General features: G+C 44.5%; 1 protein-coding gene across 2 annotated transcripts; it reads right to left on the reverse strand.

Moving 5' to 3' along the window:
- Positions 1-9214: 9214 nt before the first annotated feature.
- On the reverse strand, positions 9215-56024 carry C3_1H1orf216 (chromosome 3_1 C1orf216 homolog). Of its 2 annotated transcripts, none has more exons than XM_078681152.1 (2): positions 55782-56024; positions 9215-12904 (listed from the first exon to the last, which is right to left on the reverse strand). In XM_078681152.1, exon 2 carries the CDS (start codon positions 12891-12893, stop codon positions 12048-12050), a length of 846 nt encoding a protein of 281 aa, XP_078537278.1. In that variant the 5' UTR covers positions 12894-12904; positions 55782-56024; the 3' UTR covers positions 9215-12047. The 2 variants fall into 2 exon arrangements, with proteins under 2 accessions (XP_078537278.1, XP_078537279.1); XM_078681153.1 differs by lacking the exon at positions 55782-56024 and adding an exon at positions 41696-41853.
- Between the last annotated feature and the right edge of the window lie 16065 nt (positions 56025-72089).

Here is a 72089-nt window from a genome sequence, read left to right on the forward strand (position 1 = left end):
TGACGAAATGTAACAGCAGCAGTAAAACCCGTAAACACCAGTAAGCAGGACACAGCCCACATTAAAAGAACAATCAGTAAAGTTCAGAATGGAGAACATTGGCCCAAAGTTCAAAGGATCCCAGATCTGCAACTTTAACTAGAAGCGGATACCCAAATACTTATTCCACAAAGGTCTGGCAAGAGGACTAATTTAGATTCTGTAAAGCAAGCAGCTACTCCATTAGTGGATCTACCATGAACCAGGAGAGTGCGCTAACAAGCATGTGGGCGCAAGTGGTAGAGCAGACCATGGAAAACAATACACTACGAGGCACCAAGGGAAGCTTCAAAACCAAGACATTCTTGCCGAATAGATCCACATAAAACAACTTGTAACACAATCTTTGGATTTAGATTCATTGAAGAAAGGGCCTTTGTCAGAAAAGATGGACCAGGCAATGAAGAGCTTGACAAAGCTGAGACCTCATCTCCCATCAATCTCGCCTAAATGTCTGGCTGAGGTTCCAACCATCAACGAGAGCATCTTGTCAGAAAGGTGATTTAGGAGAAACTCCAACAAATGCTGTACTGTACAACACTGTAAAAGTTGTAGGGCCACGGAAAGATTCCATGGCAACAAAAGAGTGAGCTGAGAGAGGCTCGCTCTGTAAAAGACAATTGGTATCCGTGTCCATCTGTGGCAACACCCTTCACTGCTCATTTATCTATTATTTATTTTCTTAAACATGCAGAACACGGAATCACCCGTGAGGCTCTCTCACGGGCCTTTTTATCTACAGACCCCCGGGGCCTCCCTCGAAATTCATTGAAGAGCTCCTTGAGGCAGCTCATGTAATGATCACCGGCTCGGCTAACTTTACTATCCTAGGAGACCTCAATCTCCACCTAGACGACTCTTCGGATGCTAAGATCAGCAACTTCTTAGCGGACCTAGCCGCCTTACAGCTAACCCAGCGTGTCCTAACCCCCACACATATCGCGGGACATTTACTTGACCCGGTGTTCACTAATATCCCGGAAGCCAGAGTCGACGACCCTAAACCCATGGCTTGGACTGACCACTCGCTAATAACTTTTTCTATCCCGAGCATCTCCCCTCCCGTAAAAAAGGCATCTATCTCATGCCTGAAACGACCTTGGCACAAACTCCAACATTGTGACCTTGCTCGCAGCCTAGGTGAACCCAGCTTGGAGGATACAGACGACATTGAAGCGTCATATGCGTCCTTCCAGGACTGGATCACCAAAGGACTGGACGCTATTATACCAGCCAAGTGGACGAAAGGACGGAACACCCCCTCCAACCCCTGGTACGATGAGAACCTCAAAACTCTGAGGAAAGCTTGTAAAAAAGCGGAGCGACAATGGAGGAAAGACTACAAACAGGAGGATAAAAACGCTTACTTGGCTGTGCTCAGAACCTACCACAAAGCTATACGTGTAGCCCGCGCAGCCTTCTACGCTAACGAGATTAAAGCTAGCCCCAACCCCACGAAAACCATCTTTCGTATCGTTCAAAAATTGCAAAACGGAGACAAGCCTGCCTCTCATATCACCTCTATTCAGTAGTGCGAAGAGCTGGCGAACTTCTTCACGGAAAAAGTGAAGAAAATTTACAATTCCTTCACTCAGACCATTCTGGAGGATATCAGCTCCCCTTACGCCACCTTTGAGGGCTCCAGGCTCACTTGCCTACCTGCGATCTCTGGCGAGGAACTTACCAAACTGTGCAGGAAGGTGAAATCTGGCGCCCCCACAGATCCGATGAGGCCAATCCACTTCCTGGGAGCCTTGGAAATTTTCCTCCCATCCTTGATCTCGCTCCTCAATCTCTCATTCGCCTCGGCTACGGTACCCACCTGTTGGAAACAGGCTTGGGTTACTCCCATTATAAAAAAACCTTCCCTAGACCCCTCCAAACCGGAGAACTATCGGCCCGTCTCATTGCTTCCATGGGTGGCGAAATTAGCGGAAGCCCATGCGAATAAAATACTCACCGATCATATGGCGAAAAACAACATCCTGGACCCCTCCCAACATGGGTTCAGGCCGGGCCATAGCACGGAGTCCGCGCTCCTTATCTCTACGGAAAACTTACGGGAAATTATGGACACCGGTAAAAGTGCCGCGCTGATACTGCTCGATCTCAGCGCGGCCTTTGATACGGTCTCCCATGCCATCCTACTGATACGCCTGGAAAACATCGGGATCGTTGACTCGGCACTTCAATGGTTCCGGTCGTTTCTGACTAACAGATCCTTCCGGGTATCTGCCCCACCATTTATTTCCCAACCCCAAGACATAGGACAAGGAGTCCCGCAGGGCTCTGCCCTCAGTCCATCCCTGTTTAATCTATATATGCAACCCCTGGCGGAGGTTGCCAAAAAATGGGACCTTACAATGGTGGCGTATGCCGACGATACTCAGTTGGTCATAAGCCTCACTGAGGCGCCCTCTCTCGATGCTATTAGATTCAGGGATGGACTGACCGCCGTTGCTAATTGGATGACAGCAAACTGCCTCCAACTCAACGGTGGCAAAACCGAGGTGCTGATCTTGGGGAAAAACCCGAATAGCTGGAGTGACCTCTGGTGGCCCCACTCATTAGGCCCAGCCCCCCCACCGAAAACTCTGGCTAAAAACTTAGGAGTTTGGCTGGACTCTGCACTAAACTTCCAGTCGCATACAAAAAAAGTTGCTGCAACCTGTATTGGACTATTGAGAAGCCTCAACCCCGTCTTAGGCTACTTTGACTCCAAAACGCGGCAACTGATTGTACAATCGACCATCTTGGCTAGACTGGACTACGCGAGTGTCCTGTTGTTAGGAGCTAACAAAGCTGAAATCAAGAGATTCCAACGGATTCAGAATTCGGCGGCTAGGGCAATAGTAGGCCTGTCTAGAAGGTGCTCAGCGAGAGCTACCATTCACAGACTACATTGGCTGCCCGTGGAAGCCCGCATCCAATTCAAGGCCCTCACTTTTGCCTTTAAAATTCTGAATAACGAGGGTCCAGAGCTCCTCCGCCCGCTGCTGATGCCCTATAACCCACAACGCAACCTCCGGTCCAAGGGGCAACATCTAGTCATGGTACCCCTCATCAAGTTCTGTCGCATCGGTGGACGTTCTTTCAAACTTTTGGGGGCTAAGTTATGGAACTCCCTCCCCCTCCACATCCGCTGCATCGACAACCTATTAGCTTTCCGTAGAGCTATTAAAACCCATCTCTTTCCCCCCCTGTAGGTCTCCCTCTGTTTTTTACTCAGTTGTTTGTGTTACGGTTCTAGCGCCGGGACGCCCCGTTGCTGGGGCAGCTGTTTGCGCTTTACAAAATGCTTAACATAACATATAAAGAGCTAAGCTCCTTAATTATGAAAAGGAGGGACTGTGAATACTCATTCTCTACAGTTCATGAAAAGTGTAAATTGCAGCCCACCATCTATTAAAAACTGAAGCACATAAGTGGCCTCTCCATGAAGGCCAGAATCCCCGTGGAGCATGCTGTGCTGGAAATAGGACCAAAGCTAGACCTACACCTGCACAGTCGAGGAATGGTAAAAATGTTGAATCACCATTGATGGGTCCTAATTCTAGATTTCTCCTCTTTCAACCTCAAGGTCCAAAAGCGGAGATTGAGGCAATGCTGTAATCATAGAACCCAAAACCTAAAAGATGAGAAACAACTGGAAGAACCAAATATTAGGCATTTCTGTGGCATCAGAAGCCACTGCATCTGTTGCCAGAAATAGACACTCATCATAACCTGTATCCGTTTTCTCCTGGCCTAAGCGATAACCTGAAAAACGTAACAGAACCTTCGAAAGGAGGGGATAGTCAAGTGAAGTAAAGAAAGCCTATCTGGAAGATCTGAATCACCTGCAAAATTGACAAAACATCTTTGAGAAATGGCAGCAGCCTTAAAGAAATGACCTGTTAGGGTACTGCACTTTCACATTGACTCCACCCCACCCCACGGATGTGAACAACTAACCAAGAAATCAGGTGTTCTTTTCAGAAATTGATATGAAAAGTCACCCTTGCTAGACCGTTTATCATGAAATTCACAACCATAGTGTTCGTTCGGATCTGGATATTTGTCCCACTAGAAGTATGTTTCTGCATATTTTTTGCTACAAAACATACTTTTATCTGCTTATTGTCTGCTTCATCAAACTTACAGTTCTAAAAAAATTCACATGATTTGCAGAAGCATGGTGTCCATTTGGATCTGGACTGGAAGGCCCATCAACGGACAGGGAAACATCTGAAGGGCCTGTAAAATGACAGCCAGTCCCTTCATAGGCAGGGAGTGAGGAAGCCCATCACACCTGCCTCTATTGAGTTGAAATGAGTCAATTGTTTAATCAAATGGAGGTGGGAAGATAGTGCAAGGTCTTTTAAGGATAGAGGGGTCGAATAACTGTAGCAAAGCACCGTAGACAGCAGGAGATGCTGGAACTAACTCCTGATATCCCCAGACCCTGGCCATTAGTGTCAGTGAATATGTCTCACCAAGGCTCTAGATGAAGCATGCTCAAGGTTCCACGAATATCCAGGCCCCTTGGCCGCCTGAACTGGTACCCATCTCTGGGCGAGAGACACCTGCAGCTGATGAACAAAAAAAAGGGACAAGAAATCAGCGTAACTCCGCAAACCTCAGAAATGCACTTAGATCTGTTAAAAAAGAGGCTTGAAGAAGTCTAGTTTGTTAGGAAATATTTTCTTCATACTGAAAAACAACCATTGCATCTGAAGAATGCTGAAAACCACTTGTGTGTCCACATCCACTTGATGAAACACGAGTGACTGTATGACACATTGGTCTGGATACAGCTGTATGATGATGGCCAGGCAGTGCAGAATGGACACCAGCAGTGGCGGTAAACACTATTTTAACTTCAGAACAAAGGGGAAGACTGACCTGTCAATCAGAGCCCTGGACAATGATCTTCAGGAAGTATTGATGACATGAATGGATAGGAACATGAATAAGCTAGGTGAGTGCACACTGCTAAATGACCTACTCATGTACATTGCAGGCAAAGTTGTGCCGCAGAAAAGGGTTTTGTAGAAGGATTTTGCTATAAAAGCTTTCTTGTGAGATATTTGTACCACAAGAGCATGTTGGATATTTGCCCCACAAGAAGTATGTTTCTACATTTTTTTTTCTACAAAACATACTTTTATCTACGTATTGTCTGCTTCATCAAACTTATAGTTCTAAAAACATTCATATGATTTGCAGAAGCAAAGTTCTGCAGTTTTACAAACTCCGAGAAGTTTCAGTTCCTGAAGGTCAAGAGATATCATAAACCACTCTAGGAAGTACCAGAGATACTCCTGGCAGGGGTACATGCCCACTCACCATGCTGAATATATTCCATTTTGAACGAGTGAATCCATCTTGAAATTATCTTTAGAAACATGTTGGCACAGTTTAGATCTAGCCCTGAACACATATGTCTCTATACCTTCTGGACAAAGAACAGGATTGAATAAAACACCAGACCCTGTTCCCCAAGCTGGGCCCCAACAGTGATCTGATGAAGGAGAGACAGTATTTCTTCTCCAAAAACCCTTGTCTAGCTGCTATTCCCATGCAAAGAAGTGTAAGTAAATGCCCAAACTTGGCCTGGAGGCTCACAAATGTGATGGCATAATAGTTGCTGAACCCTCCCAGGGCACAATGATCGGAATCAGTGCCCATTTTAAACAATTCAATGTAATTTGCATTGAAATAGCTAAGGAAACCAAGCACTTCTGACAGAGTAGTCAAAAGTGCTATTGCTTTAAGGGAGTCAAAGGGCGGTGAAGGAAAAACTCTTACCTTGAGGCCTCTACCTCTATCAGGCCAGGACATCTAAAATAATACCCTGAAGAAGGACAGAAAAGCAAAACACGGTTATCATTCAGATCAAAACAGAATAGCTCACGATCAAGAAATGGAGGACTCAACAACATAGACTTTTGGGCAGTATTCAACCTTTCATTCACAACCTCAAGGTCCAATGAGACTCCCACTGCTGAAGCCATTAGACAAAATCCATCAAAAACAATATCAGATAGGGACTGTACTTGAGACTCCATCTTGAGCCGAGCAGAACATTGTACACTGTCATGAACTACCACAAAAATTGCCTAAAGTTCTTTCAGCAATTACTGAAAGGCACAATCAAATTTGCATATCACTTCTAGATGGTAGCCTCGACATTTTTGACTATTGCATATCCAGCAAGCACCCTGTGAAGGTAAGGTAACACCAAGTGCTAGATTTGATAAACAGGGAATTTGTCTGAAGAACTTCTGACAATCTTCCAGAAGTCTCTCCAAACCATATATTTGTGCAATAGACGTGAGTTTTGACATCCTGTAATATTTACTTAATTGCTAGAAGATGGCATCCAGACAGTGGGGCAAAGATGAATTTTGAATGTGGGCTCTGGTGATAGCACTGGAACACACCTCCCCCGAGCTGCAAACGCTTTAGAATGTCTTAATTGATTTACATTACGCTTTTTTATTTTATGGTCCAAGTCCACCTCGTGAGTGGGAGAAAAATGGGAAAAGAATGGAGACCCATAGCAGCCAGCATTCGAGAAACCTCCTGGGAAGAAAATTAACTTGCCCCGTCTATCAGAAGCTTGTTTTGCTCCCACGACAGAGGCGCATTGGGGAAATTGGAAGAAAGAAATGGTCACACGGATTGGCGAGTGCTTGCATAGTGGAGGTTCTTTGCATTTCTTATGCAGAGAAAAGACATTGTGCAACAGCCATGTGTCTGCTATTTGGGCTTTTCAGGTTATGTCCTGATAGGTGCTTTTGGTCTTCTTTGCTGGGAATGTACGGCATGAAATAACACCACTCTTTCACTGCCCACCCTATGCCACAGAGTCCAGTGACACTTTACGTGCGGCTCAGGAGCCTAAGGGAAGGTGATTTCTTACGTAGATCATCGGGCAGAGGTAACAGCATTTTCAGACAGATCTAGAGACAGGATACTCCAGTTCTGTTTTTCCTATTCAGAAATTAACCGATAAGACAGAGAATTCTTGGGTGTTATGGCACAGTACCCCGCAGCTCTACCTTACGAGATTTGCTTATTCTCGCTTGCATAGGCAGTAATAGAGTGGTTTATATTACACCCCCTCAGACCCTCTTTGAAAATGTAGTGTTGACAACAATTGCATAAGTTGGATCCCTCATTCCAACACAGGAATCGCAAAGGAATACCCAAGCACTATGTACTCTGCATCACCCCTTCTTTTGTAAGTGCTGCAGCACAGCTGTCAGTGGGTCCAGTTTTTCGCTGCAGCTCCACAACTCCATGCCTAAATGGCACACTCGTGAGGGATGGTGAGCCCCGCCATGTAAAATTATTCCAATTAGAACACCAGTCTCAGCCGCTTAATAAGCTTCTTTTTTAAACCAGTATTGTTATTATCCCTACCTATCTGCTACAGATCATCAAATACACACTCATAGTGTCTGAGGGACTTTTAATATTGTTCTCATTTGGTGGTGGTTTCACTTTGGGGAACCAATTAACATTGATTCAAAAGCAAAAATTATATTGCTGATTACCACAGGTGCCCTGGATTTGATGAAACCAGAATACGGTGCGTTTGCTGAAGCGCAGCATCCCGCACAGTATTGGTATTCATCCCCCTGATAAAAAGCTCACTTGGGCCTGAGTACCTCCTGAACAATCAAGATGCCTGTGGATGATGAAACAGGAGCACTAGGCCAAGGAGATGGATAACTGGGCTAAGGAATGCAATATCCATCCCGCCACAGGCTCAAACGGACCTACTTCGGATTATAAATACACTACTGCTGGTTTTATATGTATAAAATATAAGTTCAATGTATGCTTCTGCTAAGCAAATGACTATTTACATGTGTGTGGTGAATTGATTCACCTCTTTTTTCCCCCACAGGTTTGGGATACATGAAGCACATAAACCATACCATGAGATTTCTGTGACTAGGAGGCCAAGATGCAGGTCTGACCACTAGGGTCAATAAACGATGTTTTTTTTAATTCAACAGTTCTGCTTACACATCATTTGGTGGGATTGATTCCCATTAAGGGCTGTTTAAGTTCCAAGTCTCATCGTTATAGAGCGTACACCTAAATAAGCCCTGAACAGAACTTTCTTTCTACTGTATGTATTTGATGTACAGACTGTGTGGGGATGTATGGCATCCCTCGCTTGGTATAAGAAAAGATGGGGAAGCAGAAGAAGGGTCTGGCGACAACTGGCACTTCCTGGTTTGTATTTCCCCGCTCAGGCTTCCATGTTTGAGGAGGAAAAGAACGGAATCTTGCCCCCAAAGTAAAAAAACTCTCCATTTATAAACAACCTTGCTGAAGCCTCGCTGTACTGTATTACTGGGTTACACAGGTCTGCCTTGCCTCAATAAGCATACATACAGACGCTTGCACTGTCATCACATAAAAGACTCCTATACAGCAAACGATGTCTCCAAATCACATAGGAGCAACAAGAGGGATCAGTGTTGCAAGCCTCATGGAAAATGGATACCAAGGCCATGTGGTGTTCAAATGACCCAACAAGGGCGCAATACCTAAAGGAGAAGGACAGCTTTCCTTTCAGGGATGTCCATCTCATCTTGAACCAAAGACCTTCCTCAGGGCCACGACCCTTAGGTGTGCTAGAAAAGCGGGTTATTTTCAAGAGTAGTTTACCCAAGCCGCTCCGCAGAGATCAGAGTCTGGACCAAGTAACTACAATGCAAACATCAACCCCAAATCAACCAAAGGCCACAGAAGAGGTTTTATAACAATATCCCCCCAATGTCACAGAGAATACGGGAACGCATCTCCTTTCTGAGACATCCTAAACAAGGGGAACTAGTGAAATACCCTAAAGAAGAAGAAGCAGTGAATCTGGTCCATTATCTAGGCACTCTGGAAGAGGTGGACCTTATTTAAGAACAAAATCAAACTGACCAGCGAAAAGCCAACAATGCAGGCTGCCTGCCTACATGGTGAGAACTCACCTCAGGTGAGGGAATGGCACAAGGAGGAGGCGGGTGTGGTGATAGAGAGCAGATTGTCATGGTTTACATCATTTTTCTTTTGTAAATTGGAAAAACATACTCTAAAAAATAGCACAATTGCAGAGAAGAGCACCGTAAAATGAGATGCAACGGCTCTCACCGTTACACAAACAAGCCCGTAGATAAGATTTTGATGCAAGCCAACTTTAATCATAATTTCTTGATGCAAGTAAAGCTAATCCTCATAAAAATAAAAACATATTTACATTTTAAAATGGCTATTTTTCTTAGAGTGAATACTGTCTTGTTAGTTGGCAGTACAGATAAATGGCAACATATTTCAATTAAAGACCTTTCTTTATCTGATAAACCGAGTATGATTACAATTAGGCAAAAAAATCGATACCATAAATTCGATACCTATTTGTTACATTATATGTTATGCTATGTTACACCACATTACATTATATTATATCAAAAGCACATTAACACTGTTGCCATCATTCAATAAAATGAGATGGGCAGAAATTGAGTTACGCTTCCTTGTTTTACTGCATTACTGTAAATTTAGCTTTAAATGGAGAATACCATTCATAACCTGTGCATCTGCTTTTCTCCTATATTTAAATGCACCAGTTCATTATCTCTGGCGTTAGCCTAGACCTTTTGTTTTTACTAAAATTATATGTATAATATACTTATTTCTTGGTGCTTCCCCCAGCCCCCTTTATCTACCAGTCTGTCATTTTTCCATTCACATATTTCTTCTGCCCACTACATCATACAGCATGGGGCAGTGGTTCAGCCCACTTCATCTATTGGTAAACTTGACTGTGAGTGACGGTATTCTACCTTTCACAAGCAGCACATTCAAACAAAGTAGTTCCTTTCAGTGCCAGGGACTACAATGGCAAGGAGTGTTTATTGAGACCAAAAATTCTAAATAATTTTAACTTTTAGCTAAATATGTTTCAGATTGACGAGTGTCCGTCAGTTTTCCCAATAATACAGTTTTGCAGAAACCATGACAATACAAAGCAAGTACTGGCAAAACAAAAGGTTGGCATACAACCCCAGACCTATTGGCTTTGTCAATGCTTTTTGCTAACGAGCATCGCTGTCCCACACTATGATACAATATTACCACCATTTTGAATGCAGTGATTGCACATTACCTTCAGAACGAGGGATTTTTTTCATTTCCCGCCTTCTCTAAAGGAGAATGCAAGATGGATTATTGGCCACGCAGAATGATAATCTGTTCATACATCATTGGTAGATTTGATGACATTCCTTGTGCGGAGTTTAGATGACATGCTCCTGAGCAAGTCATATTAATCCTAAAAGGATCTACCTCCAAGCCATGCCGATCTGAAAGAAGAAACAACCAGAAGACAACAAGAAGACCACCGCAGGACTAGGAAAGGAGGATTATTCTGGACTGCACAAGAAGCAGCAATCCATGGTCAAATTAGCTCAAAGATCCAGGTATATCATTTTTAACATCATCCTTTCTGCTCCATAGCCAATGAAGACATTTTAGAGGAGTGGACATTGGGCCGAATTTTTGCAGTTTCAGCATTACCATGCCCTGAGGACGCTGGATGTCCCTGATGGCATAGCTCGGAAGACCACAGTCAAGGCGAGATGATACAAGCACATTAATGACCAAGAGCGAAATGGGAAAAGTACTTAATCTGCTTAAGAGTCCACACAGATTGTCAGACTCCTGGCTGAAGCAAGCAGGCCCATTTGGTGGCTGATGGAGGGCAGAACCTACTTCCCAAAGGAGGAGTTATTTGAGTAAGAAGCACCTGAGAAACTCATAGCATCCAAGCGGTATTCTGCTCTTCGATGGAGCTGATTTCCCATTCTGGTGGCATGGACAAGAGACATCAAAGGGAAGGAGCAGCCCCCTGTTTGTGGAGCAGTGAATACACACCATGCACAACATACACAGTGCACTTGGTTCAACTTGGAATCTGTAAATTATGCTTTAAGATTCAACAGGTCCCACAATTCTTCCCACTAAATTCCACTGATTAACCAGTTGAGACCTAGACCTGTAGTAAGGGCTCGTGGACGCTACACAGTGGCGGCAGGACTCGTTATGGCACTATCCCCGCCAGCTGCTCTTGTGTAAGGTTACCAGATGATCCATGTCACCAAGGACACTATTTCCCAGTACTGGATTATATTTTACAACCCAGTGTATTCTGGTAGTTGCAGTCCTGACTCACCCACTGAACCAATTACACGAAATTTCCAGATTACAGTAGTTTGTAGAAGGGAAGATTGAACTGAAGTAAGATCCCCCTGAGGACAATGATCCATTTTGTAACCATAATCTTGAGACTAGTAGATCCGGCATGTTTAAAAGGAATAATGTCATGGTAACAAGCTAGAGGCAAGACAGATTCCACCCAACAGCAATACATAATGTTCAAATGTAAATGGTAGGGTGGCAAAATGGCGCTTGCATTGGCTCGGACTTGAAGAATCACTTATCCTTGGCATTGAAATTAAGCCTGATTACCAAGACAGCTGACAAACAAGAAAAGATCAGACGCACCTTAATTAGACAAAGCACCATACATAATAACAGAGATTATTCTAGATATGCAATGTTCATGGCAGACAGTAGGATGAAAATATATGTGCCAATCGCAATTAACAGTCATGCAGCTTTCCAGCATACTCTTGAGTTTTTAAAAGTGTAATACGTCACTGAAGCTTGCTGCTTAATGATGCAGCCTCAGGAATTGGCAACATTTGGCATCCACTAACGTCTGCGGGGTTGTAGTGTAGTAATGTTCAACACACGCTATAAGTGTGCCATTTAGACCTGGTTTTCTGACTGGCATGCAATTTGGCTTTTGCAAGCTCTTTACTCAATGAAGAGAGGACTAAAATGACCATGATGCAGTGGGATGCAAGCATGAGAGTCAGGTGCCTATCCTTATTGCACACCGAGGATGTACTGATTTGGCAGAGGTGTGTTGGGGTCTTGATAATGGTAGATCACAGGGTCTCCATTGTGCTTTCCTTGGAGCAACCAACGCCATGCTGGATATAACGGAGGAGCTCCTTGCGATTGTCCAGGATGGTGTCGAAGCTCTCCTGCAGACGATTCTGCTGGTCCACAACCCTTTGTTGGAGACCCCGGATCCAGCGCAGAAGGGCCAGACGGCGATACATCGTCAGGTGGACTTGATGCTTCTCCTTCTCTTGACGCTTCAGTTTTTCTTTGTCCTGGAGGGCCTCGGCCAGCGATGGAAAGTAAGCATCTGAGTCAGAGGAGGTCTCGGCATCTGCTTCGATAAGTTCATGGTCCTCAACCAAAGCCTTTTGCTCGTTCAGAGTGGTCGCAGCAGGGAGATCCCAGGTGTTCCCAGTGATGCTGTCGGGGCTGTCAATGCTGAGTGAGCTGCTAGCGTATCCGTTGTCCTCCATTGGAGACCCCGCAGAGTCCTCACATACTCTGACTGTGTCTTCAGTGGTCTCAGCCTCTTCCTCCACAATCCTGACCTCTGCCCCTTCAGGTGGGCTGCGGACCTCCTCTTCGGATGAGAGACCGATGCCTTCAGATCTCATGGCCTGTGAGAGGTCCTTCAACATGTGTTTGACTCTCTGATTCTGGTTGTCATCTGGGGAAGAAGTGCTCTCTTTTTCCCCTGCCTTCTCGTCGCTCTGGGGCCTGGCCAGGTTCCAGTTCTTGTTGCGGTCACAGGCCTCCTCCACAATGTTAAAGTTCTTGTCCTGCTTCATCTCCTTCTCACTGAGGAAGGAGTTCCCAGCAGCGGGCTCCCACTTCACTTCTTGAAACATTGACTTCTGGGGCATGTTGGACTTGTGAACAGCAAGCATCTCCTTCAGTGCTAGCAAAGAAAGGAAAGATATCATTAGATAAATATATGAACCATCTGTACAGCACTCACGCAAGCTTCATTGACTCTATAAGTAAGAGAGGATATAGGTTTACCAGTGTGTCCCCTGTGTAAATACCTGTAGTACCACAGATTGCTTCAGTCAGCAGGAATAAAAAAGCCTGTCGGCCTAGAACAGCCTGTAGAAAAATTTCTTATGGTTTTGGTCTCCATTGCATTCACCTGTGTCATAGTTCAGAGCATTCACCTTGTGTCCTGTAGTGCCTAGTTGGTTTACATCTTATGATACACCCCATAAGCCCCAACCTTCACCTCTTGAATATCTTCCCTAGAACGTATTGTTCAGTAAGTGTCGCTTTGTCCTACTCCAGGAAGTGTGACTTCCTTGTGGGAGACCTAGGGGATGACACACTGCAATTGTGAAGTGTATTTGTAGGGAGACTAGTCATCGTTGCCCATAACCAACGTCTGTGTTAACGACAGGGAATTATCCTAGCAAATAACTGCAGAGGGGAGGATCAAGTACCTATGGTGCAACCTCTAAGCGGTGGGAAATAGCGATTCCATCCACCTGAAAGGCAGAAGCAAATATGTGCTGAAGCTCCTGACACGTCTAAAGTATATTTGTGAAAAAGAGGAAGCAGATATGACACCACACCATGCCAATTCAAGCAGTGGAAGTGGCTGTTTTGTACACACTACAATTGAATACACTTCTCTTACATGAATGCATTCTGGCCTAATTCTAATCGCAGGATCAAGCCCATCTGAGATGCCGTTCATTGTTCTACTAAAGCAGGAGTGCCTGGGATCCATATTGAGTACCTTATTCCTTGTATCTGAAAATGGTAGCTAAAAGAGGACGACATTAACGGGCATGTGTAGCTGGCGACTGCCATGCTGCACAAGCCCTGCTTACAATGACCTCTGGGCAATGTTCACCCCCACTGCTTAATGTGTTAAATAAATAAGTGCAGGGGCCAAAGTTTATCTGAGCAGTCTATTCCCAGCACTGCCAAATGCCAACGTACCTAATACCATCGCTGCATAGTCTTGATTCAATCTTTAGACCTCTTTCTTCCACCATCCTACACTTCTTGTCTCTATCTCACGCTTTCTGGTTCTCTTCACAGGGGCGGCTCTAGGCTCATGGCGGCCCTGGGCAGGGAGCGTAGGTAGGGGGCCCCGGAAGAGGGGGTCCGGGCGGGGCGGAGCGCGGAGGCCAGTGAAGAGGGGGGGGGGGTGTCAGGGTGTTTGGAAGTGGAACAGGGCCGCCAAATCCCTACCAGGGCCGCCACGCAAATATGTATCCATCCGCAGAGGATTATTATATTAAGGATATATATTGGCGTGGTGGCCCCTGGGGTTTGGTGGCCCTGTGCAGGTGCACAGCTTGCACATGCCTAAGGCCGCCCCTGCTCTTCATCCCTACTTCCTCCTTTGGCCACAATTTGTCTATCTTTCTCCCTTTTGATGTTTTCCTGTCTCTTGCTGTGGTTCAGTGTGCACCCTGCATGGTAAATCAAGAATATCAAAGCATTCAAATATCAAGAAAAAAATGTTGAATCTAAAATATCGAAGGGTGAGTATTATAGATTTTCTATACCTGATTCCATATATATGAGACTTGGTTATGTATATCTTTGAGGTACGTAGAGGTGAAGTTAGGAACACTAAATATATACTTCTCTATATGCACTTAGCTTTCGATATTTTGTCCCTCGCTATTTTGTACACAGTATTCTTGTATGTTGATATTCTTGGGCTCAATATTCAGTGGTACAACCGTCAGTGTTTGATGACAAAAATAAATCCCGGTCCCCAGAAAGGAGTGCCAGTGCTCACTACCAACATCTATCGGCATAAATTCAGCACTATCAAATAAATTGATATACTGAGCATTGAAAGGCTGAGAGATCTCTCAAAAAGATCAATGCCTCAAACCCACTCCCACGACAGTGCTCAGATGTTTGGAGAACAGGGTCTACCTTGTGGGAGAGTCAACATTGCAGAATGAGGGAGCAAAGATGCTTAATGCCACCACTATATCACCTGAAACAAAAGTGATGGACAAGATGAACCAGGAGAGATGAGCATGGGAAAAACAAATAGGTTTAACGTGTGTGTGGTGGGCACATTGAGCATGCATGCACCGTGCAAACGTTAAAAGTATTGGATTTGCCAATACTTGCCATAAAGAGGAGCAGCACAGACCACATGTCTTAGTGTATGAAACAGGCTGCTTTATTGAAAGCAGGTGCACATCACAAATTTCCCCCTAGGCCTTAGCCTTACAAAACTACAACGCACTATACACCAAATCACCTACGACATTACCTCCTCCTCTAGTAATCCCCCTCCCCTTACATCTTTTATCTTTCAACTTTGTACGTACTATCCTGTTTTGAAACTGTTGACCTTTACTCCTTTAACCCCTTTGCTGCTAGGCCTTTTCCCCTCCTGTGCTAAGCCCTTTTTAGGCGATTTGGGGTAGTGCGTGCTTATGCCCCTGTAACTTTTTGACCACATAAGGTATCCACGCCAAATTTGCGTCCTTTTCTTCCAACATCGTGTGGATTCTAAAGGTGCCCAGGGTTTGTGGATTCCCTTGGAGGGGTCCCAGAAATTAAGCAAAATACAGTAAAACTTTTGTTTTTTTCAGAAAAATTGGAAAAACGGGTTGCAAATGAAAGCCTCTGGGTTTTTCCCTGCAAATGGTATCCAAAAAAAGGGTTTGTGGGGCTGAAATCAGCATTTTTCCAGCTTTTAGGGAATGACAGTCTTTTGTCAGAGAACCAACATTTTTCACACAGTTTTGGCATTTTTCTGGGACATAGACTATTTTTGCTATTTTTAGAGCTTTCAATCTCTTTCCAGTTAATGGTAGAAATGAGTTTGAAAGCAATAATGGACCCTGGAAAGCTATACATTTTTGGAAAGTAGACAAAATTCTGAATTCAGAAAGGGGTCATTTGTCTAAATCCATGAAGGTTTCTTTATAGAAACTAACAGTTAGATATTGGAATAATTGAAAATTAGTTGAAAAAAACAGCCTTTTGTCTCAACGTTTTCACCTGTAACTTCTTGTAATTTTGACAACTGTTTGAAAGCAATATACCGTTACATCCGTTTGACCTTCCTGGTTGTGGGGATATATAGGACTTGTAGTTTCACCAAGAACCCGACGAACCCAGAGCCAAAAACTGAGCAGCAACTTGCAATGGTATTTTATTTTGTACTGGGTATAGAGCACTTATTCTTTGAAAATGTATACATGGCAAAATCGGTATGAAAGACACCTATGTATTTCTGAATTGGGTACAAATTATAGAGTTTAGAAACAGTATATATTTGCACATTTTCAAAATTGGGAATACTCATACTAGCTTGAGAATTATTGGTCATTTTTCAAAAAGATTTTTTTTTTACACAATGTCTTTCATTGGGAAGGGAGAAATGCATGAAAACTCAATAGGTAATAACAGTTGATTTACAAATCTGAATTACCTTAAGTCTCCCAATAAAAACGGTACCTCACTTGTGTGGGTCGGCCTTGTGCCTGCGACAGGAAACGGCGCAAAATGCAACGTGGTCACACCTCAATTTTTTCAGTAAAAAATTGACCCTTTTATGGCAAAGTGCCTAGCTGTAGTTTTTGCACCCTAGCTCTGCCGGCACCTAGAGAAACCTAGCAAACCTATACCTTTTTGAAAACTAGACACCCAGGGAAATTCAGGATGGGGTGACTCAACTGCGTCCCACCAGGTTCTGTTACCCAGAATCCCTTGCAAACCTAAAGAATTGGGGAAAAATACGCATTTTCCTCACATTTCTGTGGTGGAAACTTCTGGAATCTGCGTGGATCTACAAATTTCCATCCACCCTGTGTTCCCCCAGGTCTCCCGAAAAAAATGGTACTCACTTGCCTGGGTCTGCCTAGTGCCTGCGACAGGAAACAGCGCAAAACGCAACGTGTTCGCACCGCAATTTCGCAGTGAAAACGAGCCCTTTTTTGGTAAAGTGCCTACCTTTTGTTTTTGAACCCTAGCTCTGCCGGCACCTAGGGAAACCTAGCAAACCTATATATTTTTGAAAATTAGACACCCAGCGGAATTCAGGATGGGGTGACTCAACTGCCTCCCACCAGGTTCTGTTACCCAGAATCCATTTCAAAGTTAAAAAATTGACAAAACAAAACGCATTTTCCTCACATTTCTGTGGTGGAAAGTTCTGGAATCTGCGTGGATCAACAAATTTCCACCCACTCCGCGTTCCCCCAGGTCTCCCGAAAAAAATGGTACCTCACTTGCCTGGGTCTGCCTAGTGCCTGCAACAGGAAACAGCGCAAAACGCAACGTGTTCGCACCGCAATTTCGCAATGAAAACGGGCTCTTTTTTTGGCAAAGTGCCTACCTTTTGTTTTGGAACCCTAGCTCTGCCGGAACCTGGGCAAACCTATACATTTTTTTAAACTAGACACCCAGGGGAATTCAGGATGGGGTGATCAACTGCCTCCCACCCAGAATCCCTTGCAAAGCTAAAAAATTGACAAAAACAACACATTTTCCCCTTTCCAATGATACCTCTCCCGTCTTTCTACGTGCTCAGGTGGCTGAGATAGCCCACTGAGCATGTAGAAAGTGAAACTGAAATGAGCCTAAAGGCTCATTTTAGTTTCGGTTTGTGTTCAATGACGACAGCGCGACGTGCGCGCTGATCGTCATTGAACAGAAACCAGGGAGGGGGCCTCGGGAGCTGGGGAAGCTCTTCCCCAGCTCCCAAGGTCACAGGGGTGAAAAGGAAATCCCTCTGCTGTCTGCAGCAGAGGGATTTCGTGCCCCTGGCCTCATGACGGAATGGTTCCGTCATCAGCACAGGAGCACCGATGCTCATGACGGAACCATTCCGTCATGAGCATGGAAGGGGTTAACCTACATCTATTAACATCTAACTAAGTATCCTAAACCTTAACTTAAATTTCTTACTTGGGGGCGTGGCAGAGCCGCAGACCAAGATGGTCGCGTGGCCTTGAAACTCCTCTGGCCGTATGGGCAAACCGACATCGTCCCATCTTCCAGCACGACCCCAAGTTGCAGCTTCACTGTCCAGGTAATGAAAAGGGCTCACTGAACACTCTGAGCCTCCAAACGCCCGAATCAGCACAGCAATTAGGGAGAATCAGCAATCAATCCACCCCGCCCGTAAATTTAACATGGCGGTCGGCTGAGGTTCAGAAGCGGAGCCGAGGAACTACACAGGCGGTGGAGCGTTCGGCGGGGGCTCGGCCCAACTACATGCGGTGAGTGAGCAGGGGTGGGCCTCCTGCGGACACTAGATAGTGCCATCCCCGTGCGGCGATACAGACACACGAGGCAGCTGGCAGGGACAGGGCCTGCGAGCGTGCCTCTCATTGCCGTGGCGTTGGGCGCCTCCAGTGGCAGATGCCCGCGGGGGCGCTCTATCCGCATTTCTATCAATGCCCTGCTTTGCCCCCCTCTCTCGCCCCGTAAGGGTGCGCTGACACTGGCACTGATCCTTGCTGTGGTGGGAACTGCAGCCTGCAATCACCATTCTCCTGCATTTGTTGCTGTCTGCCCACCTGCTTGTGATATAAATCTGCTGATCTCGTGCCAACATTCAGCTCAAATTGACCAGGTCAGCACCTGAAACCACCTATTGCGGAGCCTGTCTGTGACCTGCCCCCTGCAAATTAGTCCCAGTTGCCTGCCTACACTTTGACATTATGAACTACCCATATGTTTTGCCCCATTGCTCAGTGAACAATATAGTGCTATTGTTTCCAGTTTGAGATACCTGGCACCCCCCGCTTACAAAACCCACACCCTGCGCCTGAGATCCAGGGTTGCATGTTGGTTTGCGGCATGAGCCGTAAAGGTCCGAAACAGCGGCTACTTCCTTTTGGGAAGGTCTCAGACACAGTGCAGGACCTACCTGGAGAAATGGCGGAAGGTGGGCAGAAAACTTCTGCCTCGGATGAGTCTTCCACCCAGATTGGCTCTCTTCTGCAGGAGATGAGTGCTGGCTTTAAGGCCCTGGATGTCCGTTTTGACTCCTTGGACAAAAACATCGCAGAAATGGGGGTTAAGATTCAGGCACATGATCGACGCCTGGACTTTGTGGAATCATGGACTTCGGACTTTGAAGACGGCCCGGCGCAATAACTCAAGAGACTCGAACGTATCCTCAAGGAAGTAGCAATTAAAAATGAGGACTTGGAATCGCGCAGTCGCCGCAACAATGTGCGCATTCTTGGTGTGCCGGAAACCACTGCTACTGGCCGTATGGATACCTTCATGGAAACGATTCTAATTGACCTATGTGGCAGGGAGGCATCCACGACGGGCTTTGTGGTAGAACGCGCGCATCGTTCCTTGGGACCTATGCCTAATCCAGAATGCCCTCCCCGACCAATTATAGCCCGTATTATGAACTTCAGGGACCGAGACACAGCGCTTCGAATGGCACGTGAACGGGGCGAAACAATATGGCAGGGCTCCAAATTGTCGCTATTTCCTGACTTCACCATCATGGTGCAGCAGGCCAGATGGAAATTCAATGGCGTGAAGGCCACTCTGAGAAATCTCGGGTTGAAGTACGGTATGCTATACCCAGCGCGACTCAGAGTTGTATTCGATGGAAAAACCCGCATCTTTGACAATCCCACAGAAGCGCAGGAATTCTGCCATAAATACAAAACCAGCAATGCTCGCTCTAACGATGAGCACAGACTCTCGCCTTCACAAAATGGAGCTGATGCCAGTAGGGACTTGTTTTCGGGCTCTGGTCATGGTTGAAGCAACATGTAGACTCTGCTGTCAGCTGGTGGTTAACGCTTATGGGACATAGTCAATACTACATTATAGTGCATCTCCCAATGGCGTATAGAGCGTTGCCTCTCCCCCAGGGTGAACGCCGTCTAAACGTTTCTCTGATATGTTATCACATCGGTTCTTGGAACTGTTATTGGTAGCATTGTTCCGGCTGGAACACTGTTTCAATTCATTAATGGGGAGATTGACTCTTGGTAGGAAATGGGAGGCTGGGTGGAGGGTGGTGGGAGGGGCTTGGTTTTTGTTAATTTTCATTGTGCGAGATAAACGTTCTAATGCAGTTAGGAATAATGGGCATCTTCGATTGTTGCAGGATAGATTGACTAGATCTGTATTTGCATGGCTCAAATAGGACATAACGCTGCCCCCTCCGAGCTGTCTGTGATTACATGAAACATTCGAGGCCTAAATGACACCCGCAAGAAACGGCAAATTCTCCACTACCTACTTCGGCACGGTATAGACATTGCCTTCCTGCAAGAGACCCACATGGCTAAAACTGACCAAAACCGCTTTGCGTCCTGCTAGGGCACGAACAGATTTTCGCTAATTATAGCAATTATGCAAGAGGTGCGCCCATCCTTGTCCACAAAAGGGTCCCCTTTTGCTTTCAATCTGAACATAAAGACAGTGAGGGCAGATACATGGTGGTGCAGGGCACGTTGATGGGGCATTGGTCTGCATTTATGGCCTGAACGTCGACTCCCCAGATTTTTACTACTCTCTACTTTCCCGTCTTATGCAGCTGGGTCCAACATTTTTATTATTAGGTGGAGACTTTAATATCACGCCTGATCCTATCTTGGACAGTACCTCTAGTGCTCCGGATCCGCAACCCCGCGCCGCAGAGCCCTGAACTCCTTAAAGGAACAATTCTGTTTAATTGATGTAGGTCACGCCCAAAACCCACAACACACAGATTACACACACTACACCAGTTCCCATAACACGTGAACACAGATAGATTACTGGTTAGCTTCCCCTGGTATATATAATTGGTGTTGTTCCACGCATACGCTCCCACAAACATATTCTGACCATTCTCCGGTACTATTAAAACTGAAAGTCCCTAGACCCGAGGGTTTCGAAAGACAGTGGCGGTTCCCAAATCGCGCTTTAGAAGATGAGGCGATAGAGAGATAGTTCAAAATCAATACTGGCACTGTAGACTCCGCAGCGATGTTGTGGGAGGGCTTTAAAGCCTATTTAAGAGGAGTATGCATTTCCAAACACGCAGGGGTGTTGCGAGACCTGCGTAGAACTTTAGCTAGAATAGAAAAAGACCTTCCGACTCTAGACGCCAGACAGTCTAAGGCACAAAGCCCTGTAATTGATAAGCAGTGCTTGTCGCTTCTTACCGAATACAAAGACACAGCTGACAAGGAGATCCTATATTTGGGGAAGTATCAAACCGCCCTGCGATATGGTGAAGGTGAGCGCCCGGGTAGGGTTCTGGCCCAGATGATTAGACCTCCTTATCAAAATGCGTATACAGCTCAATTACAATCTGACACTGGGCAGCTTCTCACTGACCCTCTCGACATACACAGAGAATTCTTGACATATTTTAAGGGACTATACAGGATCGAACGGGACAGGAAACCTACCTCTCTGAGGTGGCTCTTGTATACCTTGAGCGTTGTATGCAAGATTTTCTTGAGAGCCTTTATCCGACAAGGATATAGACGAAGCCATTGCCTCACTCAAATCATCTTCAGCTCCAGGCTTGGATGGCTTCACGGGAGCCTTCTATAAAACCTTCAAGGATTTATTGATCCCACAACTTCTCGAGTTCTACGCTGAGGCGTTGGAAGGACAGATTTTGCCCCCTACACTGCGCGCGGCGGTGAATATCCTTCTCCCGAAACCTGGGAAAGACCCCCTCCTCTGTGGCTCTTATCGCCCACTCTCCCTTTTAAATCTAGATTATAAAATACTGGATAAGGTTCTCTCTACCAGACTTTCCTTACTAATGGAATCCATAATATCACCGGCACAACCTGTCTTTATTCCCCATCGCTAGACCTCCTTCAATCTGTGTACCTTATTCAATACCCTACATAGGATAAATCTTGAGGTCCCAGCTACTGCAGTTCTCCTAGATACTGAAAAGGCATTTGATTCCTTAGAATGTCCCTTTATACTCTCTATCATGCACCGTATGGGGATGCCGGCGTGCTTTATAGCCACAGCGGCGCTCCTCTACAGCCAACCGACGGCTCGATTGAGGTTGAATGGTACATTGTCTACACCCTTCACCCTCTCACGGGGTACCAGACAGGGCTGCCCGTTTTGCCTTCTCTTGTTTATACTAGCAATGGTTCCATTGATGGGTCATTTTCAGGAAAAACACCTGCACAGGGGTCTGCAATTCAACAAGGGTCCGTTGTTGGTGTCCTTATATGCAGATGACAATACTATATGATTATAAAATTAATTATCGCAAACCAACTAAGGCCAAGAATATGACAGTAAAAGAACAGGATACTTTGAAAGCCATAGCGGAAAATAAATCCATCATTTGCCAAAAGGCGGACAAAGGGGGAGCTCTTGTCATCTTAAACATGGAATACTATCAAACTCAGATAAGGTTACATTTACAAGATGAAAACCCCTACATGGAACTTGATTTTAATCCCACTATGGAAATCCAAATGACATTACAGAGAATCCTTCAAACCGCCAAGGATGCAGGTGTTATTGATGAAAAAATTTCTTACAACTGAATATCCGAAACCACCACGGTTTTACATGACATCAAAGATTCATAAAGATATGAAGAAACCTCCTTGCCGACCGATTGTTTCCACGTGTGGTAGCATACACGATCCAGTAGGGAAACTAATTGATAAATATCTGCAGCTGTTTGTTATTACAATGGGCTCATTCGTGAAAGATACCACAAATTTTTTGAACAGACTAGCAGCAATTGAATTGTTTGAAGATGAACTGATTACCGTGTGCACTATTGATGTACAGGCATTGTACACATCCATACCCCATCTTGCGGGGATTGAGGCAGTGGAGAAGGCATAACTAACTATGAACTACGAGGAATCTATGAAAATATTCATATTGGAACTGTTGAATTTCACCTTAATGCACAGTTATTTCACCTGTGAAAACCATTGGTAGCTCCAAAAGAGCGGCACAGCTATGGGCAATTCGGCGGCGCCGGCGTATGCCAATATCTTTATGCATCAATATGAAAATGAACACATCTTACAGAACAACAAATGGCAAAACAAACTACGTCTTTATTTAAGATACAATGACGACATTTTCATTTTGTGGAAAGGTTCCAAAGAAGAGTTGGTTGAAAACATTATGGAATTAAATACCATTGACTCCAGAATACAATTTACCTTCGAGATGCATGAAAAAACCATTAACTATCTGGATGTGACCATTATTAAAAAGGACAATAAATTTGAAACAACTTTATATTCCAAAAAAACTGATCGTAACAATCTATTGGCATATAAGAGCTTCCACCCACAAGCCCTAAGACACCACTTACCATACTCGCAACTACTACGAGTAAAGAGGATTGTTTCTGACTACGAGGAGTTCGTTAATCAATCAGAAGAAATTATACGACGCTTTAAACAGATTTTGAAACAAGCCATTCAGCGTGCTGATAGTCAAGACAGAAAATGTTTATTGACAGCGACTAAAACAGTTAAGGATCCAAAAATAACATGTGTGAGCAAATTTTCTACCGTTACTCCTCAATACAAAAGTGTTATCAAAAAACACTGGTCGATTCTACAGATGGAACCAGACTTTAAAGAGATCTTTAATGTAATGCCCATTTTTGCTTTTAATAGAGGAAAAAATTTGGGTGAAATTATTAAGCAACCACCACTGTTATCACTGTTATCACATGCACAAAAATTCAAAGGAACCATCCCATATAGAAATTGTGAAAATTGTAATAACATTTTGCAAGGTAATTCGATTACCCACCCCACGAGGGGCAACAAAATGAGTCTGAAAGTGAATGCTACTTGTGATACCACGAACATCGTTTACATGATCAAATGCCCGTGTGGCAAGGCCTATATAGGTCAGACGGAGAGCGTAAGTTAAAAGTACAATTAAACGAACATAAAAGCAACATCAGAACAAGGGCTTTGAAATCAGTAGTGGCAACCTATTTCATTGAAGCTAACCATCAGATCAGCCAGATCAAAGTTTGTGTGCTAGAGACAGTGGAAAAACGAGCAGATAGAGACAATAGAAAAACTCTGCTTAAACGGGAGAATTATTGGATATATATTTTGCAGACTTTGAGGCCTCACGGGATGAATGAAAGAACTGAATTTAATTGCTATCTGTAACCTGTATATATTGTTATAGTAAGCCATTGCAGGTGTTACACATCCATCCCCCTGTGCATTTATTGATCAGTTGTTCTAGATATTTGATTTAATGTAGCATTTATCGTGACATTTACTGTTTAGCATTATGATCTGTTCGTGGAACTGTCATTTAACAGTTTATAATCTCAGCGCGTATGCTCTTCTCCTGAGTATCACAATTATCCACATCATTTGTATACGCAAAGTCGTATTTGTTGTTAAAAACTTTATTATTCAACAATGGGGAACTAGCAGCACATATAAACACTCTATCACTTTAAGTTCTCACGAAATGCGTAGACCTCCGTTTTAAACCCCACCTCTTACCCTACGTCACACGCCGACTTTCTTCGACGAGGGAACCCTTGGCGGTTACTTTGTTTCCCTGCCCAGATTCCTGCTTTTATGGATCTAGGCTTGAAAGGACACATTTTTCACATAGCGGTAAGCGCATGTTAAATTTGCTAGCTAGAAAGGGTAAACGCACAGCGTAATTTGTTATGTTCCCACATTACTTTATGGACAATACATTATTGAATATGTGTTAGCATCGCGGTATAGCGTTAACAATGGGATAAGACTTGAGTTAACCAGCGTACTGGGGGTAGAAAGCGACATGATTCGTTATTTAGTTCTACTCGTGTAATGTTTATGAAGGAGGTGGTTAAACAGTGGTCCAAGTTCACATTTAAGGAGATAGCCTTATGCATGTTCGACCTGCTGAGTACTTTAGAATAATCGTTTATTAGAACCAACGGTTAGCCTACATAGAACGAGTTGATAAAATTAAGAGTTTGTATCTGTGCATAACATAAAGCAAGAGGTAGAATATTGGAATGTTTATTTTATTTTTATGATTTTTTGTAGATTTCCCTGATGAAGGCATTTTTGCCGAAATGCATTGGAATAATGATTACTATGGAATGATGATTAAGAAGGATGCTTTTGTTGACAAATGGAATTGAAAAGCAATACATGATATCGAAAAGCAAAAGCCAAAAAGTCATATTGATGAAGTATGAATAAAATACTTTGAAGACTCACATCGTAGTGTTCTACACCTAATTTTGAAAAACTGTTGATTGCAGTATTATAGCACACTTCTCTGCCCCAGGAGACACTCACACATTGCGTGTTGGTGCAACCTTTTCATTTAAGCAATTACTCCAGTGCAGGGAGTACACCTGTGGAGCACGAACAAATCGGTATTTATTTCTTAACAAACATCGTAGTATGCAGTCTCCACATAGAATACTATATGTTCGCCAACCTCAGATTAACCTGGATCTCCGCTTCTTAGAGAGATTTTACGATTTGGAACATATTCGGAATTAGGTATTAACTGACACAAATCTGCGATTTTCCCCCTCACCAAGGGCACAGTCAAATGGGACCTGGAATTTCCATTGGAATTGTGCTTGGATTCTGTTAAATATTTAGGTATATAAATATATACACTTAGATCCTGATCAAATTATCAGGCAAAATTACGGGCAGGTAGATAAATGGCTCAAACTTCCATTATCTTTGGCCGGCAGAGTAGCCCTTATTAAAATGGTTGTGCTCCCTAAATTTTTATATTTATTCCATAATATTCCGATTCCCTTGCCAAATAGTTTCTTTATAAACTTACACTCCCATTTGATCCATCCGGTGTGGGCCAAAACGGGGTCCGGGTTAAGTGGCAGATTATGACTTTACCTTGTGAGAGGGGGTATATGGAGTCCCTAACCTACAGCTATACTATTTGGTGTCCTAATGCAGCTTTGCACAAACGTGGTACCACCCGGATGCCACAATTCCCTATCTGCGCCCAGAGTCAGACCTGGTTCTCCCAGACACGTTGGCATCAATACTGCCGACGGGTTTCCCTAGACACCATAAGGACATTCAAACAGCGTCAACAACCAGCTGGGCATGGGAGAAACTGCGTCATTCCACTGACACCCCTATTCTTTATTCCTCCACACTTCCACTCCTGAATGCGAGATGGCTTCTGATCACAGGTGCAGCGTACATGCGCCAAATTCAATATCGTCAAATTGGGAGACCTTATTTCCTGACGGCCACATATTCGACCCCTCTGATGAGTCCAGATTCCCAGAAACCACATTCATGGACAAAGTTGTGCTCATGCGATTGCGTTCTGCATTGCGTGCAGCTCCCAACTTCCCGATTGAGCCTCCTTCATTTACTCCGTTAACCTTGGTAATAGAAAGTGAGAGGGGAATGCACTTGATATCCAAATTATACAAAGCCTGCGCAGCTGTCATCCCAGTTTCCGATGATAAAATTCGTACTGCATGGGAATCGGATCTAGGCACACAAATTACAGATGAGCAATGGTCTTTCTGTTGTGCAGTCACCAAAAATGTTTCAATTAACAGTCGCCATGAACGTTCTGCGCAGAACATACATTACTCCAGTCCGTTTACATAGAATAAACCCGTCTAGATCTCATTGCTGCCCCAGATGCAAGGCTCATGAAGCAGATTTCACACACCTGGCTTGGACCTGTTCACGTGTATCCGCCTTCTGGGCTCAGGTACATAACCTAATAAGCGCTAAGGTGAAGATACCAATGACTCTTCTGCCTGAAATTGCTCTGTTGGGATATGTTGTGCAGTTTCCTTCAAGGTTTGTTGCCATTAGCCTGTTATTGGCTAAAAGAGAAGTTGCCATTTATTGGGGTGGGAAAGCTGCTCCATCCGTGAAAGATTGGCTGAACAGCTTAGCCTCATGCTCCATGCGCAGTGAATGGTATGCAACCACTACCCCTCCCTCATCCAGGCCCAAGGACATATGGGCACCGTTTAGACTTTATTGGGAAGCACAGGACACTGCCCACACTGCGCAGTAAGAACAAGGCATTGCCCCCGCAGATGTTGGGTAAAACAACGGACACATGCCTTCCCTTCTAACTGCAGTGCAATGTATACCGGGTGGAGAATGGGTTTGATTTGAGGGATATGCATGAAATGCTGGTTGAGATCGACATATGTATGGATCCACTGCTTGCTCTGCAGATAAGATGGGGGTACGATATGGAAAATGTTATATTGCTTTTTTCTTTCATGTCCTATCATGAATGCTTGTACTGAAGTGCCTGCTACCTAAACTGCAACTTACATATTGAGATGTAACTATATACTGAAACTTGGTTAATGGAATTAATCAATATATGTGGAAATGCTAAATAAAGTTTTAAAAAACAAAAGCGTACATTTCTTACTTCCTCTAGGTTTAACTTTATTATCACTTCCATTATCCTGATTCACATATGTTCACAACAATTATCTTAATCTAGCAACATGGCAACTTAAACTGCAAACCGCCTTGCACCTGCTCCAAGCGACAAACAACTACAAAACATCTTCCCCTGTGCACCTGTGCCCAACAAAAACTGCCTACAGCCCATGGATAAACAGGAAACCCCTTCCCAGAGGGAGGGTGGGTGGGAACATTTTTCCTAACTAAGCACCGGCCACTGTGTCACTTTACCCAAAATGGTGGCCGGTACTAGAAAATAGACGATTATATCAAGGGCCATCAGCCCACTACCAGCCCAAATGTAGCCTGGTGCTGTATCATCTGCTAAAACCCCGAGGGCACACCTCACAAGTTCGGCTGCCCCCAAAGACCATTGTTTACCTTACAGCACACAGTAGCGAGTGCAGATAAAAGCACATGTAAAATGGATGCTACAGAAAATAATGCAAGCGTTTTTTTCTGTAGCATCCATTTTTCACATGCTTCTGTCTGCGCTAGCTTTCTAGTGCTGCTGCCGGGCAAACAAGCATTGGCATTCGATGGTTGTACAGCATGCACAAGCTCAATCCGCTGGAATACAAACTTCAAACCAATTGGCTTGACCAACGTTTTCACTTCTAGTTTCTCATTTGTATTTCTCCAATTTCCGGATTATAAGGAAGTTCAATAGCATTTTTTGCATGTGGGATTTAACAGCAATTGCTTTGTAGTGATGTGTAGTGCATATTGAAACCTTGAAAGGTATATGATAGCATGTGACTAACTTTTAATGAACAGTTTTAGCGTTAATGAACAGCATTAGTGTGATCAACTATGCGGATGACACGCAGCTGATGATTTCCCTTGATGGTGCCCATGCAGTATCACTCGAGACATTCCACACCTGCATGCAGGAAATGGCAACTTGGCTAAAATGTAACTCGTTACAATTTAACAGCGGTAAAACTGAGATAATGCATTGCAAAGTGGGAAGAATCGCCAGAAACCTGCCGGTTGACTTCTGGCCCTAGGCCTCAGATGGACCACTGACACCAGTAAAGACGGTGCGGAATCTGGGGGTCAGCTTTAATGACAAATTAAATCTGGAGACCAACGTCAACAAACAGGTGAGCAGCTGCTTCACCCTAATGCGGGGCCTCCGAAAGCTGCTGCCTCTCCTTTTCTGGGTCCTAGTCTGTTACCTTTTACCCTGTTCGTGTCATTCTATACAAAAAGTAAAATGGTGCCATTTAAGTTTTTGGTGATTAAAAAAAGGTGATGTCCTTCATATTCTGATACTTGTATTATATTTATACAATAAACTTTACCTTATAAATTAGTTTACATGAAAAAAAACTTTGATACGTGTTTCATGGCCAAAATATAAAGTAAAACTGTGATAAAACAGATCAGAAAAGCTTGCTGTCACAATTCTGATCAAATAATTGTTGTGTTGTGTTATTCTCATTTGTATAGCGCCAACATACATTACTGTGGCATGTTGACGCGTACTCTGCCTGCGTGCCTTTTCGTACGATGCAGGAAAACTTTTTTGATAGTGTATGTTGTGTTGTTGGCGTTTGTGGGTGTGGTTAGTAGATAGTTCGTTCAAAGTTAAGTTTCAAAGTGGTTTGTCTGAGTGTAAAAGTAAGTGAGTTCGGTCTCTGATGATCTTTCTGCAGTTTTATATTTATATTTTAGATTTATGGGTGGGTGCGCCAAAGGACTTTACATTTTTCTTTCATTCTGGAGTCAGGTGTGCATAGCTGTCCTAAAACATACTTTTCTACACATGCACCACATTAGAAGCTGGTTTCTTTGATGTGGCGTGTGCACAAAGATGCATTCATGTCATGCCTGTTTCATATGGTCTGCATAGGATGTTTGTGTGGCTGTTGGTGACAGTGCCACTCGGTTGGCAGCGCTTTGACAACTCTATGTATTTGGAGCCTGGTATGTGCATGATCTTGAGAGAGTTTTATCTAGTGCGTGCCGCCTGAATATGACCAGTTGCAAGTGAGATTGCAACAATTGGGAGTGGTTCTGTTGTTGAATCTAGAGTGCTGTTGGGTGTCTAATTAAAATCCAAGTATGGCAAACCAATAACATGCTGGGGACTATTTCTAATGCGCTAATTGAGATGATGTGTGGTGAGTCTTGAGTGCTATGGGTACCACAATGTAGCAATCCTCTAAACCAGAGCGGGCACATATACTTTTGTGATGTTAGGATTGACCTCCTCAAGGGCGAGTGGTCAACCGTGTAGAATGAAGGCACGGCAAGAATGGCAGGCAAACAGTGAAACTTTGCGTTTTCAGAATCTTCACAACATGGCTACAAGAGGTAAAGCAATGGGTGAGAATAAGGCATGATAGAGGAGATTGCACCCTCTAGAGAGAAATGCTAGTGAGAAGGGGATGTTCCAAATACTAAGATCTGCTGTAAATCAGATTATTCTGTAGGAGAATGTGCAAGGAGAAGTAATGCAAGCCCAGGCGGTCAGGTAAGGCCAGGCCACAAAAGGGTTTCCTACCCGACCACCCGCCACATCTGTGCCTGTTCAAGGACACTCGTAACGAGGTCCCCCAGGTTACACACTCGGCAGCCAGTACACTGATATATTGTTATATAATATATTGATATTGTCCAGATCTTCCCACGTAAATGACTTCATTATTTCTGTAGTGTAGCGTAATCTTCTGAGGTCTGTGTTTCCCAAAAGTGAGGAAATCCACCACTTCTAGGGCCTCAGTCCTGCCACACGTCAAAGCCTTTCTGCTCTGAGCTGCCAGTGTCGTGACCTTCTTTCTACCCGACTATTTTTGCGTGTTCCCTCGCAAGGTGCACACCTTTATTTGAACCTTTGTTTATATAGCTTAGTGCCTACCGAATGTATGTTCTACTCAGTCGTCGCTTGCCTCCAGGCCTAGTCCTCAGGTCCTTGGAAGCCATTAGGATAATACTTGTTTAGTTCTAACTGTCTCGAGACCCCATAGCCTGGATAACGTTTATGACTGGATTTCGTGTTTTTTATTTGTTTGTTAAAAAAAAAGATTCTTTTAAATTTTTTAACATTTCAGAAACACTGCATTTTAATTTTTTCACATATGACATTTTTTTCCTCTAGATTAAGATGTATTTGAAGCATACAATTCCATTTTCATTATACCTAACCTCATTTAATCCATGGAACAAATAACTGTCTGTTTCCTTTTCCAGCCAATTGACAGAGTTTTACAGCTGCCACTCATCATATCACAGCCGTACTGCTACCAACAACTGCTGCTAAAAATGTGGCACAACCAATCCTCACTACCAGGGCCGTATTGCCAAAGACCGCCAATGCCAGTGTCATACTGCCATCAACCATCACAGCATGGACCTTCCTGTTACCACATACCTCACTGCCATACTCATCCATCTAATACTGACACGGCCTTGCTAAAATCAACCTCCACTGTCAGGATCTTACTGCTGCCACACACTACTTTAAGGTATCATTGCTATCAACAACCACTGCCAGCACTGATCTCACTCACCTCTCATAGGGTCCGATTGCTTCAACCCACCTCTGTCAATGCCTTACTAGTAGCAAATACCTCTACAATGGACGCCCTCCTACTAGACACCTACTTAAAGGTAATCTTTGCTGTTGCATGCCAATGCAAGGCTATTCCACCACCATGCACCACTGCAAATTCATCTCGGCGACCACATTTGAACCCAAAGGCATATTGCCATCACAGCCTCACCTGCAGGTACATTCTGCAGACTCAAGATGACCTTTGGGTTCTGCCTCACCTCCTGCCGTTACCTCCTGCAGACTCAAGGTGACCTTTGGGTTCTGCCTCACCTCCTGCAGTTACCTCCTGCAGACTCAAGGTGACCTTTGGGTTCTGCCTCACCTGCAGTTACCTCCTGCAGACTCAAGGGTGACCTTTGGCTTCTGCCTCACCACTCAAGGTGACCTTTGGGTTCTGCCTCACCTGCAGGTACCTCCTGCAGACTCAAGGTGACCTTTGGGTACTGCCTCACCTGCAGGTACCTCCTGCAGACTCAAGGTGACCTTTGGGTTCTGCCTCACCTCCTACCGTTACCTCCTGCAGACTCAGGTAACCTTTGGGTTCTGCCTCACCTCCAGGTACCTCCTGCAGACTCAAGGTGGCCTTTGGGTTCTGCCTCACCTGCAGGTACCTCCTGCAGACTCAAGGTGACCTTAGGGTTCTGCCTCACCTCCTGCAGGTACCTCCTGCAGACTCAAGGTGACCTTTGGGTCCTGCCTCACCTCCTGCCGTTACCTCCTGCAGACTCAAGGTGACCTTTGGGTTCTGCCTCACCTCCTGCAGTTACCTCCTGCAGACTCAAGGTGACCTTTGGGTTCTGCCTCACCTGCAGTTACCTCCTGCAGACTCAAGGGTGACCTTTGGCTTCTGCCTCACCACTCAAGGTGACCTTTGGGTTCTGCCTCACCTGCAGGTACCTCCTGCAGACTCAAGGTGACCTTTGGGTACTGCCTCACCTGCAGGTACCTCCTGCAGACTCAAGGTGACCTTTGGGTTCTGCCTCACCTCTACGTACCTCCTGCAGACTCAAGGTGACCTTTGGGTTCTGCCTCACCTGCAGTTACCTCCTGCAGACTCAAGGTGACCTTTGGGCTCTGCCTCACCTGCAGGTACCTCCTGCAGACTCAAGGTAACCGCATCTCTTTTACATTTCTTTGCTTCTTTCAAATGGTATAGGAATGTATACCCATGAAGAGGTGGACAGGTAGCACACTACTCTGTGAGAGTTAGTGATTACTAACAGGAGACCTACCTCTGAGAATTATTTTCTATAAAAGAAAAGTGTAACCTATTTCCTAGGAAATGGTCCTCCTTTTGTTAAAAGGCCTCTCACTTTCAGTACAGTGCAGCATGCTTCATTACGGAGTCCTACGTTCGGTACATCTAGTTTTACCTGACGGGCGAAGCCCAGCTTTTGGAGTGGTAATACTTTTGTTGATAATGAAAGCGTAGGGATCTGCAAATTTTAAAATAGACTGCAGGTAAACTCTTCTAATTTTATTTAGGTTACTTTTGGCAATTTAAAACAGAGTGGGGTGTAAAGAAAGTGGTTATAGACTACCACATCCTTTGGCCAAAATGTTTCAGCTGGTTCAATGTAGCCCAAGTGTTCACCTGGCTTTCACCAGGACGCAGTTGAACCCTACTATATGTGGTGCCTGAGGTTACCAGGTGCTCATGTTGGGGGACCCGCAGGAGTCTGTGTGATGCAAGACTCACTTGCCCACAACTTCCTATAGGGCTACTCAAGCCAGAGTCTAAAATGCAATGACCTGGGGCCATATTATTATACTGGGTGCTGGGTGCACCCTTCAAAAGGCACTAAAAAAGGAGAATGCGCCATATTACATGGCAGGGCAGCTGCAAACTTGCCCTGGGGGCAGCACATTCAAGTGAAATACAGCGCGGCTGCTTCAAAGCCGTTCCGTATTTCACTGTGCAGGCGGCAACCAGGGGGCTCCTCCACTATAGCGGAAGAGCATCGCCCCACTGCTTTTAAGCAATGCAAAGTAGAGGAAACATAAAATGATAACTTTACATTATTATCATTTTATGTATCCGTGCTGCTTTGCGGCCGGGCGGGGCTGCTCTGCTCTTGGAGAAAGGGAGGAGTGGTTTGCCCATTCCTAAATGTACATGACTGTTTGGTCGGCCCTCTCGGACTTTCCTTGTTCTCCATGCAGGCTGCATTACATCCCGCGTGGAGAACATGCCCAGGTCCCCCTTCCCTGGCTGAGCGTCGAACAAGGACGAGCAGACCAATCACAACACTGGATTGCATCATTGTAATTGGTTAGGGGAGCCTGGCTGTGCTTCCTGTTCTTCAAGGAGTCTGACGAGAAGAGCAGGAGCAGAGACGAGGGACCCGGAGGCAAGGTAAGTGTATATTTTCTTACATTTTTTTTTTACATATGGGAACACCCCGTGCCACCCGCATGCCATGTTTTGCCACCCGCCTGCACTTTTAAGGAGGATTGGAGATCTCCTTGCAGACAGGTGCAGTGAGTGACTGCAATCGTCTGCAAGGGGATGTATGGGGCGTTCCTAGCACCCTGTTTCACCCTTCCAGATGGCTGCACTCAGGGTGCACACTGTCAGTGAGCCTTCTGACCGCTTCTTTGCCTCTGCACCCACGTCTATAATAAGGCGCAGAGGCAAAGAGATTATATCATTTGCATGGGACACCCTCAAACAAATGAGGGAACACCCTCCAGTGATAGCGAAGGGGCTATATGTGCGCCAGCGCTAAATGTATTACAGAAAGGGCCGCATATGCTTCTGCAGCCCTTTCTGTAATAACAAAGTGATGCGCAAACCAAGCATACATGCCCGTTGCGCCCTTGGGGCACTTTCTATATTACAGCCTCTGGTAGTGTTCAGACTTCCTGAGGCGTTATTTACCAGAAGTGAGGGTGATGTAATAGAGTGTGAGTGTAATATGGACAATTCGTTGTACGCACCAATCAATTGTTGGATGATCATCTTAATCTAAAACCCTGTTAATCTCAGTTATAGGTTCAGGCAAAGGCTTCAATAATTTAAACCTGAACTCAACCTTTAGTAGCTGTGGCACAGAGCAAACCGGCTTAACTTAGAGAAAAAGTGTAAACATTTAGAAGTACCAGAGCATCTAAAAAGTCAAAAACACGAACACAATTAAAATCCTTCCAATTTCTAAAAACAGAATAAAATGTAATAAACAAATACTAACACCAAAATGACAAAAATCCAATAAGGGAACTGAAGGTGTAAATTTTAAAAGATTTAAGAGAAAAAAAAGAAGAAAAATAAAAGCACCAATAGAAAGTACTATAAACATGTGACCAGGACCAAGGCACCGTTTCAAGCTGATCGCGATGGAGAGCGGGTCAGATATGCCAAGTGGATTTGTCTCAGATGCAAACATTACCTTCTGATGTAGGGCCAGATGTAGGTAATCCCAGATTACCGATTCTTAAATACCGAATCATACCGATTCGGTATTTAAGAACTGGCAATCGGGATGTAGGTAATTTTACCAATTTAATTACCGAATCGGTATGATTCGGTAATTACCAAATCTGTATTTACCGATTCGGGAATTGCCATTCATTCCTATGGGCCTGGAGGCCCATAGAAATGAATGGCAATTCCCGAATCGGTAAATACCGATTCGGGAATTGGGGGAAACATTGAAGGGTGGCAGGGTGTCACTTTGACACCCTGTTGCACCTTTCAATTGTGCATGGGTGCACATGTTGCAGAAATACATGCCCTTAGGGCATGTATGTCTGCAACATGGCACTGTTTCAAAAACAAAAGAAATGCTTTTTAAAGGGTTTTCATAATTTACCACCAACTTCTAGTTGGTGGTAAATTAAGAATTCTTAAACCCCTGTAGCACTGATTACAGTGCTACCTACATGTCAAAATACAGATTCGGTAATTACACCGATTCAGCATTTTACCGATTCGGTAAAATTACCGAATCTGTATTTTAACATGCCCCTACATCCCAAACTCCAAATACCGGTCGGTAACGGCCGAAATCGGCCGTTACCGACCGGTATTTGCCTTCCTACATCTGGCCCTTAGTCTCTAAAATGGAAGTCAAAATTCTTCAGCGGGGCAAAGTTTCAGGCTGTATCCATAAAAATCTTCTCCAAGCCAGATAGAGGTTAGACGAGATCCTGCAGAAGCCGTTGGTTTCGGCAGAAAAAGCTCAGAGCGGGAAAAGTTTGTAATCTGTACTCCAGCTTTTCTCAAAGGACAGCCAGAGCGTTCCACAGTGAAAATAGCTTTGGAGCCTTGCCACTGTAGGCATATGCTAATATTACATTTCTACATGTCCCTCTTTGAAATGACATGCAACTTGCCTTGTGGGCTACATTGGCTACAGCTTACTTGTTTAAATAGGGCATTTTTCCCTTGTCAAAAGCATTATTTTGACTGGTTGGACTGGATGTTTAAACGCAGCATTCAGGTTACCACGGTAGGCCTGAAGCCATGTTTACCTTTGTCACACTATTGGATGGCACAGTAAGTGCTGTAGCCCACAGGTTGTACTTAACTTTCCATGCCATGGGTATATTTTTGCACCATATGCTATGGCCTTATAGGAAAGTTAAATATGTCAACTAGGAGTTAGCAAATGTTATCAGATTTTAAGGGTAAGAGCAAAGGCACTAGGCCTGATTAGCAGTGTACCAGTGCCGAGAGAGTAAAAAAGTGTTCATCATCGTCCAAAAAATGCCGTGATCACACCAAAGAGGGCACTTTCTCACTGTGATTAAATGGGGTGCCAGGCCGGAATACAATGTCCTTTTTTGAGACAATCTCTTAAGATTCGTCTGTAGAAAAACTGGTCTTTATACTGTCTTATGTGTATTGCAGAGTATACTGAATGTAGATCTTCAGCACAAACACTGTAAATAACTTTTAAGAGAGGGGAGATGTGGTCTTGTAGCTTTAGGTGTAGGAGGTGTCTTATTTGTGCATTCTGGATCCATTGGGAGGTGGGCTCATGGTTAGCACGGACACTTCTGGTCATCGCAGCAACTTCCAGAGAATAAGACACCCAATCGGTGGTATCATTTGGACCTCAAACGGGCCTTTTTGTTCTTTAGCCTTTCAACAAGGGTTGGGGACGGACGTTGCTGTGGTTGTTATTGGTCTTCAATATGAATGGTGCTACTTTTGTGACACTTTGCAGTGATGTGAGATGAGGTCTGTGCCAGGGAACCAAATTATGGCATATTTGCACAGTCAGTCACTCTATTAGGTGCTAGGCAGCTCACTAGACCTAGCGGTATTGCCTCTGGCATTGATAACCAGGGTCGCATCTGAGCATGCCTTTGCTCACAGTTAAAGGGGAAATTTACAGGGAATCTAAACTTAGGTGAACCGTCTCTCAATCCTGAGGGGTTGGGGCCACTGTGCGGTTAGGAAGATACAGGGGGAACCGAGGAGGAGTCGGACCATGACCTCTCAAAAATGAATATAAGCATGGCAAGGATGGGGGTTGATTAGGACCTTCCTGGTCTAGTGTACTCAGTATTGGTTTCACAGAACAATATACAGATTTATAATGGTATTTTTCACAACTACGTTTGCCTTGTTTTGAGTTGTGAGATTTTGGTTCATATGCTATTCGTTCAAATATATACGGCCTGAAGTTTTTTTCTCTAACTTAAAAGGTAGTACTTGATCTCAGTTTGGTTTTCTGTTTCTGTGTGGCCAATCATGGTGCTCTGAGGATCACCTGCATAGCGACCATTAGCAAGGCTTTATCACTGTCACAAAAGGCCAAGCACAGGAAGGTATACTGCAGCCAACCACCACTCAAGGCTTCACTCCGCTACCGTGGAGAAGTGTGGCTCAGGGGTTAGAGGCGGCAGACCCGGAAGCTGAGATCAGTCCTGGACCAGGGTTCAATTCCCCGCCTCGCCGGGTCTTGGGCTAAAAAATTCCATGGACTCGATAATTCTCGTTCCGGTGCCTACTTGACTCACGGGCTCACACTCTGCGACTCTGGGCAATAGCTTGCTTAATCTCCACTACGGCCCCTCGCGGCGGGATGCCTGGCTTTCACCTTGTGGATACCCTGCTGGGGCTATCTCACAGGGGAATACCAGGACGGGTTCCCAAGGCAAGCGCCTTGATGCCTACGGGTGATACGTGCGCTATATAAATCGCAATACAATACCACAGTTTGAGTCTTTAGGCCCCAAACCACCAATGAATGGGCTAGCTGACACTAATCACCACCTTCAGCTGGCACACACCACAGCCAAGGTCTGTCATTAATCACCAAGGCTTCCACTACAGCTGCAGGCTTACAGCCACCAGCCACTTCCAGTGTCTTACTACTGCCACAGAAGCTCTTTAAGGCTATACTGCCACCAGGTACCATTTAAAGACTTATATCTAGCACAACAAGAGAATAGGTGGTACAATCACAGTACATCTTCCCTATCAGATATGCATAATCACAAAAGATACAGTGATGAAAATTGTGGGTCCATCCTAGGATCAACACTTCAATGGAATATCAACATATTGGATGAGGAAGACTCGTACACATTATGTGGCATGCGTCATCATAGTCTTCCTCACCACACCCTGTTAAGATGATACTACCAGGGCAGACTCAACCTAACTAGAGCCTGTTAGGGCCTCATGGTCTGGATGGAGAGAGCACCCTCTGTAGTCACAGATTCGTCATGAAGAAGGCTCTTCTGGTTTACCTATACAGCCTTCGGTGTTCTAGCCATATTCAGTTTTAAGACGAATATGGAGGTAGGAAATTCCTTGCCCCATGTATGTGAGATAATTAGTTATCACAGGAACAGGGATCCTTTGAGCACTGAAGAATGCCTATGACCTTTAGGAGCTATTATGGGAAGAAATGTGTTGGCAAACTTAGGATGACTGGACCATTATATCCGTAACCATCCATAAATGTATTTTAACCATACCTGAGGTACCTTTGAATAAAGGGAATTTATTTAGGTTTGCCCAGAGTTATTTGTAAAGTTTTTCTAGATTCTGTTTTATCCAGTTTAATTTTTAAAAAGAACTACCTCAGACCTAAGTTCATTCTGCCCTGATAGTATTATCCTACCAGTGTGTGGTGATAAAAACAATGATGAAGCATGCCACATGTTGTGGGTGAGCCTCCCTCATCCAATATGTTGATTTCATATTGCACTGTTGGTCCTAGGATGGTGTCTACATAGGACTCGCATTGTTTCATCCCCATATCTTTTGTGGTTATGCAACCATTTCAAGGCCTCACTACTGCCACAAAAAACAGCCAAAGTTTTGGTTTCCAACAATTAACAAAGATAAAGCTTCACTGCGACCAACCACAGCTCTGAAAGCTGCCCTGCTCAAATCACTACTGACAGACCCAAACTGCCACCAAACACCTATAGCAGAAACTTAGTGCAACCTGTAACACTTCGATGCCATACTTCCATGCTATAATTACGCAGTCACCACAACCGCCATGTCCTTACTGGTGCTTATCACTCACAAGGTGTTCTGTTCCTAACAGAAAGAGGGAAATTATTTCGGAGGTCTAAGTGGAAAGGGAGCAAGGGCCACCACAAATCACTGCTCCAGATCCACGGAGGGAAGGTCAGTGACACAGTATAACCTCCATAGTTGAGTCGGTTGTGATACCAGTGAGCTCCTGTGACTCCGGAGCACCTGCCCCGTCCCCCTGACACCGACTCATGAGGAACCTTGTTGTAGTTGGTGTATTTTGGTGAGGGTATAGTTTAAAAAAATAATGTCTATACGCATATACATATACCATCCCTCGTTGAGTAGCAAGTAGGGTACCTAGGTCCTGACGCCATGATCTTTATGACGCACAGGGCATGAACATGTTGACCAATATCCAGAACTCAAAATACTTGATGAGACCATTATAATCTCTTTATACAAGTATCACAGGTTTTTATCATGACATGGAACCCGCTAAATAAATTTAACACAGCTAGTTCCCATAGTCATTTTTAACTTTATCTTCCCCACCATCTACTCATCTTTGTACATATACCACACCCACTTCATCTAAAACCACAGGGAAAAGATGCCTGGCAAAGAGCCCGCCTGCGAGGCCCGTTGGGCACTGCAGCTCTGGCCCAAAGAAAGAGGAGCTGCCCTATGATAAAGCATGACCCCCCCCCCCCCCGGGTGTGTGAGGGCCCTTGCTCCTTATATGAGCTATCCCCATTTCTGCTTAGACCTTCAAACCCATTTCCCTCTTTCTGTTAGGAACAGCACACCTCGTGACTGATAATTCATACAATGGGGCTTGTGTGCTGGACCTTTATTGGCCGTGGTCCTCCCCCTTGTTTATGACTTACTGGTGCTCACTCATAATTATCCCACCACCCATTAGCACTGATTGTGCTTACTGCAATAAACAACTATTGTCCACGTCTACCTGGCACTACACACCACCTTAAGGTGAAACTATTAATTTTTACCACTGCCAGGGCTTTTCTGTACCAACCACCAGTCAGGACCTTTCAACCAACAAACATCATTGCCACGACCCAATACACACACCTTATTTCTTTACACTTTGCTGCTACCAACCACCTTTGCCAATGCCAGCATGTTCCTACTGCCACATACAACCACATAAACATGCAACCAAATCCACTGCTGTCACGGTCTTAATGCCACTAATCATCTATGCCTCATCCTTATTGCTGCTGCACATCACCTTAAAGTAACATTGACCTGCCATCAATCACCAAGGCCTTCCTACTAACAAGGTTGGATTGGGTATCCTAAAAAAAGAGTGGCCCACATTTGCAGATTGGGCATTTTCAGAAAACACTGCTTCAGTGTTTTATGTATTGTGAAAAAAAAGAAAGGGGTATTCTCTAAAAGAGGCATGTTTTCTTAACTTCACTGAGATTTTTTTTAAAAACACAAATGTTACCAGGATTCTTTGTGAATCTATTAGGTCACAATGGTGAGCCACACATGAATATAAGTGAGGCCACTTCGGAACAGCCCACCTTCCCCTGCTTAATCTGCATAGATTAAATGCAGGCCCAGCAAGAGACTAGGAATGACACCTCCGCCCCGTTGGTAAAAGGAAGGAGGAAATAGAGGCCCATCTGTAGTGCTTAATTTGAGTTGGTGGTGTCCAGTGCTCGGCACAAGCACGTAATTGTCAAAACCTGCACTTATGACAATCTGCCACATGGTGGTGCTGTTTGTCTAATTTAGAGGTGGAAACAATAACAGCTCTTTATTCATTCAATATACATAAAAAAATGACTAATACCAGGCGGCCAGGCCATTCTCATAGCTCTGGGGTACAGGAATATTCAGAATTGTTACACCTGTAGGTGTATGGTAGTTGTTAGCTGTGTTGGTACTATCATTAGCAGTGCTAGCATGGGCAATGCTTGTTTCTTGGCTGTTGTGTACATGTCCACAAATGTGAGGGCTAGTAGGTCTACGTAGATAGCATAACATTTTACCAGTAGACCAAAACCTGGGCTCTTACCTTTGCCCACTTAAAATATTGTCGTTCTTATTTCCTATAAATAAGAAAAGAAATTCCACCATGTATTTCTGTTATAACTATCCTTCCAGAACTATTATTTAAGAAAAACGTTAAGTTTTCTTAAAATAACTCTCACCCACCATAAGGTCCCTTGGTGGCATGCTTCATCATTGGGTTCTTTCTGCCCCGCTACGGGACGAGGAGTTCTGCGGCCGACGGAGACCTGGGAGCACTTTGTAGGTAGAGGGCTATATAGTCATGAGAGTGGTTTAAAGAAGCAGTCGCTGCTAGGAAAGTGAAAGCGCGCATGGTGCAGTGAATGTTGCAGGAAAGCATGTTGTGCCTGCAGTAGGAAAAACTCTTTTTTTTTTTTAAGTGCTTACAGTGCGTACCGTGTAACAACAGAAGTAAAAGGGCCAGTCTCCATAGGACGTTACAAATGAAGACAAGGCGGTTCTAAGGAGGGCCTTACAAGCCTATTAACGAATCAGAAGCCAGCATTCACAAAGGACAATGCCACAATCAAATGAAAAATATGTGTCGAGAGTGGGTGGAGCTTTACGCCCGTACTCGAATACAGCATGCCTCGCAGCGCACTCGCGGCCCAGGCTCGACCTAAAAATGAAATAATACTGTTACAAATGTGGCAAATAATGCCCCATAATTTGCTTCCTTCTTGCTGCATAATTTGGCCATCTCCTGTCATATAATTCCAGTGGCTCTGAATATGTCACAGGACAACTCAAGTCTTCCCCGCCCGTACAAACACTCCGTGCCCGAGCACAACACTGGGTAAAGACGAGGGACCACCTGAGAGACACACAACCATCCTCCTTAGGATGTGACCATCGCCCTTGTCTCCCCTTAAAGCATTTATAGAAAACGAATGTTTCAAAGATCCGACCTTGATATCCGCTGGCACATGCAAAAGATATATGTTATATAATACAAGCTCGCGCGCACATACATGCACACAGGAGGCATCATGCACACTCGGCAGAGCCACGTTCAAAATGCAGATGCCGTCACACTGCACACACACACATACGCAGGAGGAGGACACCAACATCGCATGGAGGTTTGAATATAATACACCGCACACCTAGATCTGACATTCCGACACAGGCTCACAGAGGAATCATTTGCACCAATTAACGCGCACACACGCAGAGAAAACACACTCACCCACGAAGACAGACCTGTATCGATCGATAAGCTAAGACATACGGACATACCATAAACAGTCCGCTTTCTGTCATCTCGCCCTGTGACGAGGACCCCTCTAACCGCCCCCTCCCCCACCCCCTCGGGCCGAGGTGGGGTCGTGCCTGGTGCGGGGGGCGCTTACCCTACGGCAGTGCCCCGTCTGATGCCCGCTGCCCTCTCTCCTCCCGGGCCCCTCGGTGTCCTCCTGCCGCAGTTCTGGAGAGGAAACGGTAACCACAACAACAGCGGCAGGAAGACGGACGGACAGACGTCAGCCCGCGCTCACTTCCTTCCTCCCAGCATCTGGGAGAGGCTGAGAGCGGGGAGAGGAGAGCCGCTGGACGAGGGAGATGGTGCCACACGGGAGAGAGTGGGCGGGGAGAGATGCTGCTGCCTGTGCAGGAGGGAGGAGGAGGGGAGATGCTGGTGGTGTACCGGGGAGGGATGGATGCCGCACTGTACTAGATATCAAAGACGGGCTTCACTGCCGCACGGTCAAGAGAGACTTCCCTGTGACCTATCTATTTTTGATACATTTTGTGCGGACCATGGTTTGGAAGTTAATGTAGCTAAAACCAAGCTCATGGTTTTTAATCCTCATCGTAGTTTTAAAAGCAAGATCATTATGAACGGTCACCCACTAGAGGTGGTCAATGCTTTTACGTATTTAGGGATTCTTTTGGGAAAGGACAATAGATGGACTCAACATATAGATATGGCGGTACTAAGGCACAGGCAACTTGCAGGAGCCTTAATTTGGAGCATAATAGATCCTTAACTAAGCCAATAAAGCCCGTACTCCAGGTGTATGAGGCTAAGGCTCTCAGCTCAGCGCTTTACGGCGCTGAGCTGTGGGGGTTTGAGAAACTGAAGCCTCTGATAATTTCGGAAAACAAGTTTTTCCGAGGTATCACCGGACTTCCTGTGAGTACTCCCTTGCTCCCTCTGAGGTATGACCTCGGAAGGAAGACTATTGTGGATCTAGCAAGGCTACGACCGATTTTATATTGGCGGAGGCTCTGGACTACTCCAGAGCTCCGACATTATGCGGTAGGATTCCTGGACATTATTAAATCTGATGTTTTTCACAAAGTAAGTTGGCTGAATGAACTTAGAGACACCTTAGTTGGCCTAGGTTTGCAAATGCTATGGGAAAATCCGGAGACAGCACCATTTCCATCAAAAACGGCTCTAAAGGAAATTTATTGGGAGATGGTGGCTCTCCGAAATTGAAGCGGTGCTGACTCCTCGACTATGGCCGGAGGCTTCTTAGAGGCAAAGCTTAATCCCTGTTTAGAACCTTACTGGGATGTAATTACTAAACCAGGGGACAGGAAGCTTTTTTTCCAACTTAGAGCAGGTTCCATTCCCCTTAGGTCTCTGACCGGCAGGTGGGTCTGTCCGACTAATAGTAACTGCCCTGCATGCAGAGATCATAAGGAGACTATTGGCCACTTCCTATTTGACTGCCCGGCCTACGAATCTTCAAGGCGAGCCTGGTTAACCCCTCTGTGTAAGTCCTTAGGTACTACTAGTAGTTCTGAAGCTCTAAGAATCATACGCACTAGCACTTTAATCCCGATTTCAGTAGCTACTGCTAAATACTTAGGCTGGGCATGGGTGGTTAGATTGAAGCTTTTGGATATTGATAGTTGATTGTGTTCTTTTGTAAAGGAATATTGGACTTGTTAGTCAATGTATGAAATTAGTATTCATAATTTCTAAGTCATTTGTAAATAGCAATTGAGATGAATTTTACTTTTTGAACTGTTTTTATTGATCTGTTTGTAAATTATATTTTAATTTGTATTTTTTAAAGGATATGTATCCTTGAATTATATGGAATTCTCAATGCTTTTATGAGTAAACCTCGAATAAAGCTAAATTTCACTGACTTGACTGACTTCTGGTTTCTTATTGGTATTTCTCTAATTTCCGGATTATAAGGAAGTTCATTAGCATTTTTTGCATGTGGGATTTAACCCACATGCAAACGATGCAGGAAAACTTTTTTGATAGTGTATGTTGTGTTGTTGGCGTTTGTGTGTGTGGTTAGTAGATAGTTCGTTCAAAGTTAAGTTTCAAAGTGGTTTGTCTGAGTGTAAAAGTAAGTGAGTTCGGTCTCTGATGATCTTTCTGCAGTTTTATATTTATATTTTAGATTTATGGGTGGGTGCGCCAAAGGACTTTACATTTTTCTTTCATTCTGGAGTCAGGTGTGCATAGCTGTCCTAAAACATACTTTTCTACACATGCACCACATTAGAAGCTGGTTTCTTTGATGTGGCGTGTGCACAAAGATGCATTCATGTCATGCCTGTTTCATATGGTCTGCATAGGATGTTTGTGTGGCTGTTGGTGACAGTGCCACTCGGTTGGCAGCGCTTTGACAACTCTATGTATTTGGAGCCTGGTATGTGCATGATCTTGAGAGAGTTTTATCTAGTGCGTGCCGCCTGAATATGACCAGTTGCAAGTGAGATTGCAACAATTGGGAGTGGTTCTGTTGTTGAATCTAGAGTGCTGTTGGGTGTCTAATTAAAATCCAAGTATGGCAAACCAATAACATGCTGGGGACTATTTCTAATGCGCTAATTGAGATGATGTGTGGTGAGTCTTGAGTGCTATGGGTACCACAATGTAGCAATCCTCTAAACCAGAGCGGGCACATATACTTTTGTGATGTTAGGATTGACCTCCTCAAGGGCGAGTGGTCAACCGTGTAGAATGAAGGCACGGCAAGAATGGCAGGCAAACAGTGAAACATTGCGTTTTCAGAATCTTCACAACATGGCTACAAGAGGTAAAGCAATGGGTGAGAATAAGGCATGATAGAGGAGATTGCACCCTCTAGAGAGAAATGCTAGTGAGAAGGGGATGTTCCAAATACTAAGATCTGCTGTAAATCAGATTATTCTGTAGGAGAATGTGCAAGGAGAAGTAATGCAAGCCCAGGCGGTCAGGTAAGGCCAGACCACAAAAGGGTTTCCTACCCGACCACCCGCCACATCTGTGCCTGTTCTAGGAAACTCGTAATGCGGTCCCCCCGTTACACACTCGGCAGCCAGTACACTGATATATTGTTATATAATATACTGGTATTGTCCAGATCTTCCCACGTAAATGACTTCATTATTTCTGTAGTGTAGCGTAATCTTCTGAGGTCTGTGTTTTCCAAAGTGAGGAAATCCACCACTTCTAGGGCCTCAGTCCTGACACACGTCAAAGCCTTTCTGCTCTGAGCTGCCAGTGTCGTGACCTTTCTTCTACCTGACTATTTTTGCGTGTTCCCACGCAAGGTACAATCCTTTATTTGAACCTTTGTTTATATAGCTTAGTGCCTACCGCATGTATGTTCTACTCAGTCGTCGCTTGCCTCCAGGCCTAGTCCTCAGGTCCTTGGAAGCCATCTAGATAATACTTGTTTCGTTCTAACTGTCCGAGACCCCACAGCCTAGATAATGTTATGACTGGATTTCGTGTTTTTTATTTGTTTGTTAAAAAAAAGATTCTTTTTAATTTTTCAACATTTCAAAAACACTGCATTTTTATTTCTCCACATATTACATTTTTTTCCTCCAGATTAAGATGTATTTGAAGCATACAATTCCATTTTCATTATACCACACCTCATTTAATCCATGCAACAAAGAACTGTATTTTTCCTTTTCCAGCCAATTGGCAGAGTTTTACAGCTGCCACTCATCATATCACAGCCGTACTGCTACAAACAACTGCTGCTAAAAATGTGGCACAACCAATCCTCACTACCAAGGCCTTATTGCCAAAGACCGCCAATGCCAGTGTCAAACTGCCATCAACCATCACAGCATGGACCTTCCTGTTACCACATACCTCACTGCCATACTCATCCATCTAATACTGACACGGCCTTGCTAAAATCAACCTCCACTGTCAGGATCTTACTGCTGCCACACACTACTTTAAGGTATCATTGCTATCAACAACCACTGCCAGCACTGATCTCACTCACCTCTCATAGAGTCCGATTGCTTCAACCCACCACTGTCAATGCTTTACTAGTAGCAAATACCTCTACAATGGACGCACTCCTACTAGACACCTACTTAAAGGTATTCTCTGCTGTTGCATGCCGATGCAAGGCTATTCCGCCACCATGCACCACTGGTAATTCATCTCGGCGACCACATTTGAACCCAAAGGCATACTGCCATCACAGCCTCACCTGCAGGTACCTCCTGCAGACTCAAGGTGACCTTTGGGTTCTGCCTCACCTCCTGCAGCTACCTCCTGCAGACTCAAGGTGACCTTTGGGTTCTGCCTCACCTCCTGCAGCTACCTCCTGCAGACTCAAGGTGACCTTTGGGTTCTGCCTCACCTCCTGCCGTTACCTCCTGCAGACTCAAGGTGACCTTTGGGTTCTGCCTCACCTCCTGCAGCTACCTCCTGCAGACTCAAGGTGACCTTTGGGTTCTGCCTCACCTCCTGCCGTTACCTCCTGCAGACTCAAGGTGACCTTTGGGTTCTGCCTCACCTCCTGCCGTTACCTCCTGCAGACTCAAGGTGACCTTTGGGTTCTGCCTCACCTCCTGCCGTTGCCTTCTGCAGACTCAAGGTGACCTTTGGGTTCTGCCTCACCTCCTGCCGTTACCTCCTGCAGACTCAAGGTGACCTTTGGGTTCTGCCTCACCTCCTGCCGTTACCTCCTGCAGACTCAAGGTGACCTTTGGGTTCTGCCTCACCTCCTGCCGTTGCCTTCTGCAGACTCAAGGTGACCTTTGGGTTCTGCCTCACCTCCTGCAGTTACCTCCTGCAGACTCAAGGTGACCTTTGGGTTCTGCCTCACCTGCAGGTACCTCCTGCAGACTCAAGGTGACCGCATCTCTTTTACATTTCTTTGCATCTTTCAAATGGTATAGGAATGTATACCCATGAAGAGGTGGACAGGTAGCACGCTACTCTGTGAGAGTTAGTGATTACTAACAGGAGACCTACTTCTGAGAATTATTTTCTATAAAAGAAAAGTGTAACCTATTTCCTAGGAAATGGTCCTCCTTTTTTAAAAGGCCTCTCACTTTCAGTACAGTGCAGCATGCTTCATTACGGAGTCCTACGTTCGGTACATCTAGTATTACCTGACGGGCGAAGCCCGGCTTTTAGAGTGGTAATACTTTTGTTGATAATGAAAGAGTTGGGATCTGCAAATTTTAAAATAGACTGCAGGTAAACTCTTCTAATTTTATTTAGGTTACTTTTTGGCTAATTTAAAACAGAGTGGGATGTAAAGAAAGTGGTTATCGACTACCACATCCTTTGGCCAAAATGTTTCAGCTGGTTCAGTGTAGGCCAAGTGTTCACCTGGCTTTCATCAGGACGCAGTTGAACCCTACTATATGTGGTGCCTGATGTTACCAGGTGCTCATGTTGGGGGACCCGCTGGAGTGTGTGTGATGCAAGACTCACTTGCCCACAACTTCCTATAGGGTTCCTCAAGCCAGAGTCTAAAATGCAATGACCTCGGGCCATATTATTGCTGGGTGCACCCTTCAAAAGGCACTAAAAAAGGAGAATGCGCCATATTACATTGAATGCGCTGCCCCCACAGGGCAGCCGCAACCTTGTGCTGCACATTCAAGTGAAATACAGCGCAGCTGCTTCAAAGCCGTTCCGTGTTTCACGGTGCAGGTGGAACGAGGGGGGCTCCTCCAATATCGCGGAGGAGCATCGCCCCACTGCTTTTAAGCAATGCAAAGTAGAGGAAACATAAAATGATAACTTTACGTTATTATCATTGTATGTATCCGTGCTGCTTTGCGGCCGGGCGGGGCTGCTCTGCTCTCGGAGAAGGGGAGGAGTTGTTTGCCCATTCCTAAGTGTACATAACTGTTTGGTCGGCCCTCTCGGGCCGTCCATAACAGTCACGAGCACTTTCCATGTTCTCCATTCAGGCTGCATTACATCCCGCGTGGAGAACATGCCCAGACCCCCCTTCCCTGGCTGAGCGTCGAACAAGGATGAGCAGACCAATCACAACACTGCATTGTATCATTGTAAGTGGTTAGGGGAGCCTGGCTGTGCTTCCTGTTCTTCTAGGAGTCTAACGAGGAGAGCAGGAGCAGAGACGAGGGACCCGGAGGCAAGGTAAGTGTACATTGTCTTAAATTTGTTTTTACATATGGGAACACCCAACCAACCCCCCCCCACCCCCCCCCCCCCACCCCCCCCCCCACCCCTCGTGCCCGCACCTGCCATGCCACCCGCACGCCGTGTTGGCCACCCGCCTGCACTTTTAAGGGGGATTGAAGATCTCCTTGCAGACAGGTGCAGTGAGTGACTGCAATCGTCTGCAAGGAGATGTATGGGGCGTTCCTAGCACCCTGTTTCACCCTTCCAGATGGCTGCTATCAGCGCACACACTGTCAGTGAGCCTTCTGACCGCTTCTTTGCCTCTGCACCCACGTCTGTAATAAGGCGCAGAGGCAAAGAGATTATATCATTTGCATGGGACACCCTCAAACAAATGAGGGAACACCCTCCAGTGATAGCGCTGGGGCTATATGTGCGCCAGCGCTAAATGTATTACAGAAAGGGCCGCATATGCGTCTGCAGCCCTTTCAGTAATACCAAAGTGCCCCGGGGATGCGCAAACCAAGCGTACATGCCCTGTGCGCCCCTGGGGTACTTTCTATAATACAGCCTCTGGTAGTGTTCAGACTTCCTGAGGCGTTATTTACAAGAATTGAGGGTGATGTAACAGAGTGTGAGTGTGATATGGACAATTCGTTGTACGCACCAATCAATTGTTGGATGATCATCTTAATCTAAAACCCTGTTAATCTCAGTTCTAGGTTCAGGTAAAGGCTTCAATAATTTAAACCTGGACTCAACCTTTAGTAGCTGTGGCACAGAGCAAACAGGCTTAACTTAGAGAAAAAGTGTAACCATTTAGAAGTACCAAAGCACCTAAAAAATCAAAAACACGAACACAATTAAAATCCTTCCAATTTCTAAAAACAGAATAAAATGTAATAAACAAAAACTAAAACCAAAATGACAAAAATCCAATAAGGGAATTGAAGATGTGAATTTTAAAAGATTTAAGAGAAAAAACCCAAGAAAAATAAAAGCACCAATAGAAAGTACTATAAACATGTAACCAGGACCAAGGCACAGTTTCAAGCTGATCGCGATGGAGAGCGGGTCAGATATGCCAAGTGGATTTGTCTTAGATGCAAACATTACCTTCTGACTTAGTCTCTAAAATGGAAGTCAAAATTCTTCAGCAGGGCAAAGTTGCAGGCTGTATCCATGAAAATCCTCTCCAAGCCAGATAGCGGTTAGACGAGATCCTGCTGAAGCCGTTGGTTTCGGCAGAAAAAGCTCAGAGCGGGAAAAGTTTGTAATCTGTACTCTAGCTTTCCTCAAAGGACAGCCAGAGCGTTCCACAGTGAAAATAGCTTTTGGAGCCTTGCCACTGTAGGCATATGTTAATACTAAATTTCTACATGTTCCTCTTTGAAATGACATGCAACTTGCCTTGTGGGATACATTGGCTACAGTTTACTTATTTAAATAGGGCATTTTTCCCTTGTCAAAAGCATTATTTTGACTGGTTGGACTGTATGTTTAAATGCAGCATTCAGGTTACCACGGTAAGCCTGAAGCCATGTTTACCTTTGTCGCACTATTGGATGGCACACTAAGTGCTGTAACCCACAGGTTGTACTTAACTTTCCATTCTATGGGTATATTTTTGCACCGTATGCTATGCCCTTATAGGAAAGTTAAATATGTCAACTAGGAGTTAGCAAATGTTATCAGATTTTAAGGGTAAGAACAAAGGCACTAGGCCTGATTAGCAGTGTACCAGTGCCGAGACAGTAAAAAAGTGTGCATCATCGTCCAAAAAATGCGGTGATCACACCAAAAAGGGCACTTTCTCACAGTGATTAAATGGGGTACCAGGCCGGAATACAAGGTCCTTTTTTGAGTCCATCTCTTAAGATTCGTCAGTAGAAAAACTGGTCTTTATCATGTCTTATGCGTATTGCACAGTATATTGAATGTAGATCTAGCAGCACAGACACTGTAAAGAACTTTTAAGAGGGGAGATGTGGTCTTGTAGCTTTAGGTGTAGGAGGTGTCTTATTGGTGCATTCTGGATCCATTAGAGGCATTGGGAGGTGGGCACATGGTTAGCACGGACACTTTCTGGTCATCGCAGCATCTTCCAGAGAATAAGACACCCAATCGGTGGTATCATTTGGACCTCAAATGGGGCCTTTTGGTTCTTTAACCTTTCAACAAGGGTTGGGGACGGACGTTGCTGTGGTTGTCATTGGTCTTACATATGAATGGTGCTACTTTTGTGACACTTTGCAGTGGTGTGAGATGAGGTCTGTGCCAGGGAACCAAGTTATGGCATAGTTGCACAGTCAGTCACTCTAATAGGTGCTAGGCAGCTTACTAGGCTTGTCTGGATTGCCTCTGGCATTGATAACCAGGGTCGCATCTGAGCGCGCCTTTGCTCACAGTTACAGGGGAAATTTACAGGGAATCTAAACTTAGGTGAACCGTCTCTCAATCCTGAGTGGTTGGGGCCACTGTGTGGTTAGGAAGATTCAGGGGGAACCAGAGGAGGAGTCGGACCATGACCTCTCAAAAATGAATATATGCATGGCAAGGATGGCGGTGGTTTAGGAACTTCCTGGTCTAATGTACTCAGTATTGGTTTCACAGAAAAATATACAGATTTATAATGGTATTGTTCACAACTAAGTTTGCCTTCTTTTGAGTTGTGAGATTTTTGTTCATATGCTATTCGTTCAAATATATACGGCTGAAGTTTTTTTCTCTAACTTAAAAGGTAGTACTTGATCTCAGTTTGGTTTTCTGTTTCTGTGTGGCCAATGATGGTGCTCCGAGGGTCACCTCCATAGCGACTATTAGCAAGGCTTTATCACTGTCACAAAAGGCCAAGCACAGGAAGGTATACTGCAGCCAACCACCACTCAAGGCTTCACTCCGATAACACAGTTTGAGTCTTTAGGCCCCAAACCACCAATGAATGGGCTAGCTGACACTAATCACCACTTTCAGGTTGCACACACCACAGCCAAGATCTGTCATTAATCACCAAGGCTTCCACTACAGCTGCAGGCTTACAGCCACTGCCAGTGTCTTACTACTGCCACAGAAGCTCTTTAAGGCTATACTGCCACCAGGTACCATTTAAAGACTTATATCTAGCACAACAAGAGAATAGGTGGTACAATCACAGTACATCTTCCCTATCAGATATGCATAATCACAAAAGATACAGTGGTGAAAAATGTGGGTCCATCCTAGGATCAACACTTCAATGGAATATCAACATATTGGATGAGGAAGACTCATACACATTATGTGGCATGTTCGTCGTCGTCTTCCTCACCACACCCTGTTAGGATACTACCAGGGCAGACTCAACCTAACTAGAGCCTGTTAGGGCCTCATGGTCTGGATGGAGAGAGCACCCTCTGTAGCCACACATTCGTCATGAAGAAGGCTCTTCTGGCTTACCTATACAGCCTCCGGTGTTCTAGCCATATTAAGTTTTAAGACGAATGTGAGGTAGGAAATTACTTGCCCCATGTATGAGATAATTAGTTATCACAGGAACAGGGATTCTTTGAGCCCTGAAGAATGCCTTTGACGTTTAGGAGCTATATATAGGAAGAAACGTGTTGGCAAACTTAGGATGACTGGACCATTATATCCGTAACCATACAGTAAAAGTATTTTTAACCATACCTGAGGTACCTTTGAATAAAGGGAATTTCTTTAGGTTTGCCCAGAGTTATTTGTAAAGTTTTTCTAGATTCTGTTTTTATCCAGTTTTTTTAAAAATAAAGGACTCCCTCAGACCTACGTTGATTCTGCCCCGGTAGTATAATCTTACCAGTGTGGGGTGAAAAAAACAATGATGAAGCATGCCACATGTTGTGAGTGAGCTTCCCTCATCCAATATGTTGATTTCATATTGCACTGTTGGTCCTAGGACGGTGTCTACATAGGACTCGCATTGTTTCATCCCCATATCTTTTGTGGTTATGCAACCATTTCAAGGCCTCACTACTGCCAAAAACAACAGCCAAAGTTGTTGTTGCCAACAGTTAACAAAGATAAAGCTTCTCTGCGACCAACCACAGCTCTGGAAGCTGCCCTGCTCAAATCACTACTGACAGACTCAAACTGCCACCAAAAACCTATACCATAAACTTAGAGCACCCTGTAACACTTCAATGCCATACTTCCATGCAATAATTACGCAGTCACCACAACCGCCATGTCCTTACTGGTGCTTATCAATCACGAGGCGTGCTGTACCTAACAGAAAGAGGGGAATTAGTTCGGAAGTCTAAGCAGAAAGGGGGATAGCTCCTATAAGGAGCAAGAGCCACCACAATCCACTGCTCCAGATCTACGAAGGGAAGGGCAGTGACACAGTATGACCTCCATAGTTGAGTCGGTTGTGACACCAGTGAGCGTCCCGTGACTGCGGAGCACCTGCCCGGTCCACCTGACACCTACTCAGGAGGAACCTTGTTGTAGTAGGTGTATTTTGGTGAGGGTGTGATTTAAAAAAAAAAATTTCAATACACATATACACATACCATCCCTCTATGAGTAGCAAGGAGAGTACCTTGGTCCTGATGCCATGATTTTTATCACGCCAAGGGCATGAAACATGTTGACCATTATCCAGAACTCATAACGCTTAATGAGACCATTATAATCTCTTTATACAAGTATCACAGGTTTTATTCATGACATGGACCCCACTAAATAAAGTTAACACAGCTAGTTCCTATAGTCATTTTAACTTTATCCACCCCACCCTCTACTCACCTTTGTACATAAGCCACAGTCCCCCACCCACTTCATCTATGGCTAAAGCCACAGGGAAAAAATCTCTGGCAAAGAGCCCTCCTGTGGGGCCCGTTGGGCATTGCAGCTCTGGCCCAAAGAGGAGCAGCCCTATGATGAAGCATCATCCCCCCCCCACCACCCGGGTGTGTGAGGGCCCTTGCTCCTTATAGGAGCTATCCCCCTTTCCGCTTAGACCATCATACCCATTTCCCTCTTTCTGTTAGGAACAGCACACCTCGTGATAGATAGTTCATACAGTGGGGCTTGTGTGCTGGACCTTTATTGGCCCTGGTCCCCCCTTCTATATGACTTACTGGTGCTCACTCATAATTATCCCACCACCCTTCAGCACTGATAGTGCTTACTGCGTTAAACAACTATTGTCCACGTCTTTCTGGCACTATACACCACCTTAAGGTGAAACTATCAATTTTTACCCCTGCCAGGGCTTTTCTATACCAACCGCCAGTCAGGATGTTTCAACTAACAATCATCATTACCACAACCCAATAAACACACCTTATTTCTTTACACTTTGCTGCTACCAACCATCTTTGCCAATGCCAGCACATTCCTACTGCCACTGCTGTCACGGCCTTAACCCCTTCTATGCTTATGACGAGCCCAGCTCGTCATTAGGCACAGTGGAGTTGTGCTCATGACGAGCTGGGCTCGTCATAATGGCCGCGGCACTCCCACACGTAATTGATTCCCCGCCTGTGTGGGAGAATCAATCAGTGGGCGGAGTCAAGACGAGCCCAGCTCGTCATGAGCACAGCTCCACTGTGCCTCATGACGAGCTGGGCTCGTCACGAGCACTGCGGCGCCACGTCCACCCCTCCTCCCGCGCCGTGGGGGAATTACCCCTGCCACAAAGTGGTTAATATCACTAATCATCTATGCCTCATCCTTATTGCTGCTGCACATCACCTTAAAGTAACCCTGACCTGCCATCAATCACCAAGGCCTTCCTACTATCAGGGTTGGATTGGGCATCCTGAAAAAAGGGTGGCCCACATTTACAGATTGTGCATTTTCACAAAACACTGCTTCAGTGTTTTATGTATTGTGACAAGAAGGAAGGGGGAATTCTCTAAAAGTGGCACGTTTTCTTAACTTCACTGAGATTTTTTTTGAAAACACAAATGTTGCCAGGATTCGTTGTGAATGTATTAGGTCACAATGGTGAGCCACACATTAATATAGGTGAGGCCACTTCTGAGCAGGCCACCTTCCTCTGCTTAATCTGCATACATTAAATGCAGGCCCAACAAGAGACTAGGAATGACACCTCCGTCCCGTTGGTGCAAGGAAGGAGGAAATAGAGGCCCATCTTTAGTGCTTAATTTGAGCTTGTGGTTTCCGGTGCTCGGCACCAGCACTTAATTTTCAACACATGCACTTATGACAGTCTGCCACATGGTGGTGCTGTTTGTCTAACATAGCTCTTTATTCATTCAAAATACATTAAAAAATTACTAGTACCAGGAGGCCAGGCCATTTTCATAGCTCTGGGGGCCTGGAATATTCCGAATTGTTACACCTGTAGGTGTGTAGTAGTTGGTAGCTGTGTTGGTACTATCATTAGAAGTGCTAGCATGGGCAATGCATGTTTCTTGGCTGTTGTGTACATGTCCACAAATTTGAGGGCTAGTAGGTCTACGTAGATAGCATAAAATTCGACCAGTAGACCAAAACCTGGGCTCTTACCTTTGCCCACTTAAAATATTGTCATTCTTATTTCCTATGAATAACCAAAGAAAGTCCACCATGTATTTCTGTTATAACTATCCTTCCAGAACTATTATTTAAGGAAAACATTAAGTTTTCTTAAAATAACCCTCACCCACCAAAAGGTCCCTTGGTGGCATGCTTCATCATTGGGTTCTTCCCGCCCCGCTACGGGACGGGGAGTGCTGCGGTCGATGGAGACCTGGGAGCACTTTGTAGGTAGTGGGCTATATAGTCATGAGAGTGGTTTAAAGAAGCGGCCGCTGTTAGGAAAGTGAAAGAGCGCATGGTGCAGTAAATGTTGCAGGAAAGCATGTTGTGCCTGCAGTAGGAGAAACTAATTTTTTTTTTAAAGTGCTCACAAACTAAATAAGACGTACCGTGTAACAACAGAAGTAAAAGGGCCAGTCCTCATAGGAGGTTACAAATGAAGACAAGGCGGTTCTAAGGAGGGACTTACACGCCTATTAACGAATCAGAAGCCAGCATTCACAAAGGACAATGCCAGACACAAATGAAAAATGTGTGGGGAGAGTGGGTGGAGCTTTACACCCATACTCGAATACAGCATGCCTCGCAGCGCATGCGCGGCCCAGGCTCGACCTAAAAATGAAATAATACTGTTACAAATGTGGCACATGATGCCGCATAATTTGCTTTCTTCTTGCTGCATAATTTGGCCATCTCCTGTCATATAATTCCAGTGGCTCTGAATATGTCACAGGACAACTCAAGTCTTCCCCGCCCGCCAAGGATGTTACTGTCACTGCCAAGTAACTGGAGCACCGGCGCTGTACAAACACTCCGTGCCCGAGCACAACACTGGGTAAAGACCAGGACTCACTGATGGTGCCCAGCACCGCCGCCTATTAGAAGGTTTGAAACTGCTAGAAGGACCACCTGAGAGACACACAACCATCCTCCGTAGGAGCGACAAGGGCGGTGGTCACCTCCTAGTAGGAGGTGACCACCGCCCTTGTCTCCCGGTAAAGCATTTATAGAAAACGAATGTTTCAAAGATCCGACCTTCATATCCGCCGGCACGTGCACACGATATATGTTACATAATTCAAGCTCGCGCGCACATACGTGCACACAGGAGGCATCATGCACACTCCGCAGAGCCACGTTCAAAATGCAGATGCCGTCAGACTGCACAAACACACATACGCAGGAGGAGGACACCAACATCGCATGGATGTTTGAATATAATACACCTACTCACCTAGATCTGACATTCCGACACAGGCTCACAGAGGAATCATTTGCACCAATTAACGCGCACACACGCATAGAAAACACACTCACCCACGAAGACAGACCTGTATCGATCGATAAGCTAAGACGTACGGACATACCATAAACAGTCAAGTCCGCCTTCTGTGTTTTATATGACTCGCCCTGTGACGAGGACCCCTTTTAAGCCCCCTTCCCCCCCCCCCCCCCCCCCCCCCAGTCCGTGGGGTCGTGCCTGGTGCGGGGGGCGCTTACCCTCCGGCAGTGCCCCGTCTGATGCCCGCTGCCCTCTCTCCTCCCGGGCCCCCTCGGTGTCCTCCTGCCGCAGTTCTGGAGAGGAAACGGTAACCACAACAACAGCGGCAGGAAGACGGACGGACAGACGTCAGCCCGCGCTCACTTCCTTCCTCCCAGCATCTGGGAGAGGCTGAGAGCGGGGAGAGGAGAGCCGCTGGACGAGGGAGATGGTGGCGCACGGGAGAGAGTGGGCGGGGAGGGATGCTGCTGCCTGCACAGGAGGGAGGAGGAGGGGAGATGCTGGTGGTGTACCGGGGAGGGATGGATTGCGCACTGTACTAGATATCAAAGACGGGCTTCACTGCCGCACGGTCAAGACAGACTTCCCTGTGACTGGCCTGCAAAAGCTGTACCGCACAGCACCGAAGTAGCTGCCTCCCAGCACCCCTCTGCTGGCTGAATGTCCCTGCCACTAAGAGTGTGGCCGGACAGTGACTGAGCTCAAAGAAACCCTTGGGTAATTGGAATATAAAATAATAATTTCCTTATAATAGCAGTTTCACGCCAATTTCTTGCTGACAGAGCGTCTAATTCTCCATTGAAGTGGAGTCAGTATTGGATTATTTTGCATCCCACAGCACCTCGAGCAGCTCATGTACACAGTCTGTTTGGCCTAGCAGAATACCCATAAGCCTGAGCTTCTAGAGGTGCTGGGGCTGGGGTAGACAATATCTACTGAGATACCTTCCCTTGAACGAGTGTTATGTTAGGTTATCTGTATAAGAGAGGTGCACATATTGACCCCTGTAGTGTCCTGCTGGACACGTTCTAGTGTTCCACCCACACTGCACACCCACCTATCACAGGCATCATCGGTCAGGTGACCCTGTTAATAAAAGGGGCTGGGTGCACGTGCCCTGGGCCAGTTACAGTACTACACTCACTGTGTCTGCGTGCTTTATTTCCTAAGCATGTGGGCCTAGCGCCTACAACACTATAACCCCCAGGGTTGTCCTGGCGCCGATGGAGCAAGGCTGGCCAGGAATGTACTTACAAGAGACGTAAGACTGGAGTAACCAAATGTAGTTTTTCCCTAAGGTCCTGCAGGGAGTGGGCCCTGCTTGTTTCAGGCAGTGAGGGTAAAATAAGGAAATGACCCCGTGATCTGGACTTTTAGATACATGGCGTGTTCGCTAACAAGAGAGATGCAGTGGGAAGATGTAAGTGTAATGCAGGAGTTTAAAGGTCGCACCTTTGTGAATGGAAAGCAAATGAAGGATTTGCAGGCGGTTGGAGACTGAAGCACAGTGAAGAAGATTCAACATAAGCCTGCAGCCGCGTTGTGGTCCACCTGTGGCATCTTGAGAGCTAGTGATGAGGGATTCGGTGACAGTTTTTCTGCAATCCAGGGTCAGTCACTTGGATATTTTTCTGAGCACGTTAAGAGTGCCGAAGCAGCAGGCCGACATCGCTGTCTCTTGGTCAGTCATTACGAGCTGGCTGTCCAGGATGATATATAAATGAGGAGTATGCAGTTATTATAATATCACAAAAGGGGGAACCCTATTGTAAAGACAGGTCTTTACAATAGGGTTCCCCCTTGCTTCTGATATATCAGAAGCAAGAGCCTTCACACACCCGTATAGGTGGTATGCTTCATCATCGAGCAGCTCCTCGTTGGGCCGGCGCAGCACCGCCCAATGGGCCTCTAGAGGAAGATCTTTACCGGAGATCTTTTAAATCATTTTTTGTATATCGATGGACAGTGCTGCCTAATACATATATTATCTTTGACCTGCATCCTTAATGGGTGCTATGATTGAGTCATCTGTTCAGGTGACAACATTTCATATTTGTTTATATTTCCACTTTCCAGGTCGGACTATTTAGAACTAGTCTATATAAGGTTTCAATAGACTAAGGTTTCAATAGTTGGGTGACTTTATGATTGGGCACTTATGCACGTTTGATTACCAACCCAATCAGTTGTAGATTAGGTTCATAAGGTCCTGAAAACTGCCTAGATCATTCATGACTTTACAATGGCAAGAAACACGTGGAACCGTTGTGTTTAACCACATCATTTGCCCCATGACAAACCATTATCTCCTACACCACCACATATTGTTTTTAGTCATGACCAGAGATACCAGCGTTTTAAACACTTAAAAGGTATCTCTTAGTTATTTTTATTCTCATATTTTCACCAATCTACACACACAGCACTCTCACACATGACTCATCACGGCTAATAACATCTTTGAAAGACCTGCGGCAAAGAGCCGCTTCAAGGGGCCCATTGGGCATTGCAGCGCCAGCCCAATGAGGAGCTGCCCGATGATGAAGCACGTCACCAAACTGGGTGTTTGAGCACTCTTGCTTCTTATTTATGAGACTCCTTTTGTGTTGTTATAGGAACTGCATACTCATTGTTTATAGACTGATTCAGGGAGCATGTATGCTGGACCTAGTTGCGCTCCTAGTCTCTTTCTTTATATTTGTCCAAGATGGTGCCCAGATTCATGGCAGAATGCGTCCGTTAAAGGGTGGCGCAAGATCTGTGGACAATCAGATATTGGATCAAAGGGATATATACCTTTCCAAATAAGACTAGCTCAGTTTTAACGCCTTTGAGTATGGAGCAGTAGTTGCTCATCCCCTCAGCTCCCGTTGTCATGCAACAGGAAAAGTTGGCCTGGCTACTTGTACTTGCATTGTATCTGGTGCCGGACTGGCTACTAGGGGGTTTGGTGGGCTGGCAGGATGGGGGCCGGTTTCACTGCCATAGAGGCTGATTTTGTTACTGGGCACCTGCTGGACACGTTCCTACTTCCAGCGTTTATAAATAAACAATACAAAAACAAATGGTTTTAAAACATACATGAAGCGTACTATAAAGCCATTTGTTTTTGTATTATGTATTTAGAAGTGCTGCAGGTAGGAACATTGTCAGCCGGTGCTAAGTAACAAAACTGGACCCCACCGGCAGTGAAACCTGCCCCCATCTTGCCAGCCCACTGAAACGCCTGATGCCCAGTAGGCCAGTACGGCCCTGGCATTGTTTTCTGAAAGGGAGAGGACCAGCTGCATGTCATGCACATATGATATTGTGGTGAATCTGAAGGATCTGAGTATGACTGCAAGTAGCACCATGTAAATATTCAGGAGGGTTTACTGATGGAAAAACCCAGTGGGATGCTGCACAGGATCAATGAAAGGGGAGAGGAAGCGACTGAGATTGGTAGGAAAGGAAAGACCGAAACCAGTGGAGGACCGGAATGCGGAGGCCCATGTCATGAAGGCACTTCTGGAAGATAACATTCAATACCATGTTGAATGCCATCAATATCTCCAGGAGGATCGGAGCCATGGTGGCTCCCCTATCAGATGTCATCTGTGGCTGCGATCAGGGCCTTTTAGGTGCTGTGATTGGTTCTAAAGTCTGATTTAGAGGCAGCAAGAAGGTTGTGAATCTTGAGGGAGTGGCTGATTTGCTGATTGACAGTTTTTAAGGTACTTTAGTCAGATCAGAGAGATGGGTCTGAAGTTGGTCAATACTTTAGGGGTGACAGGGAGTTTCTTGAGTAGGGGCTGGGCCATGGTGTTTCCATGCAGTGGGGTAGGAAGCAAAGGAGAAAGCAAAATTAAAGAGAGTGGCATCCCCTATGAGCTTGTGTCCCAGAGAAGAATTGTGGTGTGAACAGGGTTCATTAGGTGAGCCTGACGTGACTGATAGCATGGTCCTGTTAAGATTCTTAACTAGAGTGGTGATTGGGTGGACAAGATGTTCCATTCGGGTCAGTGGAGGCCAAGTTGATGTGATGAAGTAAAGGGAGTCCAGGGAGGGATGAGGTTGAATGTTATCATAGCTATCATAGGTAAGTTTGATTTTGTCGTAAAAATATTTGGATAGGTCAGAGCAGAGGTGAAGGGAGGGAGTTATGGGTTGTGAGGAGGTGAGAGGTGGTGGTCTAGGTAGTGTTGGCCTTGGCCTACGACTGGCCCATGCTACAGTCCTCACACCCTACTATTGCACGGATTCTGAGGGTAAAGCAGAACTGTGTGTTAGGCCGACAGGACATCAAAATCTAGGGACTGACTTTCTCTACAATGTCAGTACCTGTCGGCCCAAATCCTAGCTAGCTCACAGTGCCTCACCTGACCTCCTAGCCTTCCCAGAGTATCAGGTGTATTCAGAAACCTCAAACATGACCCTCTAGTCCCCAAGGGAACCATGAAAACAGATCCTCCCCTTTCATTACTCACTCACTCATCCATGCCCGTAGTAAACATAAGAAAGGCACGAAGAGAGTTTACAATACATTTAAACTATCAGAGTCTATTATGAAGCAAATGTACTGCAATCATTAGGCAGATGCAACTAAACAAAGTAATTAGCATTACTAACAGGGTGTATAGGACAAACACCCCAACCATGGCAAATTATCTATCTGACTAGGTCTACCCTTACTGTGTGAGCACAGGGATAGATATGTGCTCTCTGGGATTGGCCTCAGACCCCATACCTAGTGTATGTAGTTAGGTGGTCCACATCATGAGTCTAAACTTAGTTTACGCAGGGCTGCATGTCAGGCATTGCTGTCGTATCAGAACTGTTCTGTCTGCCAGAATTCTCTTCTCTGGCCCCCAAGGAGACGGTATACTGTTTATATGATATGAACTACCACATTGAATGCAGCCATGTTATGTCTAAAACATTAGGAACTGTTGCTTAGCGAGCAAATAAAACAGTACACTATGTTGTTATGTATTCTGAGCAAACTTGTACAGGATGTGCAGAGTGAACCCCAAGCAGAGTCTCTGAATAACAAACAACATGTACAGCATACTCCTAGAATAATGTCACAAAACAAACATGTTATCTTTAGCTACGCAGAGTAGGGACAACCTAAAATGTCTAAGACGCAAAACTGAGGGAGAACAAAAGTGGGTCCAGGAGGGTAATCCCTGCACCTCCTCCTTGGTCGTGAGAGCAACTCAGCTACTAACATAATAATAAAAATCGCAAGACAAGCAAATTCAATGCAGTGTTTTTCTATGTACCATTAAAAAAATGTAGGCATTATAATAAACGGAATTAAAAAATTTGGAAAAGCGGATGAATTAACTAGAAATGGAGGCACCAAAGATTTTTTCCACATAGTCAATGTTTAGCAAATCTAGGACGGATTCGACTTCTGCAGTTAATGATTCCTCAAAAGCCCGATTCAAAAGATCCAAAGAACAGATATGATCCTCGTTATCAGCCAATGCTGAGGAAGTATTTTCATCGGTTTCTTCTGTGTTATTAGAGCCAAAGTTCAAAAGTCTAGGAGTCAGTCAGTCAGTCAAAGATGCTTTATTCGGTTTGTAAAATAACACAACCATATAGCAACAGACATAAAATGTTACACATATTGAAACAAGCTATAGAGAAGAGAAGTAACAAATAACGGGATTGCGCTTAAAATAGAGACATTTAGCAACAATAATAGTACAAAATCATAAGGTCATCTAGAAAAATACATTTGACTGTAATATTAGTAATTATACGACCATTGATAATGTGCAAATATGCAGTTAAAGTGCTAAGTATCATCTCTGTATTAATGTATGTACAGATTGATAATTTCTAAAGAGAATTCTGCAACATCCTTCCTAAAGTGCAATATGCGGATAACAGCGTCTAATCAGGCTTTTCACAAGGAATAACTATGACAAAAGTGCAAGTGCTGGATCATTCCAACAGTGGATATTAAACCATAGCAGCAAGTACTCCTCAAACATATGTGCGCAAATTAGCATGATAATACATGATATCAACAACATCCTGTTATAAAGTGCATAATACATTTAGCAGCTTGCAAAGTTCATGTAATAATTGATTTTCTAGCAGAAATACATTTTAAAATATAACTAGCCACATAAAAACATACATCTGGGGACTCTAGATTAAACACTAATTTCATTGCTGTTTGTAAATGATGCGTATCATATTTTAAAAAGATGGGTTTCAAATAATATTTCCTAAAAGAAGTATAAAAAGTGCAAAATAGCATAAAGTGACATACGCTCTGTTTTGATTTGCCATCACATGGGCACAGGCACGTTCCAGGTTGTTTAGGCACAGGGAAGGCCACGAGATGATGCACAATTCCTAAACGGAGACGGGTTAACACAAATCGATGGGAGGGAACACTAACTATTACAAGATAAAATTGGAAACCTACGTTGATATTATATTGTTGGTAGAGATTGAATGTACTTTGTTTGTTATATTTTTCCACTCTAGTCTCTGCTGAATATTTCAAAAAAGAGGCCTTCAGCTCCCGTTTTGATAAAATAGGATCCATTTTAAAATCTTTAAAAATGTCCAGACCATACAATGTTTTATACCAATGCTGTATATGGTTCAGCCAAGGAATTTTTGATCGATGGTCAAGATTAATACAATCAGTTATTACATCCTGTGTAAACTTTGTCTCCTCCTTTGCCCATATTGAACGCCATAAGGACAGAGGACGGAGAGCAATTAGATCTTTGACATAATACAGGTCTAATTCCTTGTGTAATAACTCCGTTGAAGCCGTAGCTGGGGCACTGATTAGTCTTTTTAAAAACACATTTTCCTTCCCCAGAACAGTTTTAGCACTCTGTGCATCATACCCCCAAACTCCAGCCCCATATATGGCTGACGAAATGCATCTGGCGTTAAAAAGGGTCAGCATGTCAGGAATTCTGCGATCCCCTAGTTTCGCAGCAAATCTAAAAATACAGTTAGTATTCCTGGCCATTTTAAAAAGAACACTTTTTTGTTCATTAATCCATTTCCCGTCTCCTGAGAAGGTAATACCTAGATAACAGAAACTGTTAACACTTTCTAATTTCCCCCCTTCTAAGAAAAAAGGCTTGTGTTTTGTTTGTTTCTTACCACACACCATGGTAACTGTCTTCCCTTTATTAATTTTCAATTTCCTGTTTTCTATAAATACGTGGAATTGATTAATTAGATGTTGCAGTCCATTATGAGTCCTAGAGAGGAGGACCGCGTCATCCGCGTATAAAAGGACTGGGATAGGGTTACCTTTTATAGTTGGTGCGTCTGCATTGGTCATTCTTAGAGTTGTATCAACATGGTTAATAAATAAGGAAAATAATAAGGGGGCGAGTAAGCATCCTTGACGGATGCCTCTCTTGACATCAAAGAAAGGGGTGCACTCACCATCTGTTCCAAACCTTACTTTGCTTGTTAGATTATTATACAAGCGGGCGAGCAGATGGATAATTTCAGTAGGGGCGCCCATTGCCAGTAATGTGGGCCAGAGCAATGCGTGTTCCACCAGATCGAACGCAGAACTCAAGTCGGCAAAGCATAGGTAAAGATTACCAGGTTTAGCTTTGGTATACTTGCCGACTATGAGTTCCAGGTTCACGCACTGCTCCATTGTTCTTATTCCCCTACGAAACCCGTACTGCACAGGGGACAAGATGTTATTCTCCTCGGCCCAGGCTTCCAGTCTCACTAATAGGGCTCGACTAAGGATTTTAACTGTCGAGTCCAGAAGCGAGATTGGCCGATAATTCCTTGCCTCTGATCTGGAACCTTTTTTGTGAAGGGGTATAATAATTGATTGGCCCCATGTAGCTGGTAAATTACCTTCCACCGCTGCATTAAAATAGCGAGTCAGGATTGGGGCCCATAATAATATCTCATGTTTATAGAAGTCCATGGGTACCCCATCGGGCCCAGGTGCTTTACCCCCCTTACTGTTTTTAATTGCATCTGTCACTTCATTTAATGTTAAAAACAACTGCATTTTCTTCCATTTAAAACATAAAATAGACCCATCTAGATTAAAATCAGAGTTAAAAATCTCAGAAAAGTGTGCAATCCATGCTAGACAACTAACGTGGGAGCTGACCTCGGGAGTATTTTCATTCTTTAGAAATGGGCCATTTATAGTATCCCAGAACAATTTATGGTTTTTAGTTGCAACGGCCATAGCAAGTTTGTTCCAGGCATCATTCTGTAACTCCCTTTTCCTAGTTGACAAGGCCATTTTATAATTAATACGTTCTTCTCTAACTATTTCTTTATCTCTAGGTTTAACATCAAGTACACTTTTCAACCTTTTCAAAGTCTTAGCACAATGTGTGTCAAACCAGACAGTTTTTTTTCTTTTAATCCTACTATTTCTTCTTAACAAGGTATTTTCAACTGTACATGTAATTTTCATAAAATTAGAGAGAACGGCTGTTGCTATCACATTAGGTGCAAGACAATATTCAACCTCTCTGGTGCATTTACAAATAACATCCTTCATTAACTTGTCAGGGTCAATTTTAGCCCATTTGTTTCTCGTACCATTTGGTCTCACAGCAGAAATCCCATGGACAGATCTACCGTGCAAAACAGTTTTTGGGCCCCAGCCCATTAGCTCCACTGAAATACTGTTGTGATCACTCACAGGCTGCTCTGTTACCCAGACATTGGAAAAAGTCGAACCGCTAGACAATAAAATATGATCGATGTTAGAATGGGTATCTCTCCCCCTAAATGTTGGGCACGTTTCATTATTTTTGTTTTTTGTACATTCAAGTAGTTCCAGATTGAATTTGGCTATCGAGTTGTTCAATACGCTGCCATAATTACTGTGCGGGAAATGATTAACGTAAACGCTATCACCCCCTGCATAATCCTCGTGGTGACCACAAATTCCCTTCCGGGCATGTCTACAGGCTTGAATGTTAAAATCGCCTGTCCACAGTATTACAAAGTTATTCTTGGTAAGAGTAATTGCAGCTTCGATAGCACATTCAACCTCGGGGACAATCTTATCTCGTTTAGAGCCCACAATATTATTATAAAAATTTACAATGATTAAGTCCCTGCCATGACTATGTATTAATCGCAATACTGATGCATGCTGGCAAACTACAGTGTGCCCCCCAGCATTAAATTCCTTTAGTTTAGTTGAAACCAAAGTCAGTAGACCACCCTTAGCTCTACCAGCCTTGGAAGCTACTGCTGCCACACTGTGGGAGATATAGCCTTCAACTTCTATTAGTTCTGTATGCCATGTCTCTTGTAGACAAATAATGTCGTAGCCACATGTAATGAAGTTATCCCAGAACGGGGTACATAATTTGGAAGCGATTCCCGCTATATTCCAAGTAACAATTATAAGGGAATCAACGCAACTCGTACCTGTACGTTCGGGATTATTAGACAAAAGTGATGCTTCCTGCCTTACAATCGAACTATCATTAACATTTACAATTGTTGCGGTTATATTGTCATTTATAACATTATCTGTAACATTGCCTATACATAGCACATTTTCTGGCAATAATAGATGTGGCTCAGTTATGGTTTGTATACAACTTTCATTACCCGACTCCTTTTCCAGTGTTAGTATATCACCCATTTCAATGCTACCAGAATGTTGGGTCAAAGATAAATCAGCCAGTCAGTCGTTCTCCTCAAGTGAGTTCAACAACTGAAATCTATTAGAAGTTGGGACCAGGAAGTTGTCATATAGATTGGGGAGTAAAGGAGGACAGATGGGTACAACATTAGGATACTATATAGTAGCCGCTCTTGGATGTTGGAAGTTATGTGTAATAATTTGTCTTCTTCCCAGATTCCCATAGAAAGAGTCTAATGGGAACAGTGTGATGTTAAATTCGTGGCTTGATTGCATAGGTGCGTGTAGGATCAAATCTCTAGCCCATTCTGTAGTCCTAAAATTTATGATTATACAATCCCCATCTATCTCCTTTTTATTTGGACCCACCCAACCTACCCTCTGTGTGGTTATAATCTCATCAGCACCTCGTGTTGGGAAACCACAGTTTTTCACTAACCAGTACAAGGTTTTATTTTTTAGGGTTTCTTGATTTTCAAATTGGTTGGGCAACAGCTTCGGGACATTCGCAAGTATTGCTACAAATGGCCTACAATCAGGTGGCAAATTAATTGTGGCTGGGATAACGTTATTAATATGACGCCTCGGTACAGGTAGGCTCTGTTTATTATGTGCCGGGTCATTGATGTTTCTTTGACCCCCAACTACATTTTGCCCACCCATTGTCTTAGGGGTGGTGAGTGTTGGCCTCTGCCTACCACGTGTAGAAAGCACCGGATTTGCAGCCACAATGGGCACGTTTAGGGTATGATTTACTGAGTTTAATTTGTTTTTGCTCAGATTCCCAGATTCTACATTAGTTATGTGGGGTCCGGCTTGCGTGCCCAAATGTTCTAGGATATCCAGGTTGACTATGCCCAGTTTTTCCAGATTCTCTATTTTTTTACTTAGAGTTTCTAGAGTTACCATCACAGGTGCAATATAAGTTTTTATCACTTCCTCGAAGCATGCTGTGAGTGCCTTGACATTTGTTGGAGATGGAGTTTCCAACTGTATATCACCCTCTCTTTCATTGGTTTCTAAAGTTTGTAGAACCCTCTTTTTTCTTCTTCCATATATTTTTGGCTGTTTATTGATTATTATCCTCTTACGACCTTGGGTAAACTTCCTTTTGGGGGGTACAGAGTCACAGTCAGTTTCACTATTTGACAAACTGATATCACTAATTTGTACAGTTGGAATGACAGTGTTAGTATCACGGCCATCCAGGTCTGTGACGTTTACCGGCATATCACTATAAGTTTGGGGCTGTGGCAATATACTAGCTGATAAGTCAGGTGTTATTGACAGTCTACATTCCCTAGTACACGAAACAGTAGGTATTAAAGGTTGAAATACATCTGGTTGACTTAAATCGTACCTTGGCAAACCTGCAAATGATTCCAACAAAAGTGAATCATGGGACATAGTTGTTTCATTTGGAACGCTAACATGTGTATTAACAATTGCTGGTGTTTGACTTATTAGACACATACTCGCCGGTAAAGAGAGTCTTCTTTCCGTATTTTCGATAGCGTTAACAACTACTCCAATAGTTTGTTGCAACATCCTATCAATTGCAGTTAAAGTGGGAAGGGGAGTTGGCGCCAAATTTTGTTTCCTTGTAGTTGAGCGTGTATGCATCGGTGTTTTTCTATCCAGCACTCTGCTCTTAATTTTATTTTTGGCTTCCATCAGGTCAACTGCGAAGTGTTATATTTAGACAACCATAAAATGCAATGATTACCTTTGGAGCGCTGAAGATTGAAATTACAAATAACAGGGTGGTAGGCCGGTCCGGTCTCCTGCGGTCTCTGAGGGCTTCAGAGGGCCCGCCCTTTGCCCGGGCTTAGCCCGGCGCGTCCCGCGCGCGTCCTCGCGGGACGAGGAAGAGCCTCCCACTTTAAGCGCCTCCTGGCGCTGTGCGCTGACGCTGGGGCAGGCGACCTCACCACAGGGCTGTTGGGGGTTGTAGTGCCTGGGACTCCCGACCGGCGGAGCCAAGCCCGGCCAGCCGGAAGTACTGGAGCAAACGCTGCGGCGGAGCAAAGCCCGGCCGCCCCTGGGTTTCCCTGGCTTAAGCCGTTCATTCCGGTCCCGCCTCGACTGGCTGGATGAATGCGGCTTAAGCCAGGGAATTTTTCCTGCACTATCTTCACCAAGCGGACTAAACTAATTTTGAAGATTGAATTCTTGAATCTACTACAGTTCACACATTAGTGAATACCGAAGTCACTTAGGATTCTGCGGTATGGCCACAGGATCGCGTGGACCCTTAGACCTGAGACTTGGACTCTACCTACACCCCGTGAATTACAGAGGGGGGTACTGCTTAGGCCTGTCACTCTGTCTTGGGTTGCCCTACCCTGTCCTGAAGAAGACCCGCATGGCCAAGGTCTAACCTATCCATATGGCCCTAAGACGGGTCGAAACGTCGACGCCCTTTTTTATGAAAGGCCTAGACTCCATCTCCATATCTAACGTGCCACATGTGAATATATTTTTCTGTAAATTGTAACTAGAAAATTGCTTACTATTTATGTGGCCACGCTAAAAAGGACGGTGATTAACAACCAGTCCACCCCTTTCTTAATCGTACTATTGGTTCTCTTTGTCACTTACCTTGATTATTTCTCCTCACCACTTCACACTTGAGCACCCTTCTTCTAAGCACGTTCCACTTGGAGCAACCCTTACACGTGAATATTTAACGTACAGTGTATATTAATTCAATTGCCACACCATTTGACATGAAAATAAAATGCATGGTGTATTAGACTTTGGCTTGTTGCTTTTCTCTTTGTTTGAATAGATTTATTAAGTATTATGAGCAGACACAGTGGTTCTCCAACATGCTCAAGAAATGATTTACTGAATATACCACTTGGTTACTGATTGGTCTTGTTTCATAAATAAGGTTTAGGACCATTGTATTTTGCATTAAATCCCTGCGTGGAATTAAAAAAAACAAGCGTAACAACCATTCGTGTCCACTGGCCACAATAACCACTTGTCTGAACCTGAGAGTGTAGAGGTAAATTGACTGTTCTGCACCATACCATTGAGCAGTTCTTCGCTGTAATTTGTTAAATATTGCCAATTGTCAAATTGGGCAATGGAAGGAATGTTAGGTGAATTCATGTCTTTAATTTTAGCAAATCCTAGACATGTAGTTTTTTGAGCTGTGTCATTTAGAAAAATAATTTGTGTCGGAATCAGGCACACTTTAAATAAGGTGTCTGTTGCCTGAACCTGCCAATGTTTGGTACCCCAAATGTATTTCAATTCAATAGTATCTTTCCAATACTTATAGCCTTTCAAAGGCTAATGGTATGACAAAGAAATCTGTATACATTAGCTTGGTTGGCATCAGCATATATTTATTTGAGGGACAAGTTTAAAATAAAAGGATTTCGGGTCTAATGAATGTTTGTTTATGTTTATGTTTTCGTGATTTGTATTGCGCGCAAATACCCTGAGGTGTCTCAGCGCATATGGATTTTCCTAGGACAGAGACCAGCTGAGAGAATCATTGATCAAATAACCAGGTTTTCAGTAGTTTACGGAAAATGACGAGAGTAGGACTGGTTTTGATGGACAAAGGAAGAGAATTCCAAAGCCTAGGAGTCGCCACTAGGAAACATCTGTCTCCCCAGGTGGAGGTTCTAGTACGTGGAACTGTAGGAGCCAGGTGGAAGATGAACGTAGGGATCTGTTAGGGACATAAATCCGGAAAGCGTTCTTCAGGAACCGAGGTCCAGTGTTGTAAATGGCCTTATAGGCGATACAGAGCGCTTTAAATTTGATCCGACTTCTGATTCGTAACCAGTGCAAGTGAAGTATGGCCGTGGAGGTGGAGTGGTGTTTATGGATGCCAAGCAGGACTCTAGCTGCTGCATTTTGGATAGATTGGAGCTTATCTAAGACCTGTTCTTGCGTGTTAAGGAAAAGAGCGTTACCGTAATCCATTTTGGAAAAAATAAGAGTGGTAATCAAGGTTTTTCCTGCTGATGCTGGGAGATATGGAAGTAACTTCTTAATTTTCCTTAGCATGTAGAAGGAGGATGAGACCACTGTGTTCACGTAATGTTTGAATAGGAGTTTGTCATCGAACATAACCCAGAGGTTTCTGACCTTGGCAACTGGGACTGGCGGTGGACCAATTTCGCTTGGCCACCAGATGGAAGACCATTCCGGAGAGAGGTTGCCAAAGGTCATGACCTCGGTTTTGTCCGAGTTTAATTTCAAGCAGTTACTCGACATCCAGGAGCAGATGGCTAACATCCCCTCCTGGAATCTCAAAGCAACAGCTGATCCATCCTTATGCACAGCCAACACCAGCTGGGTGTCGTCCGCATAGGTGGTTAAACACAGCCCGTGTGCTTTAATGACCCTCGCCAAGTCCGACACATATATGTTAAATAGTGTCGGACTTAGCGAAGAGCCCTGGGGCATCCCACAAGGTAGAGTGAAGGGCGAGTAGAACGTGCCCAGCTTCACCACCTGCGTGCGGTTGGCCAGAAGTGAGGCAAGGAGATCCTTAGCCAGATGGTTAATCCCTAAAGTTGAGACACGGTCGATCAGGATGGAATGATCGACCGTGTCAAAGGCCGCGGACAGATCTAAAAGTATAAGGACCGCCGACCCGCCCAGAAAAATATGTGCACTTATCCCTATATGTTTTTGAACTCCCTTCTTGGGGAGTTGGAGAATGTTCCCATTGTGTGTGATTAAAACGTGTGCATTGAATACTGGTTCTATGTAAATAATGATGTGCGTAATTATAATAACAAATATATCACCATAATTAGCAGACTATAGATACAAGTCTTCACTTTCAGCAGCAGTATAATATTCCAGCTCTGAGCATGGATTTAACAGTGTCAACATCCCAGTCATCAGAATGTAATTTGGGTATAATAACATCACCCATAGACACCTTAAATACATAAGGAATATGCTTAATTTCTGTAGGAGCGAAAATGACATAGGGGACCTTATTCAAACAATTACATCAGTTACTGGACCAGCTGAAATGTTCACAAGGGACAGGTCTTTCCTCAATGTATGTGAGGAGGAGTAAGGTGTTAACACCTCAACCACCAGTTCTGTGGCAGAGCATTCTGCTAGGTATTGTCCATTTATTAGCAAGAAAAAACAGGCACAAATCAAGTCCAAAGAAATAGAAAAACCAAGGAAAGTGTTATCCAAACATCTATCCAAGGTGGGACCAGATAAGCGTATTTCAGCCATGAAATGAAAACAAAGGCGCGTGTAGGTGTAGGGTCTAAAATGTTACAAGTGTCAGAAGAGTCCGATGAGAAATTGTCTAGTTCTCCAAAATAACCAGAAGCAGTTTGTTAAAAAACAGGAGTCACAGGTGAAGAAAGAGAGCTGGTAGATACCTCGAAGGTGGATCGTCATAAACAACTTCATCTGAAAGTGACATAGTATGAAGTACAGTACTAATTTCTGTTGTATGGCTGGCATTTGTGGTAGAAGCGGGAATTAACTGAAATTCACTCCCCGCCCTCACCAGCTGGGGAGAAACAGCTTTGATGTTGCTCACAAGCTGCAGAGAAATTCCTGTGTGGTAGCGAGAGGAGTTAGGGAACTACCAAGGAGTCCTACTGTTTAGAATTGGCCACATGATGTAGTTTTACTTGATCAATGGAGACAAAACGAATGTCTTTACAACCAGCGAGCAGTAACAATATCCCGGTTCTTGTACCTTTAACACCAAGGACAGGCACCGGTGCTCAGTATGAGGGATTAAATTTGTTTTTCACCGCAATTTTATAAAGATCGAGATCCCTTGTGCAATCTAGCCAGACAGTGCTGGCTGAATCTTGATTCCATTCCTGAACAATGGGGGAACCCAGATAAACCTCACAGGACCTGGGTATGTAGTAGTACAAAAACAATTGGTCCCAAAGGGGATTATTTTAACAAATAACAGTATCCAAAACATATAAAGCGGACACTCACAAAATTGTAGAACTTATTGGATTTTATCATACGTTTGATCATAAATATATTTTTCTTTTGCAGACGCTCATCATACATTTGATCATAAATCTAATTTACTTTATAATAAGTTGCTCAAAAGTGAATAAGGAAGTGATTGAAGGGAGTGCTCGTGAAGGAGATCAAGTAAAGGACAAAGATTATACATAAAATCAATATATACAAATTCATATGTAGAAGGCCTATCCGATTCCACCTTGATTCCAGCAGGGGTACACGTCTTCAACTGTTCGCTAGCTTGGCTGTCACAGAAGTGTTGTAAATCCTGTAAGACAGCAGAATGATCATTTATGTCAAAGGACGTGGCTGTTGCTACGATGTCTGGACCGTTATGGTCTGGAACTTTTATTTTTATGCCAAAAAGGGCCTTGTATGAGGTCCAGCCACCCAGAGAACATTTGGGGAGATTATTAAGTGTTCTTTGTACCCCATATAAGTGATGGATCCAACTACATCCTGAACCTAATACTCTAGCTGTTAAGACCGCTTTAAGTCACTGTTTTGTGGTATATAAATAATTTAATACCGGATCTATTTTTCGGAATAATCAATAAACAGGTAGCTCAATAAATAAGAGTCAAGGTTCGAGGTAGCTGGAGTTTACAGGCTTTAATCAGGCATAAAGGACAGGAACAGGACAGCCTGTACGGGAATAGGATGGCAGCTGCCGGGGGCAGGATCTGGGAATAAATGCGCTAGGCTTGGACTACTTTTAGTAACAGTTCACAGTATATATATATCAAAACAATTGCATTACATTCAATACAGTAGGCGTAGCAGTAGGCGTGACTCGTAGCAGTCGCGAAAGATAAGAGCAAAATTATGTAACAAGAAGGCGTGTACAGGGCGTATACATAGACATGTGATGTAAACGTAACAGAATATGTCATAA

This window comes from Lissotriton helveticus, chromosome 3_1, assembly GCF_964261635.1.
Source record: "Lissotriton helveticus chromosome 3_1, aLisHel1.1, whole genome shotgun sequence".
Classification (NCBI taxonomy): Eukaryota; Metazoa; Chordata; class Amphibia; order Caudata; family Salamandridae; genus Lissotriton; species Lissotriton helveticus.

What these genes read in the sequence shown, in the direction of transcription:
- C3_1H1orf216 (XM_078681152.1), bottom strand. Translation starts at nt 12,893, where the DNA reads ATGCTTGCTGTTCACAAGTCCAACATGCCCCAGAAGTCAATGTTTCAA.